Here is a 70656-nt window from a genome sequence, read left to right as displayed (position 1 = left end):
GCCTCTTGCTATTTGGAACAAGGAGCTGGAGGGTCTTGCTCATGCTTAATTTCAGTCATTTTGCTTTTTGGTTCGGGTGTTAGCTTATTAGCTACCCTCATCGGTGGGCTCAAGCATCTTTTCAGCTCTTTTGCTCTCGGTCGGTATGCTCAGGCGTATTTTCAGCCATTTTGCTTTTTGGTTCGGGTGTTAGCTTATTAGCTACCCTCATCGGCGGGCTCAAGCATCTTTTCAGCTCTTTTGCTCTCGGCCGGTATGCTCAGGCGTATTTTCAGCCATTTTGCTTTTTGGTTCGGGTGTTAGCTTATTAGCTACCCTCATCGACGGGCTCAAGCATCTTTTCAGCTCTTTTGCTCTCGGCCGGTATGCTCAGGCGTATTTTCAGCCATTTTGCTTTTTGGTTCGGGTGTTAGCTTATTAGCTACCCTCATCGGCGGGCTCAAGCATCTTTTCAGCTCTTTTGCTCTCGGCCGGTATGCTCATTGGAAACAACTCAGGGGAAAGCCATAATAAGACATATGTTGTCGAGAAAGAACCATCTTTATTGATCAAGAACATTGATAAGTCATAATAGTACATATGTTGTCGAGGAGCACCATCTTTATTGATCATGAACATTGATCTCTTGTGGCTTGTATATATATTCTTCCTTGAGTTGTTTTCATGCGTAGAATCTTCTTAGCTGGCTGATGTGCCATGTATTGTTGACTTCTTTTCCGTCTTCAGTTATCAACTTGTATGTGCCTGGTCCTGTGACTTTTGTGACGATAAAAGGACCTTCCCATGGACTGAGTAGTTTATGGCGTCCGTCAGTTTTTTGTATTCTTCTTAGTACTAGGTCTCCGACTTGTAATGATCGAGGCTGGGTATTCTTGTTGTAGTGGCGTCTTAATCCTTGGAGGTATCTTGCTGATTGAAGGGTAGCGTTTACTCTGACTTCTTCTGTACTGTCGAGCTCTAATCTTCGGGTGTGTTCTGCTTCTCCTTCGTCATATTGTTCTATCCTTGGTGACAGTCTAGATCAAGTCGGCAGGTAGTACGGCTTCTGATCCGTAAACTAGGAAGAAAGGTGAGTATCCGGTGGCTCTGCTTATTTGAGTCCGTAGCCCCCATACGACCTTGGGTAATTCTTCAATCCATTTTGATCCATAGTCCACTAGTTCTTCATACAATCTTGGTTTTAATCCGGCTAGTATGAGTCCATTAGCCCTTTCTACCTGTCCGTTGGCCTCTGGATGTGCGACTGATGCGTAATCTATTCTGAAGCCACAGTCCTGTGCCCAACTTTGGAATTCTGTGGCTGTGAAGGGAGAACCCAAATCTAGTGATGATTCGATTGGGCATGCCGAAGCGGTGCATAATGTCTTGGATGAACTCGACTGCTTTGGCTGCGCTGTATTTTGCGAGTGGTTTGTATTCAATCCACTTGGTGAACTTGTCAATTGCTATGAAGATGTACTCGAAACCGCCTTTTGCTTTCTTGAGAGGTCCTACTTGATCCAGCCCCCAGCAGGAGAAAGGCCAAGCGGGTGGGATGCAGATGAGATTGTGAGCTGGCACATGAGCTTGTCTTACGAACATTTGACAACCTTTGCATCTTCTGACAAGTTCTTCTGCGTCTTTCAAAGCGGTTGGCCAGTAGAATCCTGGTGCGGAATGCTTTGCCGACTAGTGTTCTTGAAGCGGCGTGATTTCCACAGCAACCTGAGTGTATTTCGTCTAGGATCTCTTTGCCCTCTTCAAATGAGACACATTTTAGGAGTACTCCTGATGATGCGGCTCTTCTGTAGAGTTTGTTTCCCACTAGGACGTAGTTCTTGCTTCTGCGAACAACTCGGGTAGCTTCCTCTTTTTCCGCTGGCAACTTATTCTCTTTGATGTAATCAATAAAAACCTAGGGTCCATGAAGTGGTGATTACCAAAATCTGGGTACCTTTAGCTGAGATTTCAGGGGTTATCTCACCGGGTTGTTTGATAGAGGGAGCTGATAACTCCTCTATGAATACACCGGGTGGGACCTTCGCCCTATCTGATCCAAGCTTGGCGAGGACGTCTGCCGCAATATTAGAATCGCGCAGGACGTGTAGAATTTCTAATCCTTGAAAATGTTTTTCGAGCTTTCGTATTTCAGCACAGTAAGCGCCCATGTTTTCTTTGGTGCAGTCCCAATCTTTGTTGACTTGATTGATGACTACTGCTGAATTGCCGTAAACGAGTAAACGCTTGATTCCGAGGGTAATTGCCACTCGTAGCCCGTGGATGAGGGCTTCGTATTCTGCTTCATTGTTTGTAGCTTGCCATAATATCTGAAGGACGTACTTGAGTTGTTTTCGTCTAGAGAAATGAGGAGAACGCCTGCACCGGCTCCGCCTAGCTTGAGTGATCCATCAAAGTACATCTTCCAATGATCAAGGATGGTATTTGACATAGGTTGTTGAATTTCTGTCCACTCGGCAACAAAATCAGCCAGGGCTTGAGATTTAATTGCCTTCCAGTGGGGTGAAATGGATATTGAGAGCACCAAGTTCAACTGCCCACTTAGATATGCGCCCTGTTGCGTCTCTGTTGTGTAGGATGTCTCCGAGTGGGAAATCTGTCACCACGGTAATCTTGTGGCTTTCAAAATAGTGGCGAAGCTTGCGTGAAGTGATCAGGAGGGCGTAGAGTAGTTTTTGCACATGCGGGTACCGGATTTTTGATTCTGACAGTACTTCGCTGATGTAGTATACGGGGCGTTGTACTTTATATACACGCCCTTCTTCTTCTCTTTCTACGACAATCGCTGTGCTGATCACAGTAGAAGTTGCCGCAATGTACAGCATCATGTCTTCGTATTTCTTTGGAGGTGTGAGAACGGGCGAGGAAGTTAGGTATGCCTTGAGCTTCTTGAAAGCTTCGTTGGCTTCTTCTGTCCACTCGAATTTGTCTGTCTTCTTTAGCAGTTTAAAGAAAGGTAACCCTTTTTTCGCCGAGTCTTGATATGAAACGATTTAGGGCCACCATGCAGCCTGTTAGCTTCTGCACATCTTTGACACTTCGAGGAGGGCCCATCTCTGTTATGGCTCGAATTTGCTTGGCGCTTGCTTCGATTCCGCGATGACTGACCAAGAATCCGAGTAGTTGTCCTGAAGGAACTCCGAATACACACTTGTTTGGGTTCAATTTCCACCTCCATCTTTTCAGGTTTTCGAAGGTTTGCTTTAAGTCTTCAATTAGTGTATCCGGGTTCTTTGTCTTTACTACTACGTCATCCACGTATGCCTCTATGTTTTCGCCGATCTGATCACCAAGGCACGTTTGGATAGCTCTTTGGTAAGTGGCACCAGCATTCTTGAGTCCAAATGACATGGTTTTGTAGCAGTAGGCACCGAATGGAGTGATGAAAGATGTCTTGCTCTGGTCTTGTTCCTTTAATGCGATCTGGTGATATCCTGAATAGCAATCAAGGAAGGATAATAGGGCAGATCCTGCTGTTGAATCAAGCTATCTGATCAATGCGTGGTAGCCCGAATGGATCTTTCGGGCAGTGTTTGTTGAGATCTAGTGTAGTCGACACACATGCGCCACTCGTCCGTATTCTTTTTCTGTACTAGAACTGGGTTTGCTAGCCAATCTGGATGGAGGATTTCTCTGATGAATCCGGCTGCCATTAGTTTTGTGATTTCTTTTTTAATTGCTGCCTTCTTGTCGGGTGAGAATCGTCGTAGTCGTTGCTTCACAGGCTTGGAGCCTTCATTGATATCAATTCTGTGCTCAGCCAACTCTCTTGGGACCCCTGGCATGTCGACCGGCTTCCAAGCGAAGATATCTTTGTTGTCCCGAAGAAAGTTGGTGAGCGCGAGTTCCTATTTTGCCGAGAGGTGGGCGCTGATGGTTGCTGTTTTGGAGGGATCACCGGTGCCTAGGTCGATTTGCTTGACGTTGGCTTCTTTTGGTGGTGCTAGGATGCTGGGTTTTTTAGCCGGTATCACTAGCTCTTCTGGGCTCATTTCTGCTGCAACAGTGGCTATTTCTTTTCTTCCATCGGTGGCCTGTGCTTTTGCTGCAATTTGGATTGCCTGAACATCGCAGTCAAAAGCGCGCTTCAAATCACTCCGAAGAGAAAGGACACCGTTAGGTCCCTGGCATCTTAAGCAACAGGTACGGATAATGCGGTATCGCCATGAATTTTGCTAGTGCTGGGCGCCCGAGGATTGCGTGATATGATGAATCGAAGTCCTGCAACTTCAAACTTGATGAACTCTGTACGGTAGTTCGAGGGAGTCCCAAAAGTAACCGGTAGAGTGATTTGTCCAAGTGGCATTGCTGCCTTGTCGGGTACTATGCCATAAAAAGGCGTGCTTGTTGGTGTAATCATCCCGGCGAGTTGTAGTCCCATCTTCCTTAGAGTTTCTGAAAAAATGATGTTGAGTCCGGCTCCCCCATCGATTAGTACTTTCAGTGACAGTCATACCGGCAATAGTTGGATCTAGAACCAGTGGGTAATGGCCTGCGTTTCCTACGCTAGTCCATTGGTCTTCTCTTGAAAATTGGATTGGATACTGTGACCAATTGAGATATCTTGGTGTAGCCGGTTCTGCTGCCATGATGGTTCGTAACGCTAGCTTTTCTTGATGTTTGCTTCTGGAATCTGGAACCCCAGCAAAGATTACTGCTACTGTCCCCCTGGATTTTTGGAATCCCTTGTCTTCGTGGTTGTCTTCTTCTTTTTTCTGATTGCCTTCTTTGGTATTCTCCTTACTATCTTTTCTTGTGTATCGATCTTTGAAGGTGTAGCAATCTCCTGATGGTGTGATTTCCTTTGGGGTGCAAGATGCAACGCATGTTTTCAATGTCGTCATACCTTCTGGGCTTGGAAAACTTCCTTGATTTGTCAGTCACTGCTACGGTGTTGTCTGGTCCACGTTTTCTTTCCTGATGTCTGTTGTTTCGATGATTTTGCTTGTCGGGTTGTCTCGGTTGTTTCTATCCAGGAATCTTTCTCGTGTCTTTTCCTCTGCGGTAATCATCTTTTCCACTGTTCAGTCTGAATTCTTCATTGTTTCTTGGGTTTTCTTTGCAGAAGTCTTGAAATTGCCACCTAGCCATGATTCCGTGAGAGAAAGCTTCGATTACTTCTCAGTTGGGTGATGTCATGTACTTGAGCTCGTAGTTCGCCAAATCGTCGATAGTAATTTCTGAGACTTTCACCTCCTTTCTGCTTGAGTCCTTTTAACTCTGCGTGGGTGATTGGGTGTGTAATGATACCCGCGAAATTTTCACAGAAAGCTCTTTGCAAGTCCTCCCAATTTTGATTGATCCTGGATTCAATTTGTCAAACCATTGAAGGGGCATGGTTTCTAGGGCCATGGGAAAGAACAAGGTCTTGATGTCATCGTCTCCTCCTGGCCAATTCAATCGATTGCGAGTAAATCCTGAGCCACTGCCTTGGTTCGGTCTTGCCATCATACTTGGAGTGGTTGGACGGCTTGAACTTGTGAGGCAGTCGTATTGAAGCAAGTCTGTTTGCAAAACAGGGGAATCTATCGTGCGTTCTGGCTTCTGTGTATTCTGATTCAGCGCCCCCTTCTTGCCAACTGTTGTCTTGGTGAGAGTAGTTTTGCGTGGCTGTCCGAGTAGGTGCTTTGCTTCTAGCCTTTCTTGGTTGTTCGACTCGGTCGTTTTGACTATGGTTTCTTCTGCTTTCTCTGTTGTGACTTCCACTTGGTCCAAGTCTCTCGAAAGCGGACTTCCTTTGATTTTGATCTTCCTGCTCATGAGATGTTGACCTATCAGGTAGTCTTGAGCGGGCCCTTCCGTCGTGCGTCCTTAGGACTGTTGATCGGAGGAAGTCCCGGAGCTATTCTTGTTTTTCACTGGGATGTGAAGTCGCCCTGAGTTCTTCTAGTGCTTCTCGGATCTTATCGTAGGGTGTATTCGCCGCTCGTCCTTCTTTGACCTCTCGCTCTGATTTTCTTCTATTGTACTCGGCTAGGTCTGACTCATATCTGATCCAAGCTTCCTTGCGCTGCTTAGCACGGCGTTGATGTCCTTGTTTCAATTTGTTCTTCTCTCTCTGGCTTGCCTCTGACTCTCGGTCTCACCATCGTGCCCCTGGGTAAATGGTGATATGTTGGACTCAGATTCATCTGAAGACCTGACGTTGGGCGCTTCTGGGGGGACCAATGGTGATCGAGGACGGCGAATCATGAATACTTCTCGAGCGTGAGTTGTTCTGTCATCGGCATTGGTTTCCGTACTGTCAGAGTTGTTGATAACTTCAGTAGAGGCTTCAAGGTCGCAGATCGAGTCTCCTTCTTGGTAGGGTAGAGCTGTTGTCGTTGTTGTGTCAACTAGCCGGGTACTGCTATCCTCAGGAACAGAACCTGGCCAGTGGATGATGCAGTCTTGAGATGTTACGGTTAGTACGAGACCTTCCTGAGCTCCTGTCAGTGGTATTCCAAGCACTGGATTAAGAGATCTTTCGAGCTGTGCCCGATAAGACGTTGCCATGTTGCCGAGACCGAACGGAAAAGGACCCGTCTTCTTTAAAGTACTCTGAGTGTACTCCGAGTTGTATTCTTGATAGGTTGATGTCGTGTTTCGGAGCCTTGTCGGAAAAGAACTCGGTTTTCGAAAGAACTCGGATAAGACTCCGTCTCGGAAGCGGAGCCTGAGTTTGAATCGGATGCGTGAAGCCATGAAATCTGAGTTGGATCGGACATCGCGAGCTACGCGAATCTTCCAGCAAGTTGATCTGTCATAGTCACCGAAATAGAATGGTCTTCATGGTGATCCTGAATTTTCAAGGAGACAGCTTTGGAGCTTGCCATTGTCACCTGCCTCGTAGATCCATGAACCGAAGGTGAAGGTTGATCCTGTCGAGAAGATCATGTTGTCGAGGTCCATCGAGCTCTCGGATGCAAAGTCGCCGAAAGCCCCTACCTGGCGCGCCAGCTGTCGATGTTTGACCACCGATAGCCTGCCACGGGGGTACCCGGGGCAGTATGTTCGGGCTTCAGCGTATGCAGAACTCGATGGTAAACGCAAGAGATAGTCGATTTATCTTGGTTCGGGCCCTCGACCGTGATCGAGTAATAGCCCTACGTCCAATCGGCGTTAGCCTTTGCGTTAGATTGATTGTAAAGTGTTGTGTTGTCGTCAAAGTCCTGTCTCTAGGAACCCTGCCCTCCTTTATATAGTCAGGAGGTCAGAATCCTAGTCGGTTTACAATGAGAGTTCCTAGTAGGATTACAGAATAATACTACTACTAAGATTACATGGGAAGAATCCTAGTTAGACTAGATCTTCTCCCTTTCTTGCGAGGTATCCCATGGGTCCCGCACCGACATACCTCTGTACCATTGAAGACTTTTTTCCACAGAATAGAATGCCTGTGACCTAGATGTCGTAGGAGCAGCAGAAGACAATGAAGAGATGCAAAGTTAGCAAGCAGACTCATTTTGGGCATTTCAGCGAGCACTTGAAGGGCAGAGAACAACCAAGGCACACAAAACCAAAGGGAAAAATTGGCTGAGTACCATTAAAAGATGTCAACTTTAGCAATCTATCATTAAAAGATCACCTCTTTACAATCTAGCACCGAAAGATCACCACGTTATTGGTTTCTACCATTCCATGACCTTTGCTAAAGTTCCGTGCATCTCCGTTAATCGAGTCGTCTTCTTCCGAAGCTCTTCCCTCGTCTAACTCAACCTTGTAGCTCCTAGCCTCTCACTCGACACGGTCGAGGGTCGTCGAGGACTTGGAGAGTGCGAGGCCCACCCGGCGCGGTGCCCCCCGTAGTCAAGCTTGGCCATGACCCCACCAGAGAACGACAGTGGCAGCGTGTCCAGCACTGCCCCATGTGCTTGCCGAACTCAATCACGTGGTCCCTCACTGCCCGAGATGACGGCGCCGGTGGAGGCGTGGGCGCCAGTCCCGCTCTCAGTGGCCTGGCGCGGCACCAGCACCGGCGTGCACGAGGATGGGTGGCAGAGACGGGGGCGCCGATACCTTCGCATCGGCTGCTCGCACACCACCGCCGCGCCCAGCATGTCGTCGCCATGGCTGGATCCGGCAAGGTGTGTTGCCGCCGGCGCTGTTTAACCACCCGTGTTTTATCTGCCCATGTGGTTTCTACGCTCATGCTCCCGCTTGACTCTGCTTTGTAGTTCTTCATCAAAGACTCAGAGGCAACTGGCGTTGTTGATGTTGTCCTTGCGTGGAGCAGGTGGTCGGCTGGGCTCCTGCCAACCCTGTCGAACCTCTTGGACATGGAGAAGCTCCTGAGTGAGTTGAGGTTCCTAGGCGCGTCCACCTCCACCGTGAAGACGGCGCGGACAGGGCGGTGGTCCAACAGAGGGACTCGCAGCGGTAGTATCGGGTCTGCCTGAGCCCTACGCCGTGTCATAGGATGCGATCACACCACGTTAGCGCGCGTCGCTTGTTACGGACACCGTGGCCCCCGACGGCGGTGGCACAGCCATAGTAGGTGTCGGAGTTGGGTAGTACTTGGGTAGTACTTAGCCATAGTAGGCGGCGGTGGCGACTAGCCATAGACGCCACGAAACACACACGCCAACGCTAGCAATGAAGCACATCAGCAGCAATAACAACACAGGGCGGCAGCGGAGGCACACCGGCAGTGCGAGGACGATGGTGTGATGAGGAGAGGGAGGGCGCTCGAACCGGTGCTGACGCTCGAGGGCCCGACGACGGCGGAGCAGGCAGCGTGGGGATGGTTCCATGGGCGGCCGTGGAGGTAGCGACCGTGGGGCGTGATGGCCAGCCGTGACTGCAGCGGCCCTAGAGCTGTTATGGCGTGGAGCGAAGGCAGCATGGAACGGCACCTGTGTGCGGTGTGGCCAGGAGAGGGGAAAAGCACGAGCCTGGGTTGTACGCTGGAGAAGGCCACAAGGTTCGAGTTCCAGGAGGAGGCGAAGGGAGCAAACGGATTGGAAGCACGTGTGCAATCAGATGGCCAACAGGAGATGACGACGTGGCGCAAGGAGCTCGCGATTTTGGTATACAAAAATAAAGAGAACTAGTCCATCACGCGCGTCGGCGTATCACTTGGCTAAGGTGCCGGTAAAAAATATATGTTCAGTCTTTGCATAAGGCACTGGTAAAAAATATATGTTCAATTTTTGCATAGAAATAATATTAGGGGAAGGAGTTTAATGTAGATATGTCATGCACAGAAACTGAAAAATTTAAGTTTTTTTATATGGTGTAGGACACACCCATGCCATCCTATAGATTGAGAGATGGAAATTGAGTAAATCCCTTATAAATGAAATTAACGCAGTGCTATACGTCGTCGGTAGTCACTTGACCTGGGGGTTTTGCAGTCCTACCAATTATCCATCAACTATATTTTGTAGGCAGGATATATGAAACTAAACTTATATCTGATCTAAAATGATGTGCTATAAAGACAGCACAAGAGCAAGAGCGTCGTAGGAGGGAAAAAGAATCATTGGCATGTCTGTCACATTTATACAAAGTGAAAACAAAGGAACCCACTCTCCTCTGTTTCTTCTAAAAATCCATTAGTGGCATACAAAAATGTCAATACAAAATTATTGGCACCAACTATTACAAATCTGAACATGTTTGAGATTTCAATATTCTATCATGAGGATGGAGGCACTCCTCTGCAGCTTAAAATAGCTTTAGAGAAAAGCAAATTTGTTTGGAATCTAAATTTGGTTGTTTTTTGTTTACCGTAAGTGATATAGCCAATCTTGAATTGGACTTTTAACTTTTGAAATTGATGAGATGCTAAAATCTAGATTTTCTCGCCTTCCACAAATAAGGTAGGCTATAGCTATACTAATTGTCGGTGCAGAAAGTGACCAACACGTAAATATTTGTAGTTTTGCCGTACGTTGTGATCGGAGGTGGCCTAACACTCAATGACACAGGGTTTATACTGATTCAGGCAACGTGCCCTACATCCAGTTTGAGTCAGTCGGTGACTTTATTCCTGAGCCTAGGTGCTCGAAGTTTGCAGTGAGGTTACAAACGAGAAGGAGAAAGATGGGGGTACAAGAGGTCCGGTCGGACTCTGGTCAGAGGGGCTGAGAATGACGAGAACTCCACTATGCGCTATGTGTTCGAGCGTGTGCTCGAGGTTTTAACCTGATGGTTCTGTTGCTGTGTACTAGTGAACTTGATCGACCTGAATCCACTTATCTGTTGGAAGAGAGCGCATCCCCTTTTATAGATGAAGGGGTTGGCCTTACAAGTGAGAGGGAGGGAGTACGTTCGTTGCTAAGTCTTGCTGCCCACGCCGGCAGGTATAAGATGATGGTAGGCACCCACAATACTGTTGAATGTCAGATGCACGTGGGAGGTTGTGTCGTCTTCTTCAGGTATGGCAGGTGTCAGTACCTGCCATACTGTTGATGCCAAGAGGCATGCAGGGGGTTTTATCATGTTTGCCTGGCACGGTAAATGTAGGCGCCCACAACACTGTTGATGCCTCAGGGGTACGTGGGGGAGCCTTACAGTGTTTGCCTGGTATGAGAGTTGATGGCGCCCACAACACTGTCCTACAGGTGTACAGGGCATGTTCCTCGGTATTGCGGTTGACTTGAGTGCCCTGCATTACTTTCTCCGTCCATTCCCTGGTCCTTACTGAGCTAGCATCCCCGGTCGGTTGGTCCCAGTCGGCTCTGATTGCGCCAGTCGGAGAGGAGCCGTAGGCAAGGGTCCGGCGCATTCCCGGTCAGAGGAGCGGACCAGAGTCAGAAGTGGCGTTTTGGCCAGGCCTTCCGGTCGGAGAGACCATCCGGAGGCGGGTTGGAGACCGAAGAGAGTGTTCCAATCAGAGAGGTGGGCCGGAGTCGGAAGCGGGCGTCGTTCCTCCTCGGCCAGGCCTTCCGGTCGGAGATTGGATCGTCCTTCTGGTCTGTCATCTAGGTTTTTGGGCCGACCCATGAGTTGCGCGTTGCTCGCAACGTTGTCTGTTGGGACCCCGGGTTTATAAACCCAACACTAATCATCCCGAGACATGAACTTTCTCAAGGTGGCCTCAATGAAGCGGTAGTGAGAGGGAAAACCAAAGCTATATTAGATTAAAATATTACTTTCCTGGACCATAAATATTTTGCAAACATACCTTCAATCACATTTAGGATAGTAAAGAAACGACAAATGGAGGAATAGTGAAAAAATTAGCATACCTCTAAGGAAGAAGCAGTCGTTAGCGTGTGATTTTCTATTGGGTCAAGGCAGAAGCCGTCGCCATAATTGTAAAGCACCAAGTCAGGCTAGCACCCTCCCCCATTGTATACCAGACTTCAAGATGCAGTCTGATTCTGAAGTGGCAAGACATGTTACCTCAGTTGTAAATAAACAGAATGACAAAATTAAAAGGCACATGTGCACACACACACAGCAAAAATTGGGCCCTAAAGTAAGGCGGCAATGCCATCTTTAGTAACCTAGAATGGGAAAAAGGCACATATATTTGACAAAGTTTGAGCCAAATGTGGACTGTTCAATAATTTTATTGTTGAAGAACGGAGTTTATACTCCATGTATCTCTTCCCTGTTTTGGCTAGACCTGATATCAGTTTGACATTAGTTTCTATAATTGTAGGGACTCAATTAACAATATGGAGGTTCAAGGTTTTTTTAGTCAGATAAAATTGTTCATAAACACCTAGATATACTATTAAGCAACAAGCACAGTGCACAAACAAGGACGCAATCATTATAAAAACCTTAAGAACAGGCTGCATGAAGCAAAACTAAGATGCGAACAAATGGCCTACAACATATATGAAGCCAAGTATACGTGAAAATGAGATGCTCTTCGCGGTGCTGTACCGGTTAAATCGTGGAGTAAGGGTGAAAGCATGAATCATTAATGGGACACGTATATGAAGCCCTATCTTCTTGATGCTAAACGGTATCGATAAACTATAGGAACTCTACGTATTGCTATTGTAGACAGGAATTCATCCAAACATCTGGAAAGTATGGCATCACATCTTGGTAAAAAAGAAAGAATCAATTAGCTACAAGCATCAACTGTCAATATAATGATCTTGAGCCTTGATCTATAGGCACCACGTTACAATAATAAATAACAATTACCATGCTTCCTGGAAATTTTTTGCTGTTCTGACCTGTCATTAATTGTCTTGGAATAAACACATTATAGCAAGAACAGGACATGAATGGCCGTAGCTAGTACGCACTAAAGGGGGAGAACCGCTACACATTCATGGACCAAAGAGAAGAAGTAACCATATTATTGTTTGAACTTTGAAAGGTTGTTATGGTTTAGAACATAACACACACTGCACCTATAACCAAGCTTTACTTCCCTTCAATACCAACTAAGAAAATACCTAACAGAGACATGCATGTGAACTGTCTAATTTGACTTACACTGAATATTTTTTAGTGTTCAATTAGACTTCCTTAACAGCAGAGTATGCAGAGAATTATTGCTTATTTTTTTTGTGCCCACCTGGTTGACGACAAGCATACTAAGCTCTGTAGCCATCTCTCCGAACAATGAGTCTGCTATTGGTCCACAATTATCAGCATTTTGGATCAAGTCTCATATAAAATGGAGCATGCAGCACTTTATGCAGAGCAAGTCTGAATTAGGACGTTGGACCATCCATCACAAAAAAAAACTATGAATTCTAAATAAAGCTGAGGGCACTACAATAAATACCAAATCTATAAAATTGACAGGAATTTGTGTGTAACGTATAGATGAACCAAACTCGAAACGAAGCATAAGAAATTTAAAGAGTTGTTCTAGGCATTACACACATGTAGTTTTGAAGGTCATGAAATTCTCTTCCTTTGTACGTGGACATGAAGAGCATGCACTAAATATAATTATACATATGCATGTGTATAGAAATTTTTATGAAATAACATAGTGAATTATGGCTTTATTGTAAATGGAGAACCTGCATGAATAAAATATATTAAAGGGAACTGCATACCTCCCGATACTTAGACTGAAATTTAGACAGTTCAGATCGATTTGCAATTATGTTTGCCTCCACGCTTCATGGCTTCTTTTTTAAGCAGAGAAGGGCTCAGCACATACAACCTCAATAATAATATAGCTCACACCTTTGAAGAAATTGTCACCTGAAAGTGATTGAGTTTCAGTAAACTGTGATATATTCACACATGCCTATATATGGTGGCATGGTGCAACAGGAAATGGTATTACCATATACAGCAAAACAATGTGTTCCTGCTTGCAGCTTATTTACTTCACAAGGTTTCACCAAGTAGTTTAGTAGTTTGGAGCATCATTAGAATAAGAACCGAGAACTTGTAGCCATTTGGGTTATCAAAATGGAGACACCAAGGAATTCAAATGAATGATCAACTTAGATAAGGCATGTGCAACCTATTGTCACTATTTGGTACGCTTTTTTATATTGACCGAAGTCATGACCTTCTTTTGAAATTCAGTAGAGTTGTTGATTGTTAGACACAGACATATGCTTTTAGGATCAATGTATTGGAAGGTTATTTTTTCTCTGTATAGAAGAAAGAATACACACCATGTTCGGCCGGCCATATCTGGCTGGTTGGATGTTTCTCTCACAACAAACCAGTTGCTACATTACAAACCAGCTGCTACATTACAAACCAGCTGCTACAGTGCCATTTTAATGGCAGCCGAACACGCTCAAGATCGTTCAAGGAGACTTGGTGTATATAGCTATCATTACTACAAATACGTTCCATACTCAAACCAACAGTGATAGAATGTACCTTATCTAGCCACTTTCCTGAGGCATAAAGTACGGCCTGCACAAGGTCGTTTCTTTTGTGCAGCAAGAGTCTTGACAGGCACAATGTTGTAGGATAGTTTAGCAACTCCATGTAGATCCATATAGCATTTAAAATAATAAGATCAGAATGGTAAATAAAAAATAACCATAAGAGTACAATTAACTTTGTTTGATAGCATTAGTTGGCACCAACACCATGACTATATTTGCTAGGGAAATACTGCAGGTATATGAGCAACTACTTTACCTCATATATATAACCTTAAAGAGCTGAATAATTTATCGTCGTAGAAACTAACCTAATCAAGCCTGCGATTACGTCAATGAAGGTAAAAATCTGATTTCAACTATAAAGAAGTTAACAGAAATAATTATTTAGGCTCAATAATAACTTCTTTCCGGTGCGAAGGTAAGGACACATTCGTAGGACATAACCATAGCATCTTTTTTTAAGCAAATCTAAGCAACTAAATAGCTAGTGTGAAGTTGTGTCATATAGTACTGCAATCTGACACTTCAAACCTACATGATCACAAGATCTTATGAACAGAATACATTGGGTTCATGTGCTTCAGTGTTCTCCCGCCTTGCCAACATGTCATCAATATATATAAAAAAAGGACAGGATGAATGAGCAGGAAATGGAAATCAGCAATATTTGTAAAACGAAGTGTACATATGCTCTTGCAAGAGAATTAAATTTTGAATCTGAGTTCCCCTTTTTTTCACAGCAAGAAACTAAAGCTAATCCTTGTTCATTGTTGACAAAACAATAAAGTTCATCGTACGGATTCACACCTAGGGAATAAAGTTCCTCCCTTTAGCTCATAGGCTGAAAAATCGAAACAAAAGGAAAGAGGTGATATTAGCAGTTACCTAATCTCTCCGAAAGCAGAGGAACAATGCAAGATGGAAGTCGCATCGCCTATTTTTACTGTATTGCTTCGTTGCGTCATCCACCTATGCTTATAAATATTATTTGGAAATGGAAAGTAACTATGTAAATTGACAAACCAGCAAGACAATTCGTAAAGAGTGATCAACAAAAATCAAGTTGCAATCCAGTAATGCGAGCTGCCACTCAAGTAAAAACAACTAACTAAGGTGAGGTAGGTGGCTAAAATGTAGAGTAGATCTTTGGGAACTATGCTCTAACACATTAACTAAACAATCTGACACAAGCAAACTGATATAGAGAGGATGGAACCCTGTCATGAAAATATAACTATAAAAGGGCTATGGCATATATAGATCAAGACTAAGCCATCTTTGCTTGTAGTTTATATTGTTTCAGTTTAACTATAAATAGCCTCTCAAAATGTGCTACTTTACCTTGGTCTAAGAAATGCAAGATGGGAGGGGGCAGGAGGGAAGGGAGATCAGCAGTATTAGTATGGGTTACCAGGAGATAATTTTTTTAAAAGAAAATCAAACAAGGGGAAGGGGGAGGGAGGGGAGAGCAGCATAAAGATGCATTCCTGAAACATGATGTCTAGGTTGTGCACTGATATGTTAAAAGATGGCAGAGCAAGCCAGAATGGGCAGTTTCTGTACATAATTAAAAGATGTTTATGCATACATGTGCTAGCAGTACCATGGAAACACTTATTTGAGTGTCGTCCTCCAAAATATATAGGTATAATACAATCCATATATAGCAGTTTCAAGATACGCAGGACCATAGATATGTATGAAAGAAGACATCATCTTAACATCAAAGTTTGATTGTGTTTCAAAAACCCAGTGTTTATGCAAAACAAGGATTGGAATATTATGAAACTAGCATGGGATACCAAGCAAGCACTGGTATCTCACCCTAACCGAACCCTATCAATCCTCATTGTATTATAGTGCAAGTGGCATAAGCTGCCCTGTGAGGAAACTAAGTAAGATAAAAAGTAAGTCCTTATTGACCAGTCATACTCATTTCATTGGACCAAAATAATGCAAGTCAGCATAATGACTATTTATTTTCTTAGCGGCCAGCAAGGATCAATCACAGGCAGCGCAAAAAAAATGTAAATGACAGATCATAATAAAATGCGGAGCCCAGTAGGAGAGGCGAACATGCGGGACGAAGCCGCGTCGGGGTGGCAGCCACGGCGGCGGCCACCTGCGGGGGGGGGGGGGGGGGGGGGGGGCACCGGGGCCAGCTCGTGGACGTGCGCCACCGTCCAGCCCGCGCACTAGCCATCGTGGAGGTCTGCTAATGCCGCCGACCTGCCCGCACGCCCGTGGGGACGACCGGCGACGGAGGGGCCAAACCCTAGGCCGCCTTTCGCACCGCTGCGACCCGCTGGCTTGCGTCGCGAGGAGGAAGGGGCATGGTGGTGGTGGTGGTGATGGAGGAGGAGGAGGAGGAGGAGGAGGGAGGACACCGCCGCACAGAGGGCCGGCCACCGCCGAGGCCGCCCCGCGCCGTCGTCGGTCACGTCGTGACTCGGGAGCGAGGGAGGGAGCGTACAGGAGACTAGGGAGGGGATGAGAAGATTCCTGAAGAAGAATCAGGAACTGGAGTATATATTTGTTCCACCAGATTCGCATGACAAGCCGTAGAAGCTAGCAAAATGAACCAGAGCGACGAGGAGCCGGCAGAAGCAGATTCCAACAGAAGCGGCTACAAGCAATCTGGGCCACACGATGGAGGATCAGACGGCTGGAAACAATTCGAGTGACGTGGATGGCCTAAGCATCAGCTAAACCAGTGCCGGCCCTAGGGGCAGGGCATCAGATGCGACGGCCAAGGGCCCACGCGGAGGAGGGGCCCAATCCCAGATATACAAATCTCCAGATCCTATAGTCCATTAGGCATTAGCAAACTAATGAGAATAGAGACATAGAACTGGCCAGACGGACCCAAAAGACAACATCGACATTTGTTTCCTAGTTTTCTTTTTCCACGGCCCTCGGGTAGAGAGGAGGTGAGGAGTCACGCTGCACACAGCACACTTTGATCGTGAGTTCGCGACGTGCGCCTTACACAGGCGGAGCTGGCGAGCCGCGCCTCCGCGAAGAGTTAAACTACTAGAGACACGGACACGACGCACGAGGACGGCGACCAGACAAGGCTCCACGATGACGACATCTTCATTTTTGGCTTCTTACGAATTGCGATCACCGATTAGTTGTTTAGGCCCAAGGTATTGTTTTTATTTTTATTTTTAATCCAAATTAATTATTTGTATAGTATTCCAGACTTTCAGTACTTTGTATCTATATAGTTATATTTTTCTTCTAATTTAGGCGTTAGAATTTTAGAATGTTTCCTGAGAAACATTTGTCATGGGTGAGAAAAGAAAATGAATATATTGTTTTTTAATCTACATTGTTCCTGGAATTATCATACACCTACAAATATATTGCTTAATCTATATTGTTCCTCGATAATTATCAGACATGTTAAATTAAAAATATATTATTGAATTTGCTTTTGTTTTGCAAGTAAAATTAGTGCATATATATTATAAGATTTTATACCTGATTAAGAGGGAACGTTGCGACGAGATCGTCAGAGGGCCCTTAAAATCGTAGCACCGGCACTGAGCTAAACTAACCTGCTTTGATATATAGAGACGGTAGATCATCGTCAATCCAAACGACGATGCTCCAAACAACAGCGAGTAACAAACGTGTATCTTAGTGGGACCCTAGGAGGACGACGAGGAGTGGACAGGATCTACCCTCCTCGAGACTATAGCGCCACTTGTAGTGAAATCTGGGGCGGAAGCGAGGCTGCAATCCGAGAGATCCAGTGGACCGGAGAAGTCATCAAGCTGCGAGTTGCGCTTATTTATCTCCTCGTCACCATCCATCTTCCCGCGGTTCGGCCCACCGCTCGCCGCCCAATGTCGTCACGCGTCAACCCGTCCGTCCGTTCCCAATCCCAACCGCTCGTGCCGCTGCTGGAAGGTTTTGTCGTCATGACACGCAGGATCAGGATCCGAGGCGAGCGGTCGTCTCGGCCGTTTCCCCGGTGCAGCCCGCAGGTCAAAAAGCTGGCCTAACTGTGCCGACGCAAGTCGCAACTAGGAAAGCGGGGCGCGCAGGTCGCTCTCGCTCAGTCGCTTGTCACCGGGGACTTGGCGGACGTGGGCTGAGTTGCACCGCAGTCCGCAGGTCCCGATTCTTTCGCTTCACTGGTCGGTCGTCAGCAGGGTCGATCGGTTGGGTGTTCTCTACGCCGTTTTGACGAGGCAGACGCGAGTTGGTTACGGTGCATGGAATATTGGCATGGATAAGCTTTGCTACTGTCTTGCCACGCGAACCTGTGTTGTGTTGGCGATGCGATGTAGTCGCTTCATCTGCAGCACAGGCTTGGTTTTGGGAAATGGGAACCGTAGACTACGTATGGAGTGGAGCATGGACGACCATTTAAAAAGGACGAGCACATTCCATGCTCTTACTTTCAAACAAAACATGTATCACGGGTGCCATAAAGTATACTAAAGCTCTGTAAAACTCTGCTTACTCTTTTCTGATGCTTGGTTGGCAGTTGCTTCGCCTTTTGTTTCCCTATCATATCACCAATAAATGGATCGCCATACACTCATTCCTTCGACCACAGCCGGCTTGCTTTGCTATCTTCAATTATTTTGCTTGTTTGCCCTTTAAGAACAGCACGGGAAATTAAGAATAGACAATTTGTGTTTGTGGGGTCCTTTATCCCTTGGATCAATTGATGGGCCGTTCTGCTTTCGAAATGCTCAACGCATCGGACCGCATTATGGGTGCCTTTTTATGTGTCCCCCGTTTTGCTTTGAGCGTATAACAACAGAGCACACACGATCTCGGCGAGATGTAGCATGACATAAACCTGTGTACGAGTAATGCATGAGTGTATTTGATTTGGTTAGTTGTTGCCAACCCTGACCGAACGAACACATCAGACCATGCCACTCGCCATCATGATGCTTTACTATAGTTAATTAATTAGCCAGTACTCCCTCCATGGTTTTTTATGTCCTATTATGTTTATCCTACATCAAACATTTATATTTTTAACCATCAATTTTGAGATATCCTAGTATGAAAGTATTTGTTATAGTAAATCTAAAACATAAATATTATGTTGTTAATATGTATATTTTTAAAAAATTGATTGTTAAAGTTAGTAATGTTTTGCATGTTCACTTTTGTGGGCAAAAATTCAGTGTGGTAGCACGAGCACGTATGTACTTGATCAATGGGCTTGCATTGGGAGGATGCTTATTTGTGAAGTAATAGCATGTAGTCATATATTATCACATGAATATAGAGACAGAGACGGGTAGCACCTCTGCCTCTAATACATGGTCGTTGTTAATCGAAATTTCCATAGATAGGTAGCAACACCATCTTTAATAATAAATCAAAGAAAAGAAAAAAAAGGCATGTTGAAGAGCCCAGCAAATCCGTCAGAGCCCCCTTACTTTCCCCGCATCATGCCTCATTCTTGAGGGGTCAACTCGTGCACCGACTTTTCTGTTTGTTCCATTTTTCCCACCAACGCTCATACAAATGCCAATTCTTCCTCTCAACCGTGCATTGCCTCTACCGCCGCATGCCTCAAATATAGTGTCATTGTCCCTCCCTTACAAATCCTTCCCCACTTGCCTTGGCAGATCGAGGAGGCTAGGCAGAATCCCAGCTTTGGTTGCCGAGCCCAACCACCCCTGCACGTCGTCCCCGATGCCAGTTCACTAGAGCTCGACCTTCCTAGTTCTAGTCCACTCAGGCTTGTCACCCCTTGTCGCCATCATACCTTCAACACGTGGGCTTCCATCCTGGCACCCTCTTGCCTGAGCTTGGCCTCGACAATGCTCCTTCGCTCGACTTCGGCCTCCTGGATAACTTCTTGCCTTTGCTCGGCCTAAGGAAGGCAGAAAGTATGACTTTTGATTTGGGAATTATTGTTGGAGCTAAGTCTAGAAAATACTCTCTCCGTTCTAATCTATAGGTCGTTTTGTCATTTCTAAATACACAACTTTTATTACGTATCTAGACATATAGTATATCTAAGTGTTACAAATGTTTATGTTTATGTTGTTTAGATTAAGCTTCCTCCTTATTTGGAGTTTAGCTCGTTCGTGAGAAATTTAAATCCTTGTGTGAACTTCGTCGCCTCTAACCTGAAGTATTCTATCAAGTGAGACCACTGTTCAAACAAGTTCCTCTTTAAAATACGAGAAATTGATGAATCATGCGCTCTTTTTGTTATAAAATTGAACCGGTTCTTATAAAATTCCTATATGGTTTTATGGAGAATTCATGCGTCCCAAAAAAAAAAAGACCCTAAAGTCGTCACTTAATAAAACTCTCAAGCACAGGGTACTCCGGTGGTACACATGTACAGACGTACAGTGATGGTCCGTCCGTAATCTCACTGATTGTTGCTGTCCCCTAAAGTTGCAAAACGGAGACCCACGCGTCCACCACCATGGATCAGTCGGTCCAGCGCAGTGCGCCAGTGCCACTGCTGCCCGTCCGTCTCCACGCCCACCTAACTTATTGCGACCCTACCACCTAACAGCAAAAACCCAGCACGCCGTGCCAAACCCAGACCAAACAACCAGAAACCTCCCCTCCCCCCCCCCCCCCCCCCCCCCCCCCCCCCCCCTTGACCCTCCACTCCGCTGTAGCCACCACTCCACGACGTCCTCCCGAACGGCGAACGCTGCCCGTCCAGCCTGCCGTTTGCCGCCGCAAAACTCATCGAAAACCTTTAAAAAAACCTCGCGCCGGATCACGGAAACGGACGACAAATCGCCGTGCGCCAGCGGCCAGCGCGCAGCAGAGCTCCAGAGAGGAGGCGGGGCTGCGGCCTGCGGGGGAGACGGAGGAGGTCCCGCGCCGCGCCTCCCCGATTAGAAGCCGCGTGCTCTGCTATAGTCGCTAGTCGGCTTTGTGCGCGCGTGCTCTGCTGCCTGCTACCCCCGCCCAGGCGCCCACCCGGCCGCCCCATCCCCTTTTGTTTACTGGGTCCAGTCCCCGACCCGAATCTTTTCCCTCCTCACGCACCGCAGCAGCAGCCAGCAGCAGCAGCACCGCCACCCACTCGCCCCGCCTCCGTCCGTGCTCGCGCAACTCGCGCGTGCAGCGTGTCGGAGATGTGATCGGAGCCCGGCTGTCGGTCCGAGTTTTGTTTGCCTCTGGACCGTGGCGCGGGGAGGAGGCAAGCTGGCGGTGGATGGGTCGGCGCGGAGGAGGAAGAGGAGCAGGAGGGGGAGGTTCGGGCGGCTGTGCTCTCCTCGCCGCCGCCTTGGTTGTCTCGACGCTCGTGATCCAGGGTGCTGGAGGTACGTACTACGTACGGGTCGCCTCTGGGGTTGGTCCGGGGGAGTTTGGTGGTTTCCTCTTTCCTGTGGGTAGTTTTATCAGGATCACGCGTGCTGGGGCGCTCATGTAGTTTACAGCTTATTTAGTTACTCCTGACAATTTTGGTGGTCCGAGCTGTCGAAACAGGAGAGTGGAGCGTTACCTAGTTTGCACTTCCCTTATTTTTTACAGTTATAAATTGATGGCTGAATCATGTGCTCCACTTTAGACTTAACTTTATTCGAACCTTTATCTGTTTGGAACGCAGACTAATTCTAGGTGGTACTGTTTGTGATTTGTCGTGTGTCCTAATAATGTCATAAACGGCCCATGCTTAAACGATGAAGAATATCCACTTAAATTCAAATTCTAGATACAGATCTTGAAGTTTGCTTGGTTACAAGAAAAGAAGTTTATGCACCCGAAATTTGGCATGATCGATTCGATATCCGTCGTGTAGGATGCCTATTGGTTTTATTTTAACGAGTGAATGTGGCAATGTTAGTGCTTAACTCTGTTATAGACCTAAGACAGTGCGCAATGGCAACTTTGGATGAAATTACTACATACTAGTTTACAATGATTGCAGGGCATACCAGTAGTGTTTGAGGGGCAAGAGACGAGGCTCTACATTTTAGATATAAAGCACTAGTTCTTTAGTTCAAACCAGCATCTAGATTAGTGTTTAGCCGTACCTAATCATATAATGCCCACATACCTCAATAACTGCTTCAGTTAATCATATCTTTTAGTTTAGCACTGTGTTGTGATAGTTTACGAAGTACACTGTCAGCTTATTTTCACCATAGGTTCTTCAATCCTAGAAATTTTCTTGATGGTAAAGAAAGATGAAAAAGCTATTGTACTGAATTTTACTCTGTCCCACTAGGAGACAAACAAGTTCGTCAATAGCATATGACACTTGTATGCTGGTAAAAATCATTGAACATTCTATTTGACACCTATTTTTTTGAAGGGTTGAAGCAATCTCATGCACCCGCTGTTGCTCGCAAAGTTCTTCTATCCATTACGAATTGGCATCCACAAAATTACTTGGATGATGTACTTCATCCATCACAAGTACAAGATCAAAGACTCGAACGCTTAGGTCTGTAACCACAAAACTGTATAATTAATGTTTTGCAATTTTCACTTTTATTATATATCGTGATGGGTGTTTCTGAGGTAGAAACAATTGTCCATATTGTTTCTTTGTTAGGATTAACCGCAAAACCACCCGCAAGAACTACTATTTGTTGTACATGTTAGTAAATGGTATATGCAACCCATCAATCAACCAGACGACCATGAAGTTCTACTTTGTGACTGAAAAACGGATGATTTTTCCTCTTTTTTATCTGCATGGAAATGGTTGCACACTTCTAATAAGTTGCCTTCCACAGGCGAAACTGTTTCACCACCTAAACAATCAGTACTGACTGCAGTGGAACCTAGTGCTCTTGACCATTTTTATCAGTAACCAAAGAGAAAAACGTCCCCATCTATGCAGAGCCCAGAGCCAATTGTTGAGGACTTTGTTGAACTCTATCTGCATCTTAACCTTTAGAATCAGTTGGTATGATGGTTTCTTATTTTTACATTATTCACAGGCCAAGATGTCCCATCATTTCAAACTGGCAATGAACTTCCAAATCCTCATCTCCATCAAGTGCCTGCTGCTTTGCCATCTCTTCCAGTTCAACCACATGCGCCTCATCCTAAAATTTCTGCTGACACTCCAACTGCTGCACCTTCTTTTCAAAAGATGCCCTGGTGTAAGTACTATATAAGTTCTGGCACATGTCATAACTCGTAACTGTTCATCACAGTCGATCAGTCTTTACATTCTCTAATTTCATTTTTAAAATTTTACCTGGGACCAGCATCTCAACCTTATCCATATCTTCCTTCTATCAGAAGTCAATCAACACCACCAGCTCCTTCACTCCTTATTGAACACTGTAAGATTGTTTGATCTAAGGATATACCATGCCATAAACTATGAGCTAATGAAATGGCAGAGTTTCTCATACTTGCTAACCTGAATCTGTCACAACCTATCATTTGCATGGAAGCAGATCCTCAACCATCTCCTACTCCAACAAGCCAGGAGACATCTAAAGTATCTGTTGCTTCACCACCTGCAGAATTTCCGAATCAAAGAAAGCCACCACTAGGAGGTATTGATCGCTTGGTGTCTGGCTGGAGCTGGCCAATTATACTTGTCACTGACTGCAGCAAATAAGGAATTGTTGAAAATTGGAATAGCAGGGAAGAAATTATTCCATCCATTAGTCCCCCTTGTAGTCAAGATAAGGATGGTGTATCAGTTGCCAGACCTCCAAATAACTTTACTAGTGCACAGCATATCACCTCCAAAAGGTGGAGTCAACTTAATGAAGTGTGTAAAGAATCTTTGTTTTTTTTTAAAGAGGTGTACTGATCATCCTTTCCCTTCAAACCCAGCTATCTTTACACCAATTGATGTGAACAGAGACAAGGTTCCTGTTGCTCCACCTTCTATACATCGTGCTATTCCGCCCAGACCCCCCACAACAGAGTTCAACTTCACATTCAAATTGTACTGGGCTCAACTAGGCCATGCTGTGATTTTATCATTTGCATTTACACATTCCGACCGTACGATATACAATATATTTTTAGATAATGGAATAGTAATATCCAGATGATGTACAAATATCTGCTCTCTTCATCACCAATCACTTCTCCTGCCATCCATAGTATGGTACACATGTTGCTGCACCTCGTCACTCCAGGGAAATCCTCTGTCCCTTCATCCTCTTCACATTATGCACATATAGAAGGCCGCCTTCTCCTAAAACTCAAGACTTGATAACAATATGATAGTCAGGCCCACTTCCTTCACGATCACAAAGTGCTCCACCCACAGATCATATAAGGTGCATGATGTTCAGATTGCTGGCCCCCAAAGCATTTAGTGTTTTCAAATTTTCCACATATCAAAAGTGTACCATATGTGTTTGAGAGTTCATGAAAATTATATCGGCTCATTTCTGAGTCAGTTCCAACAATGTGCTTATGTCTGACCTGCTGTTCCCCCAGTATCAGTGACTTCACCGCCATTGCCTGCAATTGGCCGACGAATGCAAAGTATGTTTCTCAAGCAGTACTCATACAAGTATATTTTATCTTCTAGAGTATGATCAACATACTATTTACTCTGCTACATTGTGCAGGTCCAGCAGCTTCTCCAGAAACATCAGTTCATCCAGCTAAACATGGCAAGGATCATGGAGCTCCAGTTACAGCACCTTCAAATGTTAGTCATCACCATTCCATGCCTGCGAATAATATACATGGAAAAGCTCATGGACCTCCAGTTGTGGCACCAGTAAAGAGAAGGCATCACCACTTGCCTGCAAATAATTCGTATGTGAAAGGTATACTACCAGGCACCAACCACACCTAGTCCCATTATGAACCTATTGTTGATGATTCATGAAGTTAATGTCGTGCAGGACCTGCTGTTTCTCCCTCAAAGTCTCCCATGATCCACAGGAAAGGACATGGCATTGCTGCACCTCCAAAGGAACATTCGAGCTATTTACCACCTGCAAATCATAGACACCACAAAGGTATGTACGTACTAAAAATACTAATGAAAATTATATGTTCATCTCAGTAAAGTAATGTTTGATGCAGGTTCTCCTCGGCCTGCTCCGCGTAAAAGTGACAATACTTCTGCACCAAGCCATGGATATCCTGGTAGTCCTGCACCTGCACCTGCACCTGTACGTTTGCCTCCGTCAAAAGGAAAGGGACAAGGAAATTCTGCTCATGCTCCACGTCATCCCAATCAATACCATTCACCACCATATTCTCCAGGTTATCTCTTGCTCATTACATTGCCATTTGTTCTAGCTGCAACAAATGTTCCAGCCATGCCCCCTAGGAACAGCACTGAACAAGCATCACCATTTTGTGCTCATACTAACACGTTGAAGTTTGGTTATGTTTGAGCATGCATGCTGCCAACATTGAGCGTTGAATTGAAACATGAAAGTTATGAGACATCTCATGCATATGAATAAGCGAAAGACGTTTGCAACAATAATCACCCACTTGATTCAGATTCAACATTTAATCCACAAAATTGACCAAGACTTCTTGTCTTGCCCTACTATGCACTTTTTAATGTGTTTGAAATATTGGTCACACATGCCTCAAATAAGTTTCCAACCTATATCAAAATGGATTACATCTTGTTTTGCGAGAAGTAATTTAGGCTTCCATTGCTACCATTACACCTATGCAGGATCAGCTCTACCGCCTGCGCATCCACCTGACACTCCTGCATTTAGAAAGCCCAAGGCTTTGGCACCAGCGCCTAGTCAATCGCTGCTACCTCCACCGACAAATTCATGTATGCTGAGTATACTTTTGTGCCATTTGCGTTCATAAATTCAAAAAATCAGCTACTGATTGCTTAGCTTTGGTCCGTTCATCTTCGTTTTGATTTTGCTAGACTGCACCTGCTCAGATCCTCTGACCAATAGTCCTCCAGGAATGACATGCCTCTGCGTGTTGCCAATAAAAGTTGAGCTTCGCTTTGGTATAGCATTGTACACATTCTTTTCACTTGTCCCTGAACTTGCACAAGATATTGCATCTGGAGTGTTCATGAATCAAAGTCAAGTTCGTGTTATGGGAGCAAATGCTGCACCTGATGACCCTGAAAAGACAATCGTCTTTATTGATCTTGTGCCACTGGGACCAAAATTTGACAACGCGACAGCATTTTTAGTATTTGAAAGGTTTTGTAATAAGCAGGTCATCATAAACCCTGCGCATTTTGGAAAGTATGACGTATTGTATGTTCTTTACCAAGGTGAGAGTTCTCCACAACTTCACGTTGTTCCACTGAATATCAAATTTCTAATTATTTTAGCCTCTTCAACCTTTCTTGCTGATATTCCAGTATTTGATTTGAAACACAATTCATTTTGTATTATTCAGGTCATTAGTTCATTTTTGCTCTTTTCTCCCTTACAAAGCATGGTTGTGATATGCACGGTATCATTTACTCATGCAGGTCTTCCTCCGTCACCACCGGCAGCAAGCATGAACAATGGTCTTAGCAATGTAAATGATCCAAGTTTACATCCACTTGCTGCTGATGTGGGAAATCATAGAGAAAGAAAAGGCAGGGGCATAATTATAATAATTATTCTATCAAGTGTTTTTGCTTTTATTTTATGTGCTGGAGCTGCACTGGTGGTTTATTTCAAGCTTAGAAACCGCAGCCATTTAACTGAAGCATCACTTGTGCCAACAAAACCCGCAGGTAGTTCTATCGGTGGATTATCATTAACTTTTTAGTCCGTGCCTTTGTGTGACATCTTCAAAAGGCAGCAAAATGCAGCTTAGTTGCCACCCCCTTTTTTCTAAAAACATAAGTTGCCACCCTTTTTTTCTATGAATACATGAGTCATGTCCATGTGGCAGCAGATAGTAATACATCTTTAATAGTTATTCCCTCTGGTCACAAATACTTGACACATTTGACTTTCACGGTTTCGATGTGTATATTTGACCACTATTTTCTTCTAGAATATAGTTTTAAAATTCTTCAAATGTAAGAGATTCTGCAAGTATTTTGAACACAAATCAACACATATAACTTACACGTTCCCAAACTAAATAATGTAATAATTATTTGTGTTTGTAATTTTTATGGTTTCATAAAATCATGTTGTAGATAACAAGTTGACCAGAGGTAGTATATTATATAGAACAACCAGACTTCAATGGTCATACTTTCCTTACCTTAGGTGCGGAAAATTAGTGCACCAATATGCTTATCCTGTTTTAAGCTTTCAAGGGCATTGAGAAAGCGAAAAATGTTGTTTTTATAGCCAAAAACAAATGTTTGCATATTCGATTAAGTACTCAATTTCATGCTTCATTGGTAAAGTACTTGGACCATCTTTGAGAAATTTTAAGACTTACAGTTACAATTTTATCAAATCATTAATAATGATGCTGGTTGTATCACCCCCCCCCCCCCCCCCCCCCCTCTCAATGATTGCATTGGAAATGCAGGTCCTGGTTCTGCAATGGTGGGGAGCAGGCTAGAAAGCAGACCTATTTCGGCATCACCATCCTTCAGCTCAAGTTTGGTGGCATATAAAGGATCTGCCAAAACGTTTAACCTGGTTGAGATGGAGAGAGCTACACTAGGATTTGATGAGTCCAGAATTATTGGTGAGGGTGGTTTTGGGCGGGTCTATGAAGGTATTCTTGAAGATGGAGAGCGGGTTGCTATCAAGGTTTTAAAGCGGGACGATCAGCAAGGTACCCGGGAGTTTTTGGCTGAGGTTGAGATGCTTAGCCGATTGCATCATAGGAACTTGGTTAAGCTCATAGGTATATGCACAGAGGGGCATAGCCGATGTTTGGTATATGAGCTTGTTCCAAATGGCAGTGTGGAATCTCACTTGCATGGTAAAATTTCTTCTGTGCCGTAACTTCACTTTGTAAGACTTTCTTCATTTCATCATATAAGTTCTCTTTCATCACTTAATTTAGTCATTTTATTGGCTAGAGGTGCAGTAGATGAGCCAAACACTTAACACAAGAAAAGGCAGATTATATTCTGTAGTGGAATGGAATAGAGCTGTTATGACTGTTACTCACACGATACCTATCAGTGCTAGTTTGAATTGCATTGTTTCAATTTGTTGATACTTTATACCAACAAAATACAAGCCAGTGAATTAGAATTCTTGGTATGGTTCATGGAATCATGGTTGTGTAGCATCTATCTTCAAGATACACTATATTTTCTTGGACATCTAAAATCGAATATTATTATGATTCTAATCAGGATCAGATAAGGGAGCTGCTCGGTTTGATTGGGACGCTAGGCTCAAAATTGCACTTGGTGCAGCCCGTGCACTTGCATATTTGCATGAAGATTCAAGTCCACGTGTCATACACCGTGATTTCAAGTCCAGTAACATCTTATTGGAACATGATTTCACCCCAAAGGTGTCAGACTTTGGCTTAGCAAGGACAGCTTTGGGTGAGGGAAACGAGCATATTTCAACTCGTGTTATGGGAACTTTTGGGTATGCTGAATCTGAACTTACTATCTTTACTTTTTCATAGTTGATTCAATATCATCAACTTATATTACAAATTTATTGTCAATTTCTTTTAGGTATGTTGCTCCTGAATATGCAATGACTGGGCATCTTCTTGTAAAGAGTGATGTTTACAGCTACGGTGTTGTTCTTCTTGAGCTCCTTACAGGGAGGAAACCGGTAGATATGTTAAGACCTGCTGGACAAGAAAACTTAGTCGCATGGGCTGGTTCTCTTCTGACAAGCAGGGATGGTCTGGAATCAATCATAGATCCTTCACTTGGGAGCAGCATTCCGTTTGACAGCATCGCAAAAGTAGCAGCCATTGCTTCTATGTGTGTTCAGCCTGAGGTGGATCAGCGCCCATTCATGGGTGAAGTAGTTCAAGCTCTAAAGTTGGTATGCAATGAAGGCAGCGAGTTCAATGAATCCACAAGCTTTAGCCAAGATTTGCATATCCAAGATGTTGAGGCTATGAGTAGAGCAAGTATGGTTATAGACGTTGACCCAACGCTATCTGCCGAGCTGTTCACTTCATCAGTGCGTTATGATGCTACGGATGTGTCTGGTTCTTTCCGAAGATACTCAAGTTCAGGTCCTCTAAGAGTAGGGAGAGCTGGATTCAACAAAGAGAGGGGCCTGTCAACAGGCAGCTCAAGTGAACACGTTGGGCTACAAAGGTTTAGGATTGATTCAGAATAGTCAGCCTGCAAGCAGCTCATGAGATGATGTGCGCATCGAAGAAATACGCATTGGACAATTTTTTCCAAGCCAGATTTCGTACTTATATATCGTGAATATATGTGAAAAATGGTGAAAGGTGTAAACATCAGTGTGCCAGCTTCACCTCTGACCGGGAGTTACCTCCTGGGTCTGGGTGGCTTGGCAATGGAGGCAGTGCAGAACTGAACAGTTACGGCTGCTGTCTACTGCACCCGTCGACTTCTTTGGAAGCTGAAACAAGACTTCACACAGATTTTTGTACAGTTCTAGAGATGTATAGATGCTTTTAGGAAAAAGAGGTGTACGCAAGCAGAGTTTTTCAGCTGTAATTCGCCATGAACCGTAACAGGTTTCGCCGTTGCAGCACGTGCAAAATCAACTAAAGGGTGCTCGTGCACGCAGTGTCACCATTTTTGAGTTCAATGGGAAAAAATCATCCTGATTGGACGCAACCTTTGCACATTTATCTGTTGCCCATATATTGTCACTGATGCTGGACTTGTTATTTGTTAATTAATGTCAGACAACGAAAGATGGTTCTTTGGTCACTACGAATGTGACAAAACTGGATAGTTTGTGTACAGGCAAGGCAATGTCACAAACGAAGTGAGCTTACAACATGGGCCCGAAAACTTGTGCCTGGTAAATTTTGTGATTTCAGGCATGTCCAGACACAAGCATAAAAAACCCCGTCCTGATAGCAAAAGAAAAACTACAGAAGTCAAGATGACACTACCACATTAAATGGCTGCAATTGCATTCCAGGTTACAAGCGGTCAAAATACATTTGGTGGCCATAGTTCAGACGGGAGCAAGACAAAATCAATCACATATGCCATGCTGAATACAACACCTTCCTAGAACAAACCACACTGAAAAAATAGTGAGGGCTGGGCAGTATTCATCTGGTAGTTGCCGTAGCCTACATCGTTACATTCAAAATGTAGGGCCACCTGCATCAAATCATTTGCACGGCCAAGCAAGCCGGTAATCGGCAGAGAAGATGAACAAAAAATTGACATTGCACCAAACAAATATTGAGGGCAAAATACTAAACAAACCAAACTGGTAAACAGGAGAGAAAAGATCGTCGTCACCACAAGAACTAAGACACCTACGGAGTGTGTACATGTCTGCGTGTTAGGCTGCTAAAGGAGCTTCCTTTTCCTCAGCTGCAACATCTTGTTGGTCAGCTGCAGCTGGAGCAGCGTCCTTTTCTTTGTCTAGAGATACAGCTGCTGAGAGCCAATCTGAAGCTGGGGGTCCCATTTCAGGCTCCACTTGCCCATGAACATTCAGAGGGGTGACAGATATCTGTAGGTTGTAAAGTGGGGTGAATACTTAGCCATTTGAAAGAGGAGAGAGGGAAGGAGGGAGATGGGAGCTCACAAATCCATTCTCCAAAGCTCTCAAATCGACATCCTCATCTAAATCTTCATGTCGCTTCTCGACAAACTGCATTTTGATGTAACAAGAGAAGAAAACAGTTCTCAGTATGCCTTCTAGACTCGTAAATATAAATAACAGTAGAATAGCTCAAGTCAAAGAAGCAGTTTGTACAACAACCAACAATGTGATTAATTTCTATGTCGAATTGACTAGAAAGTGTAATCACCTCAGCACGGAATAACTTCTTCACTACTTCTCGAATCTCTTGTTTACCAGCAGCTGCAACAGACTCAACCTCGACCATCTTTCGTTGAGCACTAACTCTACGTGCAGCTCCCTAAAGATGAAGGCAACAATCAGTTCAATAATGTGCTGGCCAGGACATGAAAAATTTTCCGTGCCATAAAGACGTATCATCTTACTGCTGCAGATGCATCCTTCCCAAGCTGAGCCAGCTGAATACCGAGGCTTTGATGCATGCCCATGAAGTGAGTAGCAGATGAGGGCCTGCTTGCTGACACAGCTTGCCAACTTTGAGCAGGACTGTATCCACTCTGTTTGGTCAACTTGAAACCCTGGCATCAGAAGAGATATAAAATTAAATAGTAATTAGATTTAAAGGAAAATAATGCAAATCAACTCAAGATAAATTCAAGTGATGTGCTTCGCCATTATCATTATGTCCACAGATCATAATTGGCTTCTACTTAGCAAAAGGTTGACATGCTTTGCAGATAATTGAATAAACCATATGATTAGCATATTCTTATGAAGAAAGCTTGAGGAATATTGGTGCGCTTGTGGATGAACCATAGTTCTTAAGGCGTCGCCTAGGCGTCCAGGCGACCCCCAAGCGCCTTGCAAAATGCTCGCCTAGGCGTCTAAGGCGGGCGCCTAGGCGTCTGGGCGGTGGCACATTGTCATGCCTCGCCTTTACGCCTTAAGAACTATGGGATGAACCACTAAGGTAATGCCTACAGGCTTAGCATTCTGTCACAGCTCAGCAGTCAAAGTCAAGCTATGAACTTATAATGGATGAAAGCAGCAATTAACCCACTGGGACACAGATTGAGACAGTGCCGCACTAGGCTACAGCATCCATGGCAACATGGTACTCAAGGAAGTTCAGAGCCAAGATGTCAGATAGATCCACATGATTATTATAATGTTTTAAGTCCATATAACAAGTGAGGTAAGTCCTAAGTAATAGTGCGGAAATTGAAGCAGTATATGATGCTTAGCCGGTCTTATAATTGCAACTTCTTGCTCTAGCCGGTCACAATGGTGGGCCCAAGATATGATTTTAACTAAGTGCCAAAGTACAATAACCAAATGAGTTCACGTAATCCTCGAGCTTTGGTGTAACCATTCCCTCTAAAGTGGAGTTTAAGATTCAGAGTATCATTGAGAAAATGACCTTATTTGCAGATGGTGCACTTGGAACTCCAATATTCAGTAGGCATCCTCTGAAGAAAGTTCCTTTCACAATGTCATCCAAGGCAGCAATTATCAATGGTAAACAGGCCTGAGCTGCATCCTTGAAGTCACTGTCTTCGGTTTCATCCTTCTTCCTAGTCACATATACCCATCACGTATTGTTATTGTCATGGACCAGTCACATTAATGATGTAGAAAACTTGAAATATAAATTCAATACAGGTAGGAGCATCTCACCAGTTCAATGAGATTGCAATTGAAGGCACCCCATACACTAAGGCCTCCCTTGCAGCAGCAATGGCAGAAGAGTGGAACCTATAGAGTTCTAAAATGAATCAATAATAAAATAGAAAATGGACAGTAAATAGACCATTTCTGAAATAAGAGCATACATCTCATATCCACAATTTGGTCCTGTGTTGATACCGCTGATCACCTGTATAAACAAATTTAAGTTGTTATTTTTAAAACCACAAATCAAATTACCATCATGATAGTAACATTTGGAAATCCAATTCCGAAAGAATAAACAAGCACGGTACCAAAGCAGGAGACGACCATGGAAACAGCCTCCCAGATAAGGCCAATGAGACACAGTCAACCGGCGTGCCTAAGTTTGCAACGATCAAAGTCAGCAAAGATAAAATATTGGGATCACCGGGCTCAGGAATGCGTGACCCAAATTGCGCACAATTAAATGAACGGCCCTCACCTGATATCTCAAAAGCTTTAGCACCTGTGAAATCCACGGATGTCGCGGTGATGGTTTCACGGATGGTAATTGAGTGGCCACAGGCTGGCTTGTCCCTTCAAATAAACAAGGGTCGCATATCAGTTCAGCTCCACAATCACAGGCAAATGGCAACAAAATCACTATGTAATGGCAGCAAACAGGGCGTCCCAAATCGGGACTACTTAATCTCCCAACAAATCCAATGGAAGCAAACAATATTTTGCGATCATGAGAGCAATGTAAGGGGAAATTAAGACGCCTGGGTTTTCGGATTGCAGCACGTACGATTCGGGGGCACACACGTGGACGTCGCAGCGGCCGCCGGCAACGAGGGCGTCGACGAGCGCCGCGAGACCCGCCGACCGGATCCCCCCGGCACAGGTCAGCAGCACGATGGGCCTCGCCGGCGCCCCATCTCCCGCGGGGGCATCGGAAGCCTCCGCCTCCGGAGCCGAGGCCTCAGCCTCGCCGGCTGCGGCGGCGGTGCTGACCTCGGCCGCGGGCGTGCGGCGTGCGGCGAGCACGGACTGGAGGTTGGAGACGAGCGCGGCCGGGAGCGGGTTGCGCTTCGGAGCGTCCTCGCCGGAGGTCGACTCCATCGGCCTCGTCGCCGGAGAGAGGTTATTTGCCTGCCGCCTTGTCCGGGCGATGGCGTGCGGGAGGAGCCGCGAAGAGGGGAAGAGGGAGAGAGAGGTGTACGGAGGAAGGAAGGAAGCGGCGGTGGTGACGGGGAGGGTGGAGGCAGGTGCAAATGGGACATTTAACCTTTTTTTTCATCCTTACCCATGGCACTACTTCGTTTGCTATTTTTACACCTGCACATTTGCCATCGTAAACAGTAACACTCCTAATATTTTGCTATTTTTGGTGATGTGACATGCCACGCAGTCAGCCAGCGTGGCAACGCCTCTCCTCCCGTTGTTGCTTCTCTCTCCCTCCACTCGTTGACATGTGGGCCCCATCAGTCAGGTTCATCTTCAACCTCTCGCCGTTGGGAAGAAACCACCGGTTTCCAGGATGGCCCGCACCGGCCCCACTCGCCCACGTCGTGCCCGCCCACACCAGCTCCGCTCGCCGCGCCGCCGCACCCACGCCGACACACGTCGGTCGTGCCACCACGCCCGCACCAGCCCTATTCGCCCGCCCGCACCTGCACCGGTCTCCCCTGAGCCGTCCCCGCTCGCCCACGGCGGTAGCGCCGCCGCGCCCACACTCGGCCACGTCTGCCCTGCTCGGTCGCGCTTGCCACGCCCTGGCCCACCCACATCGGCCGCGCCACCACGCCCGCGCCGGCCCTGCTCGCTCGCGCTCGGTCGCGCCACCGCGCCCGCACCGGCCCTGCTCGCTCGCACTCGGATGCGCCATCGCGTCCGCCCGCTTGCCCACGACGACCGCACCGCTGCGCCCCGGCCCAGCCCGCATCAGCCGCGCCCGCCACGCTTTGGTTCGGTTGGCAGAGAATATAGGAGAGAGCATCGGAGGGATAAGAGAGAGACAGTGAAAAAAGATTCACATTTATTGCATGAAGACCTCTGCACTATGTGATAGTTTCTCCGGTGGCCAGAGGTTGAAGATGAACCTGACTAGTGGGGCCCACATGTCAGCGAGTGGAGGGAGAGAGAGGCAGCAGCGAGAGGAGAGGCGCTATCACGCTGGCTGACTACGTGTCATGACACATCAGCAAAAATGACAAAAATTAGGAGGATTATTGTTTGCGTTAATAAATATGCAGGTATCCATGTAAAAATGGCAAACTAAAGAGTGCCATCCGTAACAACGGTAAAAAATTATATGTCCCGGTGGAAATGAACTGAAATAGCCAAATGGGCTGGACGCGCGTTCTTTATGGATTTCAAGGCCGGGCCCGCTTTACGTGTAGGGTGAGGCTCCTTTTCTGACCTGCATAGATTTGGGGAAATGTCGAGTACAGATTCAGCCAAATCCGGTTGTGTCGTCATTTGATGACTAAACGTCCGTTTGGAACTTGAAACCTAAACCACTGAAGGGATTTTTTTACTTTGGGATTAGCTAGAGCGACATTTTTTTTAAACTAGAGAGAGAGCCTTTCTTTGACCGATGCCTATTCAGTAGACTCAGGTCCTGTCTGGTTACCTCTCTTAAAAACTTTAGGAGCTAAAATCTAAATAGAATCTGTCTAAAGAACCAAACACCCTCTCCTAAAACCTCCTAAAAGTTTTGGGAGGCTGGTTTTTCTTTAGGAGCTCCACCTCCTCCTAAAACCTCCTAAAATCCTTCCTGGACCCTCACTACCTCTCATTTATTGCCTCCTCCCTCTCTCTCCTAAAGAAGGATAAAAGTGTCTTTGTTCAACAACATTTATTGCTTTTAGTCAGATTTAGAAGGTGCAACCAAACACTCTTTTAGAAGGTTTTAGAAGGCTACCTAAAACTTGTAGTAACTAAAGTTTTAGGAGGTCGAAACCAAACAGGGCCTCAGGGTCTTAGCTTTTTTATACGTGGACACACTTTTTACCACCAGCTGATCTAAATAGTCATTCTCAATTGCAGTGTCGGTTTGGTTGACTAAAGAGTCGTACCTTAGGTTCAAATAACAATGTAGAGTACGGAGCACACATCCATGATAGTACTCTTTCCGATCCAAATTATAATTTACTTCAGTTTATTTTAAGTTAGATTACTCTGACTTTAGAAGAATACATTAATATCTACAAGTTCAAATTAGTATAGTATCAAGACATATTTGTATGTTTCATTAACATGTAGTAAATATTTCTATAAACTTATCTAGATTAGAAAAGTTTGACTTAGTATACATAACCGGCTAATGGTTTCTACGCCTGATAAGTCGGCTGGAGCCGATTTGTTGTGGAAGAAAAACACTGTTCTATGGCTTATAAGCCAGACCGATAAGTTCAGACGAACAGGGCCATTATGTAATATGACTTAGTGAATTGTAGTTTGAAACAGAGTGAGCGATAGAACTTGCGGCACGTCGCGGTTGGGACAAGTCATATCAAAACTGAAAATGTGTTTTACAAACTGTGAAATCCATAGTGCTCAAAATGCTTGGAAAAAGTATATATATACTTTCCTCCGTTTGTGTTTACTTGTCAACAACTTTTTACTGTAGCAAAGTTGACCATCTGTTTTTCTTCTAAAAAAATCTTAGATACTTCAATGTATATAACACTAATGAAGTATGTTTAATAAAGAATTATATATGTGAAAACTCGATGTATCTAAAAAAAAAATTTTGCAGAAAAAAACGTATGGTCAAAATTGCCACAGTAAAAATCCGGTGACAAGTAAACGAAGGTAGTATATATATATATATATATATATATATATATATATATAGTAGGTAGGGACATGGTGCTGTGGGCATGCACAAAAGTCCTAAGACCAAAATTCAACTTGCATTTACAAATATGTTAAAAGACGTGTCCCCGTTCCAGCATTTACGACACTCTGCGCGTTAGTGGGGCTACCGTTTGTTCGTCGGCAGGACGGCAACGTTGGTGCAGCAGCCTCCGAAAAATACATTTTTGTATTCGTTCGTCAAACTAATTAAAGTACAGGATAGGAGTGTTTTTTTATTCAATTATAGGAGTATTGCCCATGAGACGAGACTTCACGAGAGGCGAGGACAGGCACGAAGAGGATGCTATCGTTTAGTACGCTCGATGGCAGAATAATGGAGCAGTACGTGGTCTGAGTGGGGGCGCACGCATGACGCATGTATGTAGTGCCGATCGGTTGTAGTGTACGTGCGGATCGCATAATTGGGATTCGGAGGCCAGCCGATGGATGTGCACGGCGCCGGTGGTCGCACCGGCCCAGGGCAGGGCAGCGCCATGTGACCCCTTTTCAGAGCTCATGTGAGACCGGGGCCGGTGAGCAGGAGTACGGTGGTGTTGGGTTGCTCCGCCTCAAGTTTAAAGTTTAGTCGTTGTTTCATCAAATATTTAACATATGTATAGAGTATTAAACATAGATTAATTACGAAACTAATTGTATAGTTTGCGATTAATTTGCGAGCCGAATCTTTTAAACCTAATCAGTCCATGATTTGACAATGCGGTGCTACAGTAAACATATGCTAATGACGGATTAATTAGGCTTAAAAAATTCGTCTCGTAGAGTACTAACGAATTATATAATTTGTTTTTTTTATTAATATCCAAACACTCTATGCAACATACTCCGAGACATCTTTTACACTTTAGGGGGTGTTGGGATCCAGGGACTCAAGTTGAGTCCGTGTCATATTGGATGTTCGGATGCTAATTAGGAGGACTAAACATGAGTTAATCAAAAAACTAATTACACATATGGAGACTAATTTACGAGACGAATCTATTAAGCCTAATTAACTCGTCATTAGCATATATTTACTGTAGCACCACATTGTCAAATTATGGACTAATTAGGTTTAAAAAATTCGTCTCGTAAATTAGTCGCAATCTGTGTAATTAGTTATTTTTTTGTCTATATTTAATACTCCATATATATGTCCAACCATTCGATGGGACAGGGACTAAAATCCGGTCTAAGAACCAAACACCCTCTTAGTCCAACACCGCCTATATCGATGGGTCCTCGCGCGCGCTGGCCGCTGCCGCGCGGCAGGCGGCAGGGCAGGGTCCGGACGAACGGATCGACGACGCAGCTGTGGCGTTGGCGTCGGAATGGTCGGATACACCGGCGTGCCGCGCGCGACGGAATTAAAAAGGCTAATTTTAAAGCGTCGGTCCGAGTGGCAGCCGGCAGGGCAGCGCGGCGCGGGCGCTAGAGGCAGAGCTGATCTGCTGATGAAGCCTGTCGATCGCGTTCGCGTCGGGCGCGACGTTGGCGCGTCCCAATGGCGCCGAGCCGAGCCGCCGACGCCTGCAGCACCACAGTCGCAACTAATCCACGCCAACGCCCGGTCCCGGACCTAATCCACGCCAACGCGGTTCTGTTGATTTGTACAGTAGCACATCAGTCGCGCTCAAAAGGTGACATGGCGTCAAAAGGTGTCGTGTCGAGTTAACGCGCGCGTAAAGAGCGAGCTGCCGTAGACTAGCGCTGATGACAGTTAACATGCTGATCGGATGAGATTTGACAAAACTTTACCATTCAAACGTTCCATTGGAACCATCTTACTGTACGTTTTATTTTCGCAGCTATCGTGTCAGAAGCCTGCAGGATGGTCCAGCCCCTCGTGTTCTGTGTTCACCCTCGTCCTGCTGGTGCCACGTTCAATAATGAGACTTGGCCAGCATTATTATGTCTGTACTGCAGCCTGTACTCCTCTCATCTCATGGTACAGCTGAGAATTAACACTGTGCTCTATAGCTAGAGCATTACGAAGATTGCTACAGTGATCACACCGTGCGTACGGTCTTTCATCAGTCCCCCCCCCCCCAGGAACACAAGCTATTATTAGTGATCCCATGATTAACCAACGGGGGTGCCTGGTTTCAAGGCCGACCGGTGCAACTATAGCCAATTAAACAGTGGAACCTAGCTGGCTACGGATCCGAGGGAGACATCTCGCATGCACGCATCACATCGACCCTTGAAAGCCAACGCCGAGACCCGGCCGGGAGCCGCGTGCGTCGCGTACGCACGTCGTCGGGAATTATTGTTCGAGGAAAAACGCGCGCGGGCGCGGCCGACATGGCGAGGGCAGCGGCGGCGATGCTGGTGCTCGCCGTGCTGGCGCTGGCCGCGGTGGTGCCGCGCGCGGAGGCCGGGCAGAACTGCATCTGCGAGTGCATGAAGCTGTGCGTGCGGACGCGGATCCCGAGCATGGGCCAGTGCGCGGGCAAGTGCCGGGAGAACGCCTGCACCAAGAGCTGCGAGGAGGCCTGCACGCTCAAGGGCTTCCCCAAGCTGCCCAGCGAGGGCATCTCCGCCTGCGAGGTGGAGCCGCTCACCCCCGACGAGGTGCACATGCTGCACTGAACGGCGATGCACGGGCCGGCACCTGCTCCACTTGTTCGTCGATCGTTTGTGTCCGTGGTGCGATGTGACCGGAGCCCACTGTTTACCGGTCGGCCCGGCCGTGATCTGTGCTGCCGTTGTGCATGAATTTCACGCTGTTTTCTTTGGTATGTGGTATGTACGTGCCCCGCCCGTTCTCAATGCATATGCATGGTTCTGTACCGCTCCATGTTCCCGACATTCGATGGCCCGGTTGCCCCCAACACACACATGCTCTCAGCTGCAAGCTGCTGTCACGTGTGTCAATTGTCATGTGCTCCTGGCCGTATTATGTAAACAAACAAGTATCAGCCTGTTCGGTTGGCTGGTTCGTATCGTTGCTGGTTCGTGAAAAAGTACTGTTGGCTGGTTTGTGTGAGAGAAAAATATTATTCTGACAGGAAATTTACTGTCGTTTACGACAAGCCACAGTCAAACGAACCTGCTGTATAGCCCAGGCCCCATTGTCCGAAAAACTGTTTTTTTTTGGACCCGTAACATCAAAACCAAGCAAAATCGGCCCAGAAAATGAGTCGCCCTCTTGCTAACAGCAGGGCCTCTCCCCCTCGCGGCCCTATGGGGCCAAACGACAACCACCGGGCGGCGGCCATGTCATTTGGATGCAGAAAAAGTCCAATTTAAAAACTATCGCGGTCGTTTTCTTTTCATCCCTGATCTATAAAAATTAATTCTTTTTTTCATTTTTCTCAACTTTTGAAAACCATTCACTTTTGCACTTTGGCAATTTTGATGGTGGTTTTGCTGATGTGGCGCCACGTTAGAAGAGCTAAATCAAAAGTTGAAAGTTCAAGAAGGTAAATTGGACTGGAAATATTTTTTATAAATAATTCAAAAATTCATTAAACCAGATTTTAGGATTTTTAATTGCATTATTTTTTAATGTAAAAATATATTGGTACAATTTTCTAATTTTAAAATAAAAATTTAAATATCTTTTATAAAAAAATTCTAGTTCAATTTATCTCCTTCAACATTCAATTTAGTCTGATTTTCCTCATTTGACGTGACGCCACGTCAGTAAAACCGCCATCAAAAGCGATTAAGGTGCACAAGTGAATGTTTTCAAAAGTTGAGGAGATTAAAAAAAACTGGTTTGGTAGATTAGGGAGGAAAAGTCGAACGACCACGATACTTGACGATGTAAATTGAACTTTTTTTTTTTCCTTTGCGTGCATATCGCATCAGGTTCGGGAAGCCCGCTGACGGCTGGGCCGTGACGGGCTTTGCCAGTGGCAACACGGGCGCCTGTCCTGCCCCGAGAACAAAGGTTTGTTGGGGAAAAATCGTGACGGCACGTCCGCGCGCCCGCACGGGTGTGTGGCGGCCTGCCCGCAGGTGTCCGCGGTCCGCCTATCTGGGTGTGGTGGCAGGGCGCGTCACGGGGCACACGAGGCTCGTAGCGCCGTAGCGGCTGCGTTCGTGCAGTGATGGTGACGCGAGAGACCCGGACGTGCGTAACGAAAACAGGAAGGCCGAACTCAATGACGCGCTATGTTTTCTGCATACTTTCTGCTCGCGACGCAACAAGCAGTGCAAGCTTCACGATTTGAGGCGGCCTCTGAGCTTCTGTGTGCAAGGGGTGATTTGATCTCGTGATCGACCTGTTGCTCTCTGTCGCTGGACACGTAGACTCGTGGCGTGCATGTGGGCTCCCACTTTTCTCAAGGACAGACATGTTGTCGACTGTCCAATCTCCATTGATGAAAATTCTACAGACGCAGAAGTTTCCTGACCTTTTGCTATTACCTAAAACAGACGCACGTAGGCGGTGGAAAAGATGCGATTGCCCCTCTAGTTTGGCGACAAAGGTTGTTGAGATATTTGTTGACTTGGCAAACCTTGCGTGGAAGAAGGGGTTAGAGAAACCCTCTAGTTTTCCATTTCCTAGAAAAAAATGCATCCACCCTTTATTTGTTATGCCTGGATAAATTTAGTCCTAACTGCTTTTCTAACTCTTGCATGCGCACGTAGAGACTGGACCCAAGGCTTTCGACAGGTTTCAGGACATCTCCATTGCTTCGTTGTCGGCCTCCAAGCATGAGGCCCTTCAAGCGCTATTTTCTGATCGTGTGGCCACTGGGTTGGAGGACGATGCCCTTTAGCCCGCTTGGTTTAGGGCATACTTTGTTGTTTGCTGTCGTGCTAGTAGCTTAACTGTGGAGGGTACGACTCCGAATACCCACGGCAGACCACATGGGCTGCGTCCCCTGGGGCGGCCCAGCCCACAAGACGAAGCCTTGGGGGGCATGACACTGCTCGGCGCCATCCGTAAGACACCGGGAAGATATCCTGAAGATACTACGAGATCTGTTAGGATACGTATGATTCCATGATTCCTGTAATCTGTTATTACTTTCCGGTTATCTCCCAGATCTAACCGACTTGTAACCCTGCCCCCCGGACTATATAAGGCAGGCATGAACCCCCTCCAAACTCACGCAATATCATACGATAGCCAATACAATCCAACAGACCACATGAGTAGGGTATTACGTCATACTGACGGCCTGAACCTGTCTAACTCGTGTGTCTCTGTTGCCTTCTTGTTCTTGATTACACGCATCTCTGCGATCAATCTACCTTCGTGGGATACCACTCGGAGGACTGCCGATGATATTCTGTCGACATTAACGTTGTCGGCAAGTAGTTTATTTGTAATCACAACCGAGGGATCTCACCGAATGTCTTGGCTAGGTAATCACCAATTACAGTCCAAACTTTGTATTGTTAAACTCTACTTTTACTTAATGAGCCTCGGCACGACCACAATTTTTTTTCAGCGCCTAATGTAAATTTTGATTTAGCTATCGCTATACAAACTAGCTGAAGTTAGACTCGTGGAACCTTGTTGCAACAATTTTCAGATTTGAGCCGAAGTATGCCACTTGGCAATTAAAATAACACTTCTCCTATATATTAGATGCCTGAATTTTTTTTTGTTATTCAATTAACATGTAGTTATGGAAGAAAATTGTGAACTGTCTCTCGTTAGTTGTCCTTTTAATTATACAAGTTGGTTGTATAAAATTGTTCCTAGAAAAATTAAAGCACCTGAAATATATAGCAACTCTCTAAAAAGAATGTATATAGTGTGCATCATTCATATGCAAGTAAAAAAAGAGGTACACTTTCATGAATAATATAAGAATCTCTAGCCGCGCATCCGTGTTCAATAACATGCACACTACAAATAGCGGTAAAGGAGTTTCAAGTACTATTCCTTCTTGGCACGTGACCGACACCCACTTATATAGGAGTATATGCTTACCTTCGCTACACATTATAACAACGTTATATACGTAAACATATTTACATGTAACTTATGTTGTTACTACCCCTGAGAGAAACCTAAATCTATATTAATTATTTCATAAATTCTATACGTAATTATATCTGATACTTGGTGCTTGATGATGAATCATCCATCTATCGAATTGAAGTTAGTGCTAAGATAATTCAGGGAATCCAACAATGAGACCGCATGCCGGCGTTCGCGGAGAAGCTGTCGAGAGACGAAGCGCTGGCAGCCGACGTCGACGACGACCCCGCCAGGATGGCTTCCATGAAGTCCATCACTGGAGCCATAGCCGGTTCGGGCATGAAATCGCCGGCGGCACACTTGGGTTCAAGAAACACCGCCGGGATCAGGCTCCGCGCCGTGGCGCCTTCCGCCTGTTGTGGCACGAGATCGGCAGCTATCGGCTTGCACTGGCTCGCGCCACCGCCGCCGCCGTCCTCAGGCGGGTAGGCATCCGCCGCGCGGCCGCACTGCTTGACGAACTCCCCGTCGACGGCGGCGTACTGGAGATCGCCGCCACCGCCGTGGACGCCGCCGTGGCCGGGGAGGAAGAGCTGCTGGGAGACGAAATCCGCCCACGCCGCGGGGTGGTTGTTGTGCAGCATGGGAGGAGGAGACTGCGTGAGGCCCACCACTGCTTGAGCTGACGCTCTGTCCGCCGCCCCGTTCAGCGGCGCGCATCCGGCGGTCGCGAGGCCCTGTCCTGCAGCTCCGTCCAGAATGTTGTAGTACAGGTCTGCGGCTAGCATTGCAGCGAAGCCATGTTAGAATTGTGCTCCGCGACATGCTCGATTTGTGTCAGTCTGTGTTTCTTCAGAAAAACATCGGTGTCGGTTTCTCAGATTAACTTGTTCTGTCCAAAGAGGAAGCCGTGTTTTTTTCACTATACTCTTAGTAGTAGATCGTAAAAGATGAAACGACAATAGAAACCAAAGAATTTGACACCACAGTCCACATACAAAGCGAAGGGACGAAGCAAGATGGTGGGAGGAACAGTAAAATGTACTACCGCACAGGATTTACCTGCGGTGTGGGGGAAGAAGGGACGCGTGTTGTTATTACCGGGATGGAGGCTGCCCACAGCCTGGGAGATGAGCTTCTTCTTGATGGTGGAGTTCCAGAAGTTCTTCACCTCGTTGTCCGTTCTGCCAGGCAGGTGCTTGGCGATCTGGGCCCACCTGTAGTGCAGTGGCACACATTTAGCTATCTACATTTTCCATTTGCGTCCCTTTCCTTTGTCCCAAGCAAGTTAATGCGATATATATATTGTGCTTGAGCATTATATTACTTGTATATGGGCAGTTGCATGCATAGATAAAGGAACTGCGTCGTGCAGGGAAAGCAGCAGGGTCACATGTATGCATAGCTGATTTGCGTGTAGCCTGTAGGATTACCTGTTCCCAAGCACCCTGTGGAGCTCAACGATGAGGGCCTCCTCCTGCTGCGAGAAGCTTCCCCTCTTGAGGTCCGGCCTCAGGTAGTTGATCCATCTCAGCCTGCAGCTCTTGCCGCACCGCTGCAGCCCTGCATGAAAGCACGCACACAGTGAAGTGAGTTAGTGAGAAGCACACGCTCCTAGCTAGCTGCAGATTATGAAATAAACAACTACTACCACACAAATGTGTCTGCACCTGTGTATCATAGCCTATACATGAACACGCGCGTGTGTAATGTACCTGCTTGTCTCGGGACTGAGCTCCAGCAGCCATGGCCGTGCGTGGTGATGTACTTGATGAGCTTCTCGTCCTCCTCCGGCGACCACAGGCCCCTCCGGACCTTCTGCTTGTTGCAGCAGGAGTGGTGCCCCATCGTATCTCTCCCGGCCCGGCCGGGCCCTGCCCTCGCTCCCACTGAAGGCTAGCTAGCTCGACCTCTCTTCTCACCGGCCTGCACTGCACTGCACACTGGAACGAAAACGAATTGGACTGGCAGAACCGCTTGAGCTTTTAGTGTGGCGCATGGTTATAAAGAAGACGAGGGCCCGGAAGGCGAGCAGTACTGCAGCATGCCAAATGCATCCATGCAGTGGCGCTGCATGCATCCACCAGGCCGGGGCAGGCAGGGTAAAAGCGTGGGCAGGAAAAGTCGGCTCAAGCCTGTGCATGCAGTTGGAGCCCTAAGCTAGCTAGGTAGCTATAAACCTAGGCGTGTGAGCAGGCATGTTACACACACGCTCTAGGTTGCCTCAAATGTGAGTGGCTCAACCGAGGACTTCACGGCTAAGGGAGGGACGGAGGAGGGAGGCCAGTGGCCGGAGGGCACTCCGGTAATTAATCTCAGCTCGCGCCGCGGCGTTTATTGGGACAAGACTTGTGGGACGAGGCTCAGCACCGATGCCTGGTTAGTTTTAGGAAACGTACCCGCCTACCCTGGCCGGCCTCCATCGTCCTGTGCTGGGCGTGAGTGTGTCGCGTGTGTGTGTGCGTGTGTGTGTGAGAGAGAGAGAGAGGCCGCGCATCTGATGCCTTGCTATGTGCATGCATGCGCGCGCGAGAAATTTCACTGCTGCTTTGTTTGCCACCAGCGGCCGCGCGCGCGAGAAATTTCACTGCTGCTTTGTTTGCCACCAGCACGGCCGCGTAACTTGTGCTCGCAGTGCAACTTTCTTCACACTAGAAGTAGTACTAGTACAGTACATGGCAGTGCAGCTACCATTTAGACTAGTATCAATTCGTAGAGCTAATGGTGACCGATGTGTGCGTTCTCATCTGTCGCGTCTGTATTTGGATTCCATGGAGAGCCCTAGATAGTGCAGAATGCTTTAGCACATTTATTGCTCTTACTTACCATACCATCTAGTACTCGATTCCTACGAAAAGACTGAACCCCAACGAGCTAGGAGCGACTTTTCTATGGTCCGGGCCCGGGAGCACCCTCTCCACCACCGCACAGCCGTTCGATCAAAATGATCTGCATCACCAAGATCAGATCACTCTGGGAATCAAAGTATGTAGAATATTAGTACCTGCAGATTATGATGTATGCTTATGTTGCATATGAAAATCTAAGTACCTTAGTTAGCTAGTATCTGAAACAAAAGTCGAAGTATGAGCGAGTTTGCACAAGCACAACATATACAAACATATGCAAATCTGGTGGTACAACTTCATGACGATGTTAATTAATCTTTTGTAGGACACACACGTCCCTCAGCGTGCCATCACGCTTGACTGACTCGATCACTCAATCCAGACCAAAGATGGAAAGCTAGCTGAACGCAACGACTGATCAAGCCAAATTTTAAACGATTGACGCAGATCGAGGGAAATGCATGGTCGGGGCCTCGGGGGAGGCGAGTGGTTTTCCGGACCGGACAGGCCGGAACACCGTACCGAGCGCCGGCCGGGCCTGCAACAACGGACGGACGCACACACACACATGCATGCATGCATGGGCCACGCAGATCGACTCTGTATCTGTATAGGAAACGCGACAACACGCGGAACGTAGCACTTGCCGTACGTTGATCTCCCCGGATCAACCCAGCGAGGCGTGCACCACACGTCCGAACCCATTCCCATCCGGGTCTCATGTGCACGTCCCTCGCGCGCAATCAATGCGCCGGGGCCCGCGCGACATGTCATGGCAAGTACGCGTACCATCGACCACTGCCCCTTCCACTTCCACTGCATGCCGCGATCGAAAAGGGCCGGGAGAACGATCCTCCTGTGTACAAGGATATAGGCGTAACGACGAAACAGAAAGCTGTACCGGGTCTTTTCACGGAGCCTCGCTCGTGGTGTAGTGAGCTTAGCGCGAAACGCCATCGATCGATCATGGCACCGGCGATTCACGAGTTGCATTGGCTAGCGATGATTTTCCTCCTGTGTACATAAGCTACGGAGTAGCTCTGTGTGTGGCCACGCAGGCAGAGGCAGCGGCAGCACCTCATCATATATGCATTGCGTCTCTCTCGAGTCTCTACTCTCTACTTGGCGCTGTTCCTCCTCTCTGCTTTCTCCTCTCACGCGCGTCCGTGCGTACTAAAGGGCAAAGACGAAGCGATGTGATTCCCCAACTGCCCATCGATCGATTGTTTCAAGGGCAAGCCTCCCATCCCATGCACCGATCCTTCTTGCCTGTCAGCCCTGTGTCCATCTGTCGTGTGTGTACATGCATGTACACTCCGGTGCTACTCTCTCTCTACACACACTCTCTCTCTCTCTCTCTCTCTCACTCACACACACACACACACACACACACACACACACACACACACACAAGAAGGGTACTGTACATGCTGCTTATTCGGTGGTTACTTATAGACTCTCTAATAGTCTGCTTTGTTATCGTACGTGTGACTTGCGTTTGAAGCTAGCATGCAAAAGGAGGGAGAGACGATAACTGTACGTACGTGTGAGACATGAAGTTTGATACGAGCCACGTAGGCGATCGAGGCTAGAGCAGCTAGGTATACATGCATATCCGGTACGTACTCATAGTGCTCCTCCATCGAGTGACAAACAAACGTCCGGTCCTCAGAAACGGCAGTACGTAGAAACCGCTCCATGTGCAGAGAAAGTACCGTACCGGCGGCGAACGTAGGGCGCGGAGTTTTTGCTGCACTTGTAAGCGAAGCTACGAAATGAATGCTGATAGCTACTATATACGCCCAATACAAAATATTAAAAATGTGCATACGCGTGGGCATGAATATAACGTACGTAGCTGTTTGTTATTTGCATGGTACAGCATGGGTGTACAACGTACTTCAAGTGTGTGATTCACTCTACCTCGAGTTCCACGTACATCATCTATCTTCTATCATCTGTGCTCGTGTGCCGTGCGGTTGGGGAGCTAGACCATATGCATGCAGGTAAAAGTTGTTCAGTGCTCTCGAACAACTAACTACTCATATGCAACAAGTCAACAAAGTCAAGATGGATCGATCGATGGGGCGCCGGAGCCAGTGGAGTTGATACCGAAAGATACCGCGCCGCGCCGCATAATTTCGTTTCCGCCGGCTGTCTATGGCTAGCCTCGCGGCAACTTTATTTACTTTACCCGCGGAATTGCAAAAGGCGTCTTGACCGGTTTCCGTTACGACTCTCAGAATAATAAAGCATGCAATCGAGCACGTACTGGTACATGCAGCGGGCTGGGCTTATCACGTACGGCCCGCCCTTTATCCATCATGCAATGCCCCATTCAAATCCTGGCGTGCATGCCACTGTGCTTTCGGATTTTAACTTCCTCATGTAGCAGTAGCACGGCAGTGAACCTTTTTGGAGGGAGAGCAGTGGAGCACGGCTTCAACTAACTCGACCTGTGGAGTAGTCTCGTCCTGTCAGCCGGCGGCCTGCGGGGACGTGCCCCGCGACCTACCCGCTCATCCGCGCATGATCCTGCCGGTCTGGAGACAACACATGCATGCGAGTTGGCTAATCCGCGAAACCCTCGCCTCGCCTCCGCGCCAACCTCACCCAGCCTCGCCGTCGGCCGGCCGGTTACGCGCCGGCCAAAAGCCAAAAGGAACTCGCAGACAATCCGCCCGCCAAGTTTTCCCGATCGGTTGACCATCCGAGCTAGAGCGGCACGGTGGGTGGACGCCATCTCCCGTCCTCCCCGAGCGCCCGTGCGTGCACGTCGCTTCTGAGGGGCCCAGGGACGTCGTCGCTGCCGTTAGCCGGCTACCCGGCGCCGGGAGCAGGACAAGCCGAATCCCCTCGCCGATACCGCCGCTCGCGTCGCCACGCGGATGGCCATCTGCTCTGTTACGTACCGCTCATAATCTGTTTATATACCGTTAAAATATACAGCTTGTAATATGATTATACTTCGTTATATAGTCAAAATCAGTGGCGGTCCAGGATTTTGCCAAGAGTACAACCAAATTCTAGTAACGAAAAAGCCAAAAACCACACCGTAATCTATATAGAGAAAATAGCTATTGTGTCACATATAGAAAAATAGCTATTTTGAAGGGAATTTTCAAATCCTTAAGTTCTTCATTGAGTTATGAAATAGGAACCGGATAGAAATACATATGTCTTGGTCTTCTTCATCATGTATTTTATACCCATTTTTTTTTGCAATTTGGTCTTTTTTTTTGAAGAAAATTTACGTTTAGCCCACTGGGAGACGTAAACTCATATTTGGACCCTGGAGGTCGGCGCCAGGACTCATGGCTCTGAGATAACACGTCTCGGCGCCACAGATCTTGGCTCCGAGGTGCCTGGCCGTGCACAGCAGGGCATCCTAGATGACGTTGACGTGGCCGGTATCTCGAAGCCACAGATCTTGGCTCCGAGCTCGGCATCTGTCGACGAAATATGGTCGGCAGTCTACCTAGGGGTATGCCCAAGATAGTAGATTGTCGGCATACAGATGCGTAAGCTACAAACAAGACGGTGACGCAAGACAGACACGAGGTTTTATCCAAGTTCGGCCGCCAAGAAGGCGTAATACCTACGTCCTGCGTCTGATTGTATTGTTGTATGTCAATGAGAGATATTTTTTAGAGGGGTCCCCTGCCCGCCTTATATAGTGCGGAGAGCAGGGTTACAGATCTGGAAACTAATCCTAGCCAGTTACAATTGCCATAGGTGGTCGGATAAGGATTCCTATTCTAACCGATCAGGATCTTGCTTAATTGCCAAATCTGTCTTGACTCCTTGCGCGGGACTCCGAACAAGTTGGCCGGGCCGCGTGTCGTCCTTTGGTGGACCGGACCCTCTGATCTGGGCCGGCCCAAGCCTAGCCGTAAGGGTATAGGGGTCAATACCCCTACAGCTAGTCCCCGAGCACCATGTATTATACTGCGACACGCCATTTTAACCTTCTCCGAACATTGAGGCTTGAGTTCTTGACGTCTCTGACCACCGTATTCAATCGGAGAAGTAGGTTGTCCGAAGAATGTGTGGTGCTCTTAAGAAAAAAGAAAAAGACTTCCGTCCTGGGAAGTGTGCCCACTTATATTTCTAAAAAGAAATGTAAGTGCGTCTCGAAGCGTAGCGTCCTTGATCATCATAGGCGTAGTAGTCGAAAAACAAACACATTCACCGCAAGGTGAAGTGTGACCACTTAGTCCCTGAGCCTGGTAGTAGGTGACGTAGGCACGTGGTGCCAGGGTCCAAAAAGAATTCTCAGTTAAGTTGAGAACCCAATCGTTGTACAGGCGATACGAGATGCACCGGCAGGTGCATCGTACCGATGTAGTCCCCGAGCTTGCTGGAAGGCGAAGTATGAGCCTTGTAGCAAGGTCTAAATAAATGTCTCTCAACTGTATATGAGTACAAATCACATGTAGCCGAGGAGAACAGTCTCCGAGCAGTGGTCGGGACAGTTCCCGAGCACGATAGTAATCCTAACAAATCAGTCAAAGCATAGGGGTCGATTAAATAAACGCATTCACCGTAAGGTGAAGTGTGCCCACTTAGTCCCCAAGCCTGGTAGTAGGTGACGTAGGCACGTGGTGCTAGGGTCCAAAAAGAATTTCCACTGGAGTTAAAAATCAAATCGTCTTACAGGTGATACGAGATGCACCGGCAGGTGCATCGTACCGATGTAGTCCCCGAGCTTGCTGGAAGGCGAAGTATGAGCCTTGTAGCAAGGTCTAAATAAATGTCTCTCAACTGTATGTGAGTACAAATCACATGTAGCCGAGGAGAACAGTCTCCGAGCAGTGGTCGGGACAATTCCCGAACACAGCAGTGGTCGGAGCAGTCCCCGAGCACGGAAGTGGTCTGGGCAGTCCCCGAGCACGGAAGTGGTCTGGGCAGTCCCCAAGCACGGCAGTGGTCGGAGCAGTCACCAAGCACGAGAGTGGTCTGGGCAGTCCCCGAGCACGGCAGTGATCGGAGCAGTCCCCAAGCACAAGACATGCAGCGAAAAAAAGAACGCCTCTTGTATTATTATTTGGTGTATTTATTTATCTTCTTACTTTGTTAAGTCCAATCTGACACGCCTGGTCAAAAAAGCAGACGGTTATAGCACGTCACACTGTCTTGTCCTTTCTAGCAAATAGTCGCTTGGCACCTGTAAGGAGGTGCGTCAGTGTGGGCCCTCTCACACTAGCAACGAAGAGGCACGTATACTGGTAACGAAGGGGCGCACTTATTGGGTAGATCTTGAGGTTGTGAAAACAACCGTCTGCGGCGCGTGCGCACGTCTCCCAAGAATCTCAGGCGGACGAAACGGCGGAACTCTTGGTTATTTATAATATAGAACTGGTAAGTTATTTTTTACCGATCCCCATTATGAGCCTTCTTCGTCCTCTTGCCAAACCCTATACCTCCAAGATCATCACCAATCACCCCTCCACCATATCCACCCCTTTAGCCAGGACAGATTAATGGCAAAGAAAGACGCCCAGAAGAAAGCCAGAGTCATGGCGAATGAGTGGTGGAAGTCAAGGAGCAACGAGCAGACCATCGAAGACCTTGTCACCATGGGAGTGCTCCACAACAAGGCACTCGCGGGATGGCGCGCGCCGGAAGGAGAAAGCTACCCCGATCCACAACCAGGTGAGATTGTGGTTTTCGAGGATTTCTTCAAGCGGGGTTTTGGGGTTCCAGTGCACCCTTTCCTTCAGGGGCTCTGTTTGTATTACGAGATTGGGATTTGCAATCTGCATCCCAACTCGATTCTTCTTGTCTCCACCTTCATCCATCTTTGCGAAGCATATGGTGGCTTCCATCCCCATTTTGACCTCTTTCGCCATCTTTTCTATCTGCGGAAGAAAGGAAGCGGTGGCTCGAAGATAGCCGAAGGCGTATACCTCAATCTGCGTGACGGGATGAAGGCCCAGTACTTGCACTGCCCCTGGAACACATCTTTGGACGACTGGTACAAGAAGTGGTTCTACATCCGTGAGGAGCCGAACACGATCACATTATGCGACGTGGGGTTCATTCCGGAGAAGAAGAATAGCTGGTCGGAGAAGCCCGAGCACTTGGAGCAGATTTCAGAACTTCTTGAGATGATCCCATGGAAGAAACTGGATGGTCCGAGCGTGGTCAGGAACTTTGTCAGCCGAAGGATCCAGCCTTGCCAGAGGAGGGTACATCCTGGCTATGAGTACCAAGGCAGCACAGACCCAACTAGGACCAGGCAAGTGACGCTTGACAAGATAGAAGTCAAAGCCAGGATTAGAGAGCTATTCAACTTAGCTGATCCAAATTATGTCAGGTTGAGCGACATCGAGCACGCCTTCAAGCTGGCCTGACCTCCCCCAAAGGTAAATTATGCTGCTTTGTACCAGTAGAGTTATGTTGTAACAAAAACTTACTATTTTGTCGCCTTTATGTTTCCCAGAGTAAAGGTCATGACAGAGCAGCAGTGTTCGTGTCTCCACCCCCTGGCGTAGAGTGGCCACAAGTTGCCGGCCCAACTGCCCAGACTAGCACCAGGACCGAAGACGTCGACTGGGCGGTGCTCGGAGTTGGAGAGGAGGCAACAGCCAGAGCTACTGGCAAGCGGCCGGCGGCCAGCAAGCGTCGTCAGGCCATCTTCCCACTGTCAGATGATGAAACAGAGGATGCAGACATCTTCTGACTCGTCATTCGAAAGAGGAGACAACTGGAGTCGACGGAGCAGGGTGGCTCCTCCGCGCCAGCAGGGATCGCATCACCGACTATTGCAACACAGAGGACAAGCGGCCAAGGGGTCGAGCACCAAGCCTCGGCGCCGGTACTGGTCATGGAAAGAGACCCGGTGACACCTACAGAGCACGTGGAGCAAGCACGGACGAAGAGACGCGCCTTCGCCACATCATTCCGTGCTTCCAAGCTGTAAGTATCTGTAACCTTGATGTAAGCTTACAATTTATATTTGAATATTGTTGTCCTCTGAACTTATCTCTGATACATTAGGTCAGCATCCACCGAAAATCCCGACCAGCTAGCTGGGTGCGGCATGGCTTCGCCAGCAATGGTGGAGAGAACTGCACAGCAGCCAGCCGTGGAGGAACCTATAGAAGAAAATCCACTAGAACCTCAGCAGACGAGTGACCAGACGACAGTCCCCGAGCAGCTGGTCGAGCAGAGAGCCGAGCCAAGTTCAACTACTCCGAGCACTAACCCTGCTGAGGGGGATACTTCGGCGTCAAGGAGATCAGACCAAGCCGAGGAGCAGCAGCCGGAGGTGGCACAGAGCACGCTTGCCGATGCTACAGCTCGTGGGAAAGCCATAGTGATCGCAGAGACTACAAACTCCAGACCAGCACCGCTTCCTAAACAAGAGGCCGAAGAGGATGAAGTAGAAGAGGTCCTGGGCCGCCCCCAAGACAAACGACAACATGCGTATGTGTCACGCTGGCGGAACGACCAGTGGGTTATGCATGAGGAAATCCCAGAGGTCGAAGAGACCCTAAAAGTTGAACGAGCGGCAAAACGTCTGGTGACGGAAGTCCAGGTGTTGGGGACCTAATACCAGGGTACCCCAGAAGGTGGAACCAATAACCACTGAATGTGAAAAACTTCTGGACGCATAAGGGCGCCGTTTCATCCCTTGTTCGGGTGATAGGAGTTTGGTTCCACCTCGCCCGACGCCATTGAGATAGGCTCGGTCTCGCCCGAGGGCAAGGGATAAACTCCGTCTCGCCCGACACCTTGAAGGTGGGCTCGGTCTCGCCCGAGGGCTGAGGGATAGGTTCCGCTTCACCCAACCCCGGAGGGGCGAGGTCGGTCTCACCCGAGAGATAGGAATTGGTCTTTGTTTCGCCCGACGCAAGGAACGAGTCTCACCCTGCTCCATACCTAAAGATTGGATTCATCCTCCCTGACAACTTCTCCCCATTCCCTCAAGATGATAAGTACAGGGCAAGACAAGACGTTCGGGTCAACCGTGGCTCTAAGGACCATACCCTGTGCCCTAGCAGGAAAAGTACTGCCAGGGGATGACAGGATAGGTGCTTTAGACCCTTCCGGGCACCGCAGAGCCCAAAAGGTTATACAAGTGCGTGCTCCTCGCCTTATAGAGTCATAGGCGCCGCCTTCAGCCCTAGGACACGCAACCCGACGAAGATATACGACAACCACTATCCTCCAGAAAAGGACTTAATATCTCCACGCACGACGGACATTCCGTCACCATACTATGGACCCAGGGGAGTGGCACCCACTTCCCGACCCCTCAGGTCCACCAAGTCAGAAGGCCTTGACCACGTTGTTGCTCCGGACCCCGACCCCTCGTTCCTCCGACAAAGACTCACAGGAACCAGAAGGCGTGCGGAGCAAGGCTGGGAGAGGCCAATAAGTCAAAACCACAGTACTATAGCCCACACCCTGCGCAGGGCAGCATTCTGTAATCAACCTGACATTCTACAGAGACATCAATAGTATTGTAGGCACCTATCTTCCTTCGCACTCACCAGAATGAAGGAGGAGGATTGGGTAGACGTGAGCCACAAGACTAAGTAGAATATACATCCTAAACCCTCGCCCTTGTAAAAGCCACCCTCTTCCTCTATAAAAGGGGATGCGCTTCCTCCATCAGAAGGACGGACACTTAAGACCGAACGATACGACGCACTCATACACATAGTCAAGCGGCTACGAAGCTCTTGACCTCCTTTCAACCCTTCCATCAGAGACTTGGGACCAGTCCCTCTCTTGATCGTTTGTACCCCTTACTACAAACCGTTCACGGTGCTAATAACACAAGCAGCAGCAAACTAGACGTAGGGATATTTGGCCCAAACCAGTATAAATATTGTGACAGTAGTGACATGCCTTCAGGGTACAGCACCCTGTATATTTCATCAGCGAGGTGTTATCCGACTCCAAAACCCGCTACTCCCAGATCCAGAAACTCCTCTACACCGTCCTCATCACCAAAAGGAAGCTACGCCACTACTTCGAGTCACACCCCGTGACAGTAGTGACGTCGTTCCCCCTCGGTGAGGTCATTCGTAGCCATGATGCTATAGGAAGAACCGCAAAGTGGGCACTCGAGCTGATGGATCAGGGCATTTCTTATGCCCCACGAACGATGATCAAATCTTAGGCACTAGCTGACTTCATCGTGGAGTGGACCGAGGTCCAGATGCCACCAGTAGCCGTCGATCAAGAGTACTGGACAATGTACTTCGACAGATCGCTGATGAAGAAGGGCGCTAGGGCAGGACTAGTCTTTGTATCCCCCCTTGGGGTCCACATAAGGTACATGGTTCGGCTTCATTTCCCCTCATCAAATAATACTGCAGAATACGAAGCGCTCATCAACGGCCTACGAATCGCCATCAAGCTGGGCATTCGATGCCTCGATGTCAGGGGCGACTCTCAGCTGGTCGTCAACCAGGTTATGAAAGAGTCATGCTGCCATGACACCAAGATGGAGGCATACTGTTAAGAGGTTCGACGTCTGGAGGACAAATTCGACGGCCTCAAACTCAATCACATCCCCAGGCGCCTCAACGAAGCGGCCGACACGCTCGCAAAAGCAGCATCCGGCCGAGAGCCAGTCCCAACAGGCGTCTTTACTAGTGATCAACACAAACCCTCGGTACGCTACGCGGGGTCGGAACAAGCCAATGATGGCCCTTCTAGACCGACCCCCGGAGCCAATCCGCCAACTGCTCCGCCCAACCCCGAGGTCATGGAGCTTGAAGAGGACCCAGTAGTGGAGTCCGACCCTCTCGATGACTAGAGAATGCTTTACCTCGACTACCTCCTCCACGACATACTACTGGCAGATAAGACGGAAGCCCGACGGCTCGCACGACGCGCCAAGTCCTTCGTTCTTGTAGAGGGTGAACTCTACAAACAAAGTCACATCAGAATTCTGCAACTCTGTATCCCTGGCGAACAGGGAAAACTCCTGCTGGGCGACATCCACAGTGGAGTATGCGGTCATCATGCCACACCAAGAACCTTGGTTGGGAATGCATTCCGACAAGGTTTCTACTGGCCCACCGCGGTAGCCGATGCCGAGCAAATTATACGCACCTGCGAAGGGTGCCAGTACTACACTCGGCAAACACACCTCCCAGCCCAGGCTCTCCAGATGATCCCCATCATGTGACCCTTTGCAGTCTAGGGGCTCGACCTGGTTGGGCCACTCAAAAAGGTGCCCGGGGGCTTTACCCACCTGCTTGTCACCATAGACAAGTTTACAAAATGGATTGAAGCCCAACCAATATCCACGATCAAATCCGAGCAAGCTGTGCTGTTCTTCCTCGACATCATCCATCGCTTTGGAGTACCGAACTCCATCATCACAGACAACGGCACGTAGTTCACCGGTAGGAAATTCGTTTGATTCTGTGATGAACAACACATCCAGATCGATTGGGCAGCCGTTGCACACCCCCGAACGAACGGGCAGGTCGAGCGTGCAAACGGCATGCTTCTTCAAGGCCTCAAACCCAGAATTTTCAACTGTCTGAACAAGTTCGGCATGCGCTGGCTCGCTGAGCTCCCGGCCATGCTCTGGAGCCTAAGGACAACTCCTAGCCGAGCCACCGGCTACACACCTTTCTTCATGGTCTATGGTTCCGAGGCCATTCTCCCGACGGACCTCGACTATGGAGCACCAAGAATCAGAGCATACGACGAACAGGGAGTCGAGGCATCTCACCAAGACGCTAGGACCAGTTGGATGAAGCCCGCGACATCGCCCTCCTCCGTTCAGCTAAGTACCAACAAACATTGCGGTGGTACCACAGCCGACGGGTGCGGGGTCAAGCCTTCAACGTCAGAGACCTCGTCCTCTGTCTTGTATAGAGCAACAAGGACCGCCACAAACTCTCCCCGCCCTAGGAAGGGCCTTATGTTGTCACGGAAGTACTTCGCCTAGGCGCCTACCGGTTGAAAACCATCAACGGCGAGGTCTTCACTAACGCCTGGAACATTGAGCAGCTACGTCGTTTTTATCCTTAAAATAAGCATACACTCTTCCTTATTAGTTTTTGTCATAATAAGCCCCCGATCCTTAGTGACTTCCGACCCCTGCAAGTCGCGAGGGGTCAGACCTCACTCGGGGGCTGGCATGTGGTCATAACATGTGGCATATGTAATACAACTATTACCCTTGCAAAAAACCTCCTGTGTTATATTTGCAAACATTCCCTAAGCTTTCCATTCTTCTCATAAATAAGTCCTAAGGGCTAAGATTTTGGGAACAAATTCTGAATACAACTAGTAGGACTGTGGGAGACCCACGCCCCAGCGGCTGCAACCTCTTTGCTCACCAGATCATGTCAGAATTGGTTCGCCCACGATCTTAGGTTTCTTATGACTTAGATTGTGAGAAGGGTCGGAGGACACTAAGACCATTTCTACAAAAAGAGAGAAAGTTATGAAACTACTTGCCCTAGGCAATAGATGAAGATTTGTTCATTCTTCACGCAAATTCACCACTTACAAAGTGATTTCATCACAGAAAGGACTAATATACTTGTAATTTAGGACTGTTTACTCGGGGGCTTCCCCCATAAAATTATTCAATTACAGTCTCTGCTTAGCTTACTACAAGTATTACTGTGGCCACCGCACCACGCTCTCCATCGGCGACGTCCGGGGCGTGTACACGGGCCAACTCGTCTACCCCGGTCGCCGCGCCACACTCTCCATTGGCGACGTTCCGCCGCTTCGCAGGATCCTCGAAGGCGCCGTCATCTACAACGCCTCTGCCTGGGCGTCCGGGGACTATGCCATCGTCGATGACCACGACCCCGACAGTGACGTCTCCACCTGGGCGTCCGGGGACTACGCCATCGTCGACGACCGCGACCCCGACAGCGACATCTCTGCCAGGGCATCTAGGGACTACGCCATCATCGCCGGCCACAACCCTGACAACGGCGTCAGGACAGGGAACCCCTCCTGCCAAAGGAGGAGCACGGCAAACGACGGCGAAGTCAACGACGCACGGCGCCCCCTAGCGCCCCTTCTCCTTCGGCAGCAGCGACTCTTCACCAAGGGCGGCATACACCATCTCATCTATGTTGGATGACCTTTGGCTCGACATCACGCTCGAGATTCACGAACGGATTTATGAGTTTTCTCTCTCTTAGGCATTACTCTTCCTCACTCAGGAACCGCCATGATGCATGGATGCATTCAGCGGAAAGGAAGAAGAAGGAGAAATAGCGGCTCAGAGGCTGAAGATGAGGTAGGATGAGAACTCCCCTCCCCCTCCCTATTTAAAGAAGAGCCACTACAGCTGAGGAAAGGCGAAAGGTTGGATGAAAACCCCTCTCCCTTCTCCTCTTTAAATACAAAATCAATGCTGATTGATACCTAAGGGAACGCGCCGGAACTGATGGGACGCACCCCAGTCGACGAGGCGTTCCCCCCCAGTCAAACTGGACACTGCCCGGGTATGGCCCACCACTGACCCGCTCTGGACGCGGTAATTAAGGCACCCATGTGGGCAGACAACCCTTCGTCTCCCCAAGCAGGACCACGGGACAATCCGACGATAGGACCTCTACGAAGCGGAGCCCTAACGGATCTCCTGGGCCAGCCATTCGGCCCAGGAGAGACGACGAACGAACAACCAAAGAAAGATAAGCATCTCTGCCTTCTTACTTTACGCGTTAAAATTCATTCTCGAGCTTCCGACCCCGTCAGACGGTGGGGACATGAACATCACTCGAGGGCTACCGAGGATGTCTACCAGTCTAGACATCCTCCTCACCCGACCCCTCCGTATGCTTGAAACTAAGGGCACGACATACGGGCATAAAACTTTGAGTAAAACTGAACGAACTAGCAGACCCTATGCCTCGGTAGCTACGGTGTTTCTGTTCACCAAAAAAATCATACTCAACACCCCCCCGCATCTCTAGCTTCGACGCCTGCCTTCGCAAGAAGGATTCAGAGGGGTCCGCCTACAGAATCTCCCCCATGGGAGAAGCTGTCAGGCTGCCCAAGTCAATTAAATGGCTCGGACCACCACCGAGATAGAAAAAACAAAGAATAGCGATTCTTATGCAGGTTACTCCAACCTCATCATCAGGGCCCGAACCCCGCACGAACATACCGCCAAGGTAACATCACCGACCCCATCTTCATTTCAATTATGTTATACATATACAAGATATCCCAACGCTTCGTGTCACATCACGAAACGGCCGTCGCCTCATTCGATATAGGCGGCAACAGGCCAAGGTTCAAAGGCCGGCCCGCGAAGGGCTCAAGGCCGCCTCATGCCGAACAGAGCTAGGGAGAAATAACTGAGACAAGCCCCAGCGGCCCTGCCCGACCCCGCATAGAAGCGGACAGGGACGTCTCAACCTTTTCTCGTTCGATTCTAACCCCGAGCCAAACCCATAGAATCTCCATCGAGGAGAGGCCATCGGGCCGCCTGAGCTTATCGAACGACTCGGGCATCTGCCAGGAGGCGGGTTAAGAAGTTGTGGAGTGCCACCAGAGGGCTCTACCGACCCCATCAGCAAATGATGGACCCGGATTCCACACGAACGTACCCATTAGTGAGCTCATTGAGCGAGATACGCGAGCCGTCGAGGCAAGTGTCGTTTACTCAGCCCCTCCGATTACGAAAATTGAGGATGGGGTAACACGCAAATTACGGCCGACCCCGTTTAGACCCTAACAAGGCCCAGGGGCTCGAGCCAATCAATGCAGGGACACAGGTTTGAAGGCCCCACCTTGTTGAGCCCATAGAGTCCCTGGTTGGGGTTTTTTGTTGGAAGACAGGGCGAGGAATAGTTCAATGTCATCCAAGGACTTCGTCGACCCTGTCACCAAAACCACAGTTCCGATCTCCAGTAACCCCCGACCCTAGCAAATGCAGGGGGTCAGACCTTACTCGGGGGCTGGTTAAGGTACTGCTACCTCCTTTCTTTCTTTCGAAACAATCTCCTCGCATCAAGACCAGCGGCAAGATCCAGGGGAACAGGTTGGTAAGATCACAAAAAATGAAAACAAAATGAAATTACGACACAAAATCATGAAACCGCGTCTAGACTCGAAAAATACCGACACTTGTCCACATATTACATATAAGTTGTTCTCAAAATTGTTCGACTAATTACTCCCACGGAGGGAGAACCATCTCTTTCAGATTGTCTGCCAGTTTTTTTGCAAGGGGAGCGACCATCTCCTCCATTTCCTCCAGCTCTTCATCCTCGTAGGTGGACGGGAAGCCTTCGCTCATCACCTTCAGGTTGATTTCCTTCTCATAATGAGCGTGGGCGATGGTGAAGGCCTGGGTAATCCTGGCGTGAAAGGCACTCTCCTCAAGCTGGCCCACCCGAGCCATGATACCTGCGACACGGGCCACGAGCGGGCTGGTCTCCACTGGCTCCGTCACATTCAGGGCATTAAGGACCACCCCGACCGCAGCTTGTAGAAGATCATGCTCATCGCTCTCAACCTGAAGGGCCCTTCATGCATAGGCAGCCTCTTTTTCTAGCTTGATGGAGACGTTTTCAGCGCTCAACCTTCGGTTCACCGCGTCACCGAGCTTCGCCCGGAGAGAGCGGACCACCTCGACGTCCTCATCCACCTTCTGCTGGAGGGCCGTGGCCCTACTCTCAGCCTCCCGTCGGAGTTCCCACTCCATCTCCAGCTCCTTCAGGACTTCGCCGGCCTTCTCATTGGCCGTAGCATTCCTCTGCAGCAGCTTGTCTTGCTCTTTTTGGAGCCTAGCAATCTCCTCTCCATCCAGCTTAGACCTTGCCGATAGATCCTCGAACATCCCGTGGGCCTCCTCCGCGTCCTGATGCGCCTGGGCCTCCCGCTCCTGGGCAGTAGCAAGCTAGGCAGCCATGTCTGCTCGTAGCCAGGCCTCCTCAGAGAGGCGATCCCACTCCGCCTTCTGCTCGCGGAGGAATTGGGATTTATTCTGGCTATGAGCAACAAGAACCTGAAGAGGAAGAAGACTGGTATCAGAAATGCGAAAACACAAAAACATACGAAGAAAGAAGAAAGCCTAGAAAATACCTGAGTGGTAGGGATAACGATCTCACGGAGGGCTCCTCTGGCCTGTTCCAGGGCGTTCAGCATGGTCGAGATCCCGATGTCAAGACCCTCCTGCTCCATGCTCTTGGAATGATCATCGAGCGAGAAAAGAGCCGACGTCGGGTCCTGAGCGGCCATCCACTGGAGCGGCGGCTCCCCCCGCGCAGGGGAGCGGCTTCGTCCCGACAAAGGGGCCGGGGGCGGCTCCCTCCTGACCCTGTGCGGCACCACCGCCGCACTCGAGGACCCTCCGGCTAGACCCTCCTCCGTCTAGGCCGCTTCAAGCGCCACGGGTGGATCCACCTAGGCCCCTGGTGGCGCGGATTGCACTATGCCCTCAGGCGCCACCACGACCGCGCCCGGCTGATCCTGGCTTGGCGCGGTCACAACCACCTCCACCGACGGTATGTGGCCCTTGGCCGGCTGTTCCACATCCGCCACGGAGGAGGCCGCTCACTCAGTAACCTCCGCGGGCGTGGGAGCCACCACGGGCGCCGTCGGGTTGGCCAACGCGGTCCCGATGTTAGCACCACTCCTGCCCAAAACGGGGGTGACTCTAGGCGACGCCGTCTATCCCGCTTAAAGGGTGAGACTCTTCTTGGGCGCCAGCCCTAGGGGGTAACCCGTCCACAAGAACCTGCACAAAGGTAATAACCATTAAAGTCAAAATAGAAATGGAAAAAGGATGAAAACAGGGGAATCGGTAGCTTACGTTGACGTCCTCGGCCGGCGGAAGCGTTTTGGGGACGAATCCCTAGATCCCTGCCTCGACTCATCTGTGCAGGACCGTTTCAAGCCTACCCCCTGCTCCAAAGCAGGGGGGTTCATCTCATCGGGCGCGGCACTAGAAGTCGCTCCCCTCCATCGTCTCGTTGGGCGTGGCACCAGAGCCGCCCCCCTCCATCGTCTCATGGGGTGCAGCACCAGAGCTGCTCCCCTCCATCATCACCTCGGGGTTGGCGGCAGCAAGCCCGCCCTCCCTCGTCCACCAGTCCTCGGCCGGCACGCCGTGCGAAGCGGTGGACTCACCGGCCTCCACTGACCTCATCAATTCACTTCCCTCCACGTGGAAAGGGAAGGGCCCCTGCACGGATGGGTGGCCACTTGTTAGCGTGTCCTCATCCTCCAGGACGCCGCAATCCACGCCGACGGCTACCTCGTCGTCGTTGTCATCATCATCATCATCGTCGTCGTCCTCACTGCTCACGTCCTCTCCCCGATCCCATGCCTCCTGCTTCAGTCGTTTCGCCTTCTTCATCTCCTCCCTTGCTTTCTTGTCCCGCTCGACCACAAGTCGATTTGCCGCCACCACGACCTTGTCCTTCAGCAGTGGAACCAGACTGTCCTTGAAGACCAGCCCCCTCGGTTGGTCCCAACGTCATAAAGCAAGTGTTAAAAAATGGAGATCCAGGAAAAAGAAAAGAGCACGGGAGAAGAGGGCTTACGAATTCAAAGAATCTAGGCTCCGACCGCATTGGGGGGTGTCCGGGCACTGGATACACAATGTCGAGGACCCTGCCTACAGAATCCTTCGTCGGCTCCGTCGCCTCCTTGATGCGCTGTGCCACTTCCAAGTAAGGGAGCGCCTCGTCAACAAGCACCGTCCCCTCGAACGATATCCCAGGCATCATCCGATGCAGGGGAAGCACATGCGCCATCAGGGGCACCACCCTCCTAGCGTGGTAGGCACCGATAATCCCCATCCCCTTTACACCCCGACCCTTCAGGGCTTGGAGGGCGGAAAGAAGGTCGGAGATGTGTTTCTTGTCTTTGGACTGGACGCCCCAGCCCCATGACTCCAGAACGTCCACAATAAGACGTCCAGTATACTTCGGTAGGGTGGCACTCGCATCATCCCTAACATAAAACCACTACGAGTGCCATCCCTTATTGGATGTCGCCAGACGCATGTATGGGTAACCCTTCGACCGGGTATGGCGTAGATGAATGCTGGCACATCCCATCAGCGCGTTCACATCCTTCCCCCCAATCTTTCTCTTTGACAGACTAATGTTAAAGAAATACCACCACAGATCAAAATGGGGATCGATCCCTAGGAAACCCTCGCACAGGGCAACAAACGCTGCCATGTGCAGAATCCCATTAGGAGTTAGATGCTGTAGCTCTACCTCATAGTAATCCAATAGCCCCCGAAGGAATCTATGCGCGGGTACCCTGAATCCCTGCTCATGGAAGATGGCAAAAGAGACGACATACCCTTCAGGCGACGCTGGCTCACCCTCGTCGCCAGGTAGCAACCACTCCTGGACGGCGGACAGTGGGTGGAGAAGGCCACGGCGGATGAGGCCCTCCAGACATTGGGAGGTGATGCTTGATCTGCCCCACAACTCCATTAAAGCAGTAGGGGGGAAGGGCAGGCGCGAGCTTGATGGCGGCTGCAACACGAACGCAAGCCGGTCGACAGTGGCGATGCGGGCATAGGAGGCTGGGACGATTGGCGGTGGATGTTTTAGAACGCAAAGGCAGGGGAGCGAAATACGGAACCTTGGGGGTGAACCCCGTGGTTTTATAGGGGGTGACGGACATGAGAAGGACAATCGTCCGCCTCAATCTCCGGGCCTGCCATGCGCGCCACCGCGTCACATCACGAGACACGCGCCCGCAGTCCCTATCCGCTCACCTCAAAAATCTCGGTGGACGGTTCGCCTTCCCCAGGCGAATCCAGACTCTCTACCCACCTGGGAAACGCAAGCCACGAAGGCCTGTTCTTTTCTCTTTGGCCCACCTAGGGCCCAGAAGCTCGCTGGCCAGCCCAACTAAGAAAGGATCCACGAACGATCCGAAATCAAGGGTAGAAGCACCAGTTAGGTTAGCCTCGAATCAGTTCCCAGCAAACAGGATGCCACGACCCACTCAGAAAAACATCCAGTTGATAAAAAACTAAGTCCTTCAGCCTTACCCGCGAAGGGACCGATACAACCCCCTGGGCGAATCTACTCGAATCACCCGGGGGCTCAGGGGCTACACCCATCGGGTGCGCTCGCGCACACCCTCTGGCGAAGTAACTTCAACGAAGTCAAAAAACACCCTCCAGGTAGTTCTACTTGAATCACCTAGAGGCTCGGGGGCTACTATCGGGCACCTAATACCGGGGTACCCCAGAAGGTGGAACCAATAACCACCGAACGTGAAAAACTTCTGGACGCATAAGGGCACCATTTCATCCCTTGTTCGGGTGACAGGAGTTTGGTTCTGCCTCGCCCGACGCCATTGAGGCAGGCTCGGTCTCGCCCGAGGGCTAAGGGATAAACTCCGTCTTGCCCGACGCCTTGAAGGCGGGCTCGGTCTTGCCCGAGGGCTAAGGGATAGGTTCTGCCTCGCCTGACCCCGGAGGGGCGAGGTCGGTCTCACCCAAGAGATAGGAATTGGTCTCCGTTTCGCCCAACGGCAAGGAACAAGTCTCACCCTACTCCATATCTAAAGATTGGATTCATCCTCACTGACAACTTCTCCCCATTCCCTCAAGATGATAAGTACAGGGCAAGACAAGACGTTCGGGTCAACCGTGGCTCCAAGGACCATACCCTGCGCCCTGGCAGGAAAAGTACTACCAGGGGATGACAGGACAGGTGCTTTAGACCCTTCCGGGCACCGCAGAGCCCGAAAGGTTTATACAGGTGTGTGCTCCTCGCCCTATAGAGTCATAGGCATCGCCTTTAGCCCTGGGACACGCAACCCAACGAAGATATATGACAACCACTACGCTCCAGAAAAGAACTTAATATCTCCACGCACGACGGACATTCTGTCACCATACTATGGACCTAGGGGAGCGGCACCAGCTTCTCGACCCCTTAGGTCTGCCAAGTCAGAAGGCCTTGACCACATCATCGCTCCAGACCCTGACCCCTTGTTCCTCTGACAAAGACTCATAGGAACCAGAAGGTATGCGGAGCAAGGCTGGGAGAGGCCAATAAGTCAAAACCACAGTACTACAGCCCACACCCTGCGCAGGGCAGCATTCTGTAATCAACCTGACATTCTATAGAGACATCAACAATATTGTAGGCACCTATCTTCCTTCGCACTCACTAGAATGAAGGAGGAGGATTGGGTAGACATGAGACACAAGACTAAGTAGAATATACATCCTAAACCCTCGCCCTTGTAAAAGCCACCCCCTTCCTCTATAAAAGGGGATGCACTTCCTCTATCAGAAGGATGGACTCTTAAGACCGAACGATACGATGCACTCATACACATAGTCAAGCGGCTGCGAAGCTCTTGACCTCCTTTCAACCCTTCCATCAGAGACTTGGGACTAGTCCCTCTCTCGATCATTTGTACCCCTTACTATAGACCATTCACGGTGCTAATAACACGAGCAGCAGCAAACTAGACGTAGGGACATTCGGCCTGAACCAGTATAAATCTTATGTCCTTTAGCACACCATCCGAGCCTAACGCGCATTACTATAAATTTACTTGCCCGTGCTTGTACGAAACACCGACACCAGGTATGTTTGGCTTGACCACTTGATCCTACTATTCAGTCGAATTGTTTGACTTAGCTTGTTTACATGCAGGACTTGATGAAGACCGCAAAGTGCCAAAAAAAGTGCTTCGACCAGATTGAGGGGATCACAGCAAGCAATAGAGAACTGGCGGCCGAGGTGGAACACTTGCGCCACCAACTTGAAGCCGCCGACCAATAGAGGACGGAGCAAGAGGCAAAAAAACCAGAACCTGGTCGTCCAGCTTAGTAACAGAGCAGGAAAAAACAAGTAAGTTGTCATTTTATCACAACAAGTGCATGACATGTGTTGTTGCATTGTTGGTAGTAACAGCTGTAGTGTAGGCTTAGAAGCCGAAGTAGTCCATCTCCAAGAGGAGAATAGCCATGTGGCCGTAGAGTGTGGTCGCCTAAAGGAGGACAACGAGAAACTGGCGCGCGACCAGTCTCAACTCTGGGACCGCACAACTAAGATGAAGAAGGAACTGAAAAGTAAGTGTTTCAGACCACCTTGCTCATTCTATTGCCCACCTTGTCTTGTCGTGCTGTTACATTTTAATGTCTTGTACAGTTTGCCGTTTTAAAAGTCAATGCCAAGAAACATCTAGAAGCCGTTATGAAAGATCATGACGGCTGGAAGACATGATGCCTAGAGACCACCGAGGATTGGGACACAAGGAAGAACCGGTGCCAGGAGGTGGCAACTGGCATCATGCCCATCCTCGACCTTATCGACCTAGCGCTTACAGAGGAAGTGCCGAGGACGCCGTAGCTCGGACTGGTCGAGAGATGCCGAAAGGCATGGGGATGGTTCCAAGAGTCCATGAAGAAGGCGGGTGAGTACACAGGTGCACATGTGCTAAGCATAGTGCGTGCCCACTACCCCCTGATCGATCTCAAGCGCCTGGAGGCTGGGTACCCAAAAGAGGTAGACCCAGACAAGGCTGAGGAGCTTCGGATGACCTAACTAGACTTGTCTTCAAAGATAATTGGCGACATTAACCTGTGTGGAGGTGGGACAGCACCTATACAGGGTACGCCATCGACAAGTCAGCTAGAAACGCCATCAGTTGCGAGCCAACCGACGAAACCTGTGGTCTCGACCAGCCAGGCATCGGCGGGGCCATCCTCTTCAGCTCGACCAGTACAAGAGTCCCTGAGACTCGAGCAGGATATCGAAAGCAGCAAGCAGCGGGTGCCACGTGCCCTGACCAGCCAATAGAATAGGCTAGAGCTGTAGAAGAAGGACGTAGTTATGTTATTGTAAACTTGGGCCTCTTCAGGCAAGCTTGTAATAACGTAACTGTATATCATCATAAGCTTGTTTGCTTTGTATAAAACATATTTAAGCTTGAAACTCATGTTGGTGTAACTAAGTGAGAACATGTTAACATTCTGTTTAGTTGTACCATTATACTCGACACGTCATCCCAAAAAGTTTGTGCGGCCCTAGTTTGTCATGTGGTCGGAGTGTGAGGTGCGTGACCTGTGCACATGTAGACATGGACAAGTCAAACCAGGGGGACCTGCCGATCACCTGTAGCATAGAGAGCGGATCCCATGCACGCGTTGGGAGGAACCGGAGACAGGGCTTGCTCCGAAAACCGTAGAAGGAATGGTGGTCGACTTTTATCGGCTAAGTTAGAATAACCGTAAAATTCGAAGTGACACATTAGAGTGGTCGGAGAAATCATAATAGCTTTATTGAAGTAAATCAAAAGTACAAGAGGAGTACATATCTCAGTAGTTAAGCATAGAAACGTCTAAGCTTGTCAATATGCCATGAATTTGGTACGTCCATACCGTCCAGGTGAGCTAACCTATAAGACGTTGGCCGTGTGACTTCCTTGATCATGAAGGGCCCCTCCCATGGGGTTGTGAGTTTATGGATACTAGCCTGATTCGTCTTCCACTTCAGGACCAGGTCCCTGACCATGAAGAACCGCTCTTTAATGTTCTTGTTGTAGTACCTACGCAAAATAGCAAGGTATTTGGCTATACGTACACAAGAATCGAGCTGCTTCTCTTCTGCACTATTCACTTCTAGCTCTCGTACTTCATTGACCTTGCCTTCATCGAAGTTCTTGACCCGTGCTGGTCTGAAAGCTATATCTGCTGGGAGGACCGGCTCAGCGCCGTAAACCATAAAGTTTGGTGAGACGCCAGTGTTACGACTGGGCTGAGTTCTGAGGCCCCAGACCACGGCTGGTAACTCTTTCAGCCATCTTTCGGGAGCTTTGTCATTTTCTCTGTACATCCTCTTCTTCAATGCATCCAAAATCATGCCGTTTGCCCGCTTGACTTGTCCATTAGCTCTAGGGTGCACCACCGAGACGTATTTTACTACTATGCTCCTTTCATCGCAGAAGTCCCAAAAAGCGTTCTCGGTGAACTGAGTACCTAGATCAGTGATGATGCTGTTGGGTATGCCGAAACAGTGGATGACCTGGTCGAGAAACGTGACAGCCTTTTCTGAGGATGCCTGTACCAGAGGTATGTATTCTATCCACTTAGAAAATTTGTCGATCAGCACAAAGACGCATGTAAATTTCCTAGGAGCCAGTTTAAAGGGCCCAATCATATCCAGTCCCCAGCATGCGAAGGGCCAAGAGGCTAGTATTGTCTAGATCTCATGTGCTGGTACGTGGATTCTCTTGGTGAAGAACTGACAACCCTCACAGTGGCAGACTAGCTTCTCTGCATCGGCTACTACTGATGGCCAATAGAACCCTGCTCGGAAAGCCTTACCGACTAGCGTTCTTGAGGCCGCGTGGTTGTCGCAGGAGCCAGAGTGGATTTGGTCTAGGAGATGTTCGCCATCCTCCTGGGTTATACACTTTATCAAGATTTCCTCCTTTGCATTCTTGCGCCATAACTTGCCATCGATGGGCAGATACTGCTTACTGCGACGCATTAGGCGCTCGTTTTCTGTCCGATCAGTGTAACCGCTGCCATCTGTTAGGTACTTGATGAAAGGTATTTTCTAGTCGGGCTCATGAGTGGTCGGAGGCGGCTCGGTGGTGCTCGACACCAGAACCATAGCCACCAATTGCTAGTCTGGAGGCTTGTTGACCGTGGAATCTTCCTCTTCGATGGAAGACGTGAGCAGGTCTTGGACGAATACGCCATGTGGGACTTTGGCTCGGGAAGATCCTAACTTTGACAGCACATCCGCTGCTTGATTTTTGTCCTGGACCACGTGTATGTACTCGATGCCATAGAACCTGCCTTCCAGCTTTCTGATCGATTTGCAGTATGCATTCATCTTTTCGCTGGTCGTGTCCTGGTCCTTGTTGAGTTGGTTGATGACCAGAGCTGAGTCTCCGTAGACATAGAGACGTTGAATGCCGAGCTCAACCACAATGCGCAAACCATGTAGGCATGCTTCGTACTCGACGGCATTATTAGATGCTGGGAAATAAATCCTGAGGACGTACCGGAGCTGCTCCTTGGATGGTAACACAAAAAGGACTCCTGCTCCCACGCCGTCAATGTTGAGAGAGCCGTCAAAGTACATCGTCCAATACTCGTCGGACCCCGGAGAGGTAGGCACGCTTAAGTCTATCCACTCGACGATGAAATCGACGAGTGCCTGAGACTTGATTGTAGTACGGCTTGCAAATTCCAAGGAGAAGGGGCATAGCTCCATTGCCCATTTGACGATGTGCCCATTCGCATCCTTGTTGCTAATGATGTCTCGCAGAGGGTACTCGGTTATGACCACCACACGATATCCATCGAAGTAATATTTCAACTTTCGGGATGTTATTAGTATGGCGTAGATCAACTTCTGAATCTGTGGGTACCTGGTCTTGGACTCATTGAGTACCTCACTGATGAAATAGATTGGTCGCTGTACCTTGTAGACGTGGCCGGGCTCATCGCGCTTGACCACCATGGCCGTGGAGACCACTCGATTGGTAGCCGCAATATAAAGCAGGAGTGTTTCGTCTTCTCTAGGAGCAGTGAGGACCAGAGGTGATGTAAGGTATTGTTTTAGCTGTGTGAAAGCAGCGTCTGCTTCCTCCGACCACTCAAACTTTTTAGATGCTTTGAGCAGTTTAAAGAACGGTAATCCTTTTTCACCTAATCTTGATATGAAACGGCTGAGGGCGGCCATGCATCTGGTAAGCTTCTGAATATCCTTCACCTTTTTGGGCGGCTTCATGTCCAAGATAGCTTTGACTTTCTCCGGGTTAGGGCGTATGCCATCGTGACTGACGACGTTGCCAAGTAGTATGCCAGAAGGAACACCAAAGATGCACTTTTTTGGGTTTAATTTCCACTGGAATGTGTTAAGGGCTGCAAAGGTGCATTCCAGGTTGCCAACAAGGGTATGTGCTTCCTTGGTTTTGACAACTATATCATCAACATAAGCCTCGATGAGGTCATCTTTTATCTCATCTTTGAGATAGACCTGTATAGCGCGTTGGTAGGTAGCCCCGGCGTTCTTGAGCCCGAACGACATTGTCGTGTAGCAGTAGGCGCCGAAAGGCGTGATAAAAGATGTCTTGATCTGGTCGTCCTTTTTGAGAGCGATCTGGTGATAACCAGAGTAGCAGTCGAGAAAGGAAAGTAGCTCGCAACCGGCGGTTGAATCTACGACCTCGTCTATGTGAAGTAAGCCGAAGGGGTCCTTAGGGCAGTGTTTGTTGAGATCAGTGTAATCAACGCACATTCTCCATTCATTATTCTTTTTGCGTACAAGAACCAGGTTGGCTAACCACTCCGGATGATACACTTCTTTGATAAATCCGGCTGCCAAAAGCCATGTAACTTCTACCCTAATCGCCTCCTTTTTGTCACGAGCGAACCGTCGTAGCTTCTGCTTGATAGGTTTGGCCTTGCCATTGACATTCAAAGAGTGCTCGATCAAGTTCTGAGGTACACCGGGCATGTCAGCAGGTTTCCATGCGAACACATCCATGTTGCTCCTCAAGAACCTGATGAGCGCGTCTTCCTATTTGGGATCCAGGTTGGCCCCGATAAGGGCCGTTCTGCTGGGATCACCATCGACTAGCTGGATCACCTTGTGCTCCTTGGACTTGATGTTCTTGCATGGAGCCTCGAGCTCTAGGATCTCTAGGTGGTCGGCCGAGGTCTTCTTGGCATCGAGCATGGTCTCGGCCATGCGAATAGAGAGGTCGTGAGCCTTTGCTATTTTGAAACTGTCATCCTCGTAGGTATAAGCTACGTACACGTTGCCTCGGAGGGTTAAAACTCCTTTCTCGGTAGGCATCTTGAGCACCAGATACCTGTAATGAGGTATGGCTATGAACTTGGTGAGCGATGGTCGACCAAGAATAGCATGGTAGGTGCCATCGAAGTCAGCGACCACGAAGTTGACGTAGTCAGTGCGGAAGTGGTCCAAGGTCCCAAATTGCACAGGTAGCATGATCTGCCCGAGAGGTGTAGAGCTCTGTCTGGGGAGAACACCCTAGAACTATGCCTCATATGGCTTGAGGTCCGCCTAGGCTATCTTCAGGGCGGGCAGACTGTTCTTGAACAGTATATCGATGGAGCTACCGTCGTCAATCAGTACTCTGTCGAACTGAACCTTGTTGATACAAGGATCGAGGACAAGGGGAAAACGTCCTGGCTCAGGTATTGCGGCCCATTGGTCCTTTCTGCTGAAGGAGATTTCACGGTGAGACCACGGAGGGAGCCACGGATCGGTGAGGAGGTTGTCGGTGTTGGCCACGTTCAAGCAAGCGCGGGCGAGCAGCTTGTGTTCTCGTTTGGTCTCGATGGACACCTTGCCTCTGATGATGGTGTGCACGCGATCGGTTGGCTTGACGTACTTGTGACGAGGATCTACGTCTTCATCATCGTTGTCCTCGTTGCGCTGCTCCCCTGCATCGTTAGGCTTGTCGGATGTATCCGGAGCCTGTTGACACGTGTAGATAGACTTGAGAATGCGGCAATTCTCCATGGTATGGTTTGACTTAGGATAGAGCTGGTAGGGCCCTTTCAATGCTTTGGCGTAGTCGTCTTCATAGTTACGACGTCCGCCACCTTTTTTAACGGTGTTGACCTCGTCGTCGTCTTCCCGAGCACGCTTGCCCCTGTAATCGTCATGGCGGTTATGCCGCTGATTACGTTGGTCGCGGTGGTCGCGGGAGTTGTTGCGCTGGTTGTGGCGGTCAAAATTATCATTCCGACCATGGTTACCACGGTAATCATTGTGGTGTGAGGGGTGGTCGGAGCGTGGAACCCTTGCTGCTTCTTCGATAATTATCTTTTTAGCGTCGTCGGCGTCCGCATATTTCTTAGCGGTGGCTAGGAGCGCTGTGACCGATTCAGGTCTCTTGCGGAAGAGCTTGTCCCTTAGGGCATCGTGGAAGCGGAGGCCAGTGATGAAAGCCTCAATTGCCTCGTTGTCAGAGATTGATAGGACCTTGATGCACATCTCCAAGAAACATCGGACGTACTCGCGCAGTGGCTCATCTTTTCGATCCCGAATCCGTTGTAGATCATATTTGTTGCCGAGTTGCTCGCAAGTAGCAATGAAGTTGTCGATGAAGGCTTGCTTGAGCTCTTGCCAAGAATCAAAGTAGTTTGCCAGCAAGCT

At 48.4% G+C, this 70656-nt stretch overlaps 3 protein-coding genes across 13 annotated transcripts; 1 reads left to right on the top strand and 2 right to left on the bottom strand.

The window, feature by feature from the left end:
- Nucleotides 1-20358: 20358 nt before the first annotated feature.
- LOC136456443 (receptor-like serine/threonine-protein kinase ALE2) lies at nucleotides 20359-29404 on the top strand. Of its 10 annotated transcripts, none has more exons than XM_066456316.1 (15): nucleotides 20359-21046; nucleotides 22042-22173; nucleotides 22676-22840; nucleotides 22949-23026; nucleotides 23144-23245; nucleotides 24150-24197; nucleotides 24284-24487; nucleotides 24566-24682; nucleotides 24750-24932; nucleotides 25363-25470; nucleotides 25573-25935; nucleotides 26140-26250; nucleotides 27150-27551; nucleotides 27934-28177; nucleotides 28270-29404. In XM_066456316.1, the coding sequence occupies exons 1-15, from the start codon at nucleotides 20938-20940 to the stop codon at nucleotides 28892-28894; spliced, it is 2991 nt and encodes a 996-aa protein (XP_066312413.1). In that variant the 5' UTR covers nucleotides 20359-20937; the 3' UTR covers nucleotides 28895-29404. The 10 variants fall into 10 exon arrangements, with proteins under 10 accessions (XP_066312413.1, XP_066312411.1, XP_066312410.1 ...); XM_066456314.1 differs by having other exon boundaries at nucleotides 26140-26391; nucleotides 27940-28177; XM_066456313.1 differs by having other exon boundaries at nucleotides 26140-26391.
- A 251-nt stretch (nucleotides 29405-29655) lies between these two features.
- On the bottom strand, nucleotides 29656-33200 carry LOC136456445 (uncharacterized). The gene is made up of 10 exons (XM_066456323.1): nucleotides 32760-33200; nucleotides 32454-32548; nucleotides 32284-32351; nucleotides 32134-32177; nucleotides 31979-32056; nucleotides 31722-31875; nucleotides 30727-30879; nucleotides 30531-30641; nucleotides 30305-30370; nucleotides 29656-30229 (listed from the first exon to the last, which is right to left on the bottom strand). The coding sequence occupies exons 1-10, from the start codon at nucleotides 33071-33073 to the stop codon at nucleotides 30056-30058; spliced, it is 1257 nt and encodes a 418-aa protein (XP_066312420.1). The 5' UTR covers nucleotides 33074-33200; the 3' UTR covers nucleotides 29656-30055.
- An 8363-nt stretch (nucleotides 33201-41563) lies between these two features.
- LOC136458847 (myb-related protein Zm38-like) lies at nucleotides 41564-43951 on the bottom strand. Of its 2 annotated transcripts, none has more exons than XM_066458761.1 (4): nucleotides 43418-43951; nucleotides 43136-43265; nucleotides 42804-42919; nucleotides 41564-42483 (listed from the first exon to the last, which is right to left on the bottom strand). In XM_066458761.1, exons 1-4 carry the CDS (start codon nucleotides 43548-43550, stop codon nucleotides 41900-41902), a joined length of 963 nt encoding a protein of 320 aa, XP_066314858.1. In that variant the 5' UTR covers nucleotides 43551-43951; the 3' UTR covers nucleotides 41564-41899. The 2 variants fall into 2 exon arrangements, with proteins under 2 accessions (XP_066314858.1, XP_066314859.1); XM_066458762.1 differs by having other exon boundaries at nucleotides 41565-42477; nucleotides 43418-43943.
- Between the last annotated feature and the right edge of the window lie 26705 nt (nucleotides 43952-70656).

The sequence above is a fragment of the Miscanthus floridulus genome, chromosome 6 (genome assembly GCF_019320115.1).
Source record: "Miscanthus floridulus cultivar M001 chromosome 6, ASM1932011v1, whole genome shotgun sequence".
Lineage (NCBI taxonomy): Eukaryota > Viridiplantae > Streptophyta > Magnoliopsida > Poales > Poaceae > Miscanthus > Miscanthus floridulus.
Note: the sequence above shows the minus strand (reverse complement) of the source record. Positions and strands in the feature narration are given on the sequence as shown.

Excerpts from the sequence above, each read along its gene's own strand:
- LOC136456443 (XM_066456313.1), top strand. The coding sequence starts at position 20,938 with ATGGGTCGGCGCGGAGGAGGAAGAGGAGCAGGAGGGGGAGGTTCGGGC. Across the intron at positions 22,841-22,948 it reads TTTTCAAAAGATGCCCTGGT|CATCTCAACCTTATCCATAT; the intron begins GTAAGTACTATA and ends ACCTGGGACCAG. Across the intron at positions 23,246-24,149 it reads AAGAAAGCCACCACTAGGAG|TATCAGTGACTTCACCGCCA; the intron begins GTATTGATCGCT and ends CTGTTCCCCCAG.
- LOC136456445 (XM_066456323.1), bottom strand. The coding sequence starts at position 33,073 with ATGGAGTCGACCTCCGGCGAGGACGCTCCGAAGCGCAACCCGCTCCCG. Across the intron at positions 30,642-30,726 it reads GGAAGGATGCATCTGCAGCA|GGAGCTGCACGTAGAGTTAG; the intron begins GTAAGATGATAC and ends CTTCATCTTTAG. Across the intron at positions 30,371-30,530 it reads AGAAGTTATTCCGTGCTGAG|TTTGTCGAGAAGCGACATGA; the intron begins GTGATTACACTT and ends ATCAAAATGCAG.
- LOC136458847 (XM_066458761.1), bottom strand. The coding sequence starts at position 43,550 with ATGGGGCACCACTCCTGCTGCAACAAGCAGAAGGTCCGGAGGGGCCTG. Across the intron at positions 43,266-43,417 it reads CTCAGTCCCGAGACAAGCAG|GGCTGCAGCGGTGCGGCAAG; the intron begins GTACATTACACA and ends GCTTTCATGCAG. Across the intron at positions 42,484-42,803 it reads TGTGGGCAGCCTCCATCCCG|CCGCAGACCTGTACTACAAC; the intron begins GTAATAACAACA and ends CTGCAATGCTAG.